General features: G+C 43.7%; 3 protein-coding genes across 5 annotated transcripts; 1 reads left to right on the top strand and 2 right to left on the bottom strand.

Moving 5' to 3' along the window:
- Nucleotides 1-9,773: 9,773 nt before the first annotated feature.
- REST (RE1 silencing transcription factor) lies at nucleotides 9,774-26,378 on the bottom strand. Of its 3 annotated transcripts, none has more exons than XM_050338227.1 (4): nucleotides 26,290-26,378; nucleotides 24,268-25,178; nucleotides 18,170-18,253; nucleotides 9,774-15,236 (listed from the first exon to the last, which is right to left on the bottom strand). In XM_050338227.1, exons 2-4 carry the CDS (start codon nucleotides 25,166-25,168, stop codon nucleotides 13,531-13,533), a joined length of 2,691 nt encoding a protein of 896 aa, XP_050194184.1. In that variant the 5' UTR covers nucleotides 25,169-25,178; nucleotides 26,290-26,378; the 3' UTR covers nucleotides 9,774-13,530. The 3 variants fall into 3 exon arrangements, with proteins under 3 accessions (XP_050194184.1, XP_050194185.1, XP_050194186.1); XM_050338228.1 differs by having other exon boundaries at nucleotides 26,286-26,299; XM_050338229.1 differs by lacking the exon at nucleotides 26,290-26,378 and adding an exon at nucleotides 25,944-25,973.
- A 12,495-nt stretch (nucleotides 26,379-38,873) lies between these two features.
- On the bottom strand, nucleotides 38,874-49,057 carry SARAF (store-operated calcium entry associated regulatory factor). Its single transcript, XM_050338524.1, has 6 exons — nucleotides 48,927-49,057; nucleotides 48,176-48,351; nucleotides 46,530-46,923; nucleotides 43,646-43,754; nucleotides 41,781-41,899; nucleotides 38,874-41,282 (listed from the first exon to the last, which is right to left on the bottom strand). The coding sequence occupies exons 1-6, from the start codon at nucleotides 49,003-49,005 to the stop codon at nucleotides 41,257-41,259; spliced, it is 903 nt and encodes a 300-aa protein (XP_050194481.1). The 5' UTR covers nucleotides 49,006-49,057; the 3' UTR covers nucleotides 38,874-41,256.
- Nucleotides 49,058-49,251: 194 nt separating this feature from the next.
- Nucleotides 49,252-54,846, top strand: LOC126652034 (leptin receptor overlapping transcript-like 1). Its single transcript, XM_050338555.1, is given in 5 exon segments — nucleotides 49,252-49,327; nucleotides 49,573-49,648; nucleotides 51,079-51,101; nucleotides 51,104-51,264; nucleotides 52,349-54,846. Coding segments are annotated over 5 exon segments (393 nt in total). The 5' UTR covers nucleotides 49,252-49,311; the 3' UTR covers nucleotides 52,466-54,846.
- The last annotated feature ends 1,035 nt before the right edge of the window (nucleotides 54,847-55,881 follow it).

Genomic DNA, 55,881 nt, shown 5'->3' with positions numbered 1-55,881 from the left:
CCATTAAGGGTTTCATATATTACTTGCTTTTCAGTAAGGACATTATTGAGGATTAGACTTAATTGCCAAAAGAGCAGACTTTTCAGGACCCTCCAGCAAACGCAAAACTAGGCAACATTAAAACTACTTTGCTTCTCTTAATCCAAAGCCATTTCACCGCTGTGTTTCAAACTAAGGGAATGTTTATCTGAAAGTCTTCATTATGCTAATATCCATAGGATCCATCTCAACGCCAACCTCTATCGAGAGCACTCATTTTAATCTAGGTTGTTGCAGAGCTCCACTGCACAGTAATATGAATTCAATGACAAACAGCCTCAGTTAAATCTCACAGGTTTCCAGGAACCTCTTCAGCTCTTCAAAAGTTATTTTCTGCCAACTATGTTGATTGGCCAAAGACATTTTAAAGGTAACGTCTTTCCCACTCATTATAAAGGCCCAAGCAAAACTGACGTAAAAAAAAAAAAACGTTGGTTAGGGGGACCAGCCTTTTCATAATGGCAGCAAGAGGTAATGAAGTTTGTCCATCTTGATTTTAGAATAACCTTTGAGATCAATTTTTATTTTTCTCCTGACTTGGTCACTGTGATGTTGACCTTCCCTCGCTGTCACTGTACTTGCCCTTCTTTCCTTCCCCTGTACTCATACAGCCACATGGGGGTTTCCATAAAGCATATACTCCTCACCTGGATATATCCTAAGAAGATTTGGTGTACTTGTGTAACTTCCCAAGTGAGGTCTGCAGCAACGAAAGGGAATCCTTGACCCCACTCTTCTTGAGTCTCAGAGTTTGATCACTAAAGCCTCCCGCTCTTAATGCTTACCCCTCTCGTTCATTGGAACACGCAGAGGACCTTGAGACCCATCTTCTGCTAGCATAGCTCTTGTGAAGGCAGTGGATCTGTGCCAGAAGACAATTCCAGAAGTGTTAAATATCAGGGACCAAAAATATCAGGTCCTTTTGTTTGACCTCCTTTAAAAATTCAAGAATAGAAAAGAACCCAAATACTTCTATTATTGAAGAACACAGGTGCTGAAACAGATACACACCTGGTCTGAGGCCATCAAGGAATGAGAAACCCAGCAAAGACTCTCATACATTTTCAGTTTTCTATTGGCCTCACTATTAATACCTGACCCTCTCTTTAAAGCTTTGGGTGTGTTTTTTTTACCTAAAATTACTGGGTCTTCCTAACACAAATCAAGGTGCTTCCCACCAATACGGTTATTTCAACATTGTTGTCAAATCATGTCTCAAATCAGCTTTGTGTTTAAAGAGAACAAATTGCATTCCTTCAGTCTATCACTTCAATGCCCTATGGATATCATGCAAAAAGAGTGTTTGCTGTTAACATTTCTGTGTCAATAAAACATGGGTGTGCTTGACAACTACTGTAATATTACATTAAGGACCTGAAACTTGCCTTGACATTGCTGTAGTTGAAATCAGATACAGTTTCCTGTCAACATTACTGGGATTTGTCCTGAAGATAAAGAAATTCCCAGGCAAGCTCTGCTGTCTTGTCCCATACACCTTCTAATGCAACTGCCTGCATTCAAATGTCAAATCCCTTATTACTGTGCTTTGTAATCTGTGCCAGACATGAGAAACTCCATGCCAGTCAAGGAAAATATGAGCAAATGCCTTGCAGTGGTTGAAAGCAAAGCCTGATAAATTCAAATTCCTTTGCAAAGTCTAGATTCATGTATAAGTCAAATTGAATAACAGATTTTTCACATCTATTTGCATTATACACGCATCTTCCAGGAGTTACACTACTCTAAATATATTTGTCACAATATTTCTGATGTATGCAGGACTTTTATATTAGTAATAACATTTGAGTAGCATCAAAATATCCCAGAAAACTTTCAGACCTGTGGATCTTTAGACACTGACAGAAATAAATGAGTTTCCAAAGACATTGCAAGCAAGTGGGTTTGTCTGAGGAGATGGGTGGATTTAGCCACCCTCAGAATCAAGGTCTTTGTGAATCCAGATGGGCAGCAGAAGTATGATGGGCTTGGCTTCAGTTCAGTCCTTAGGTGGGAACCTGCACAGACTCTGCAAGTTGCATCCACCCATGTGGATTACTTCAAAGCTGTGGATCCCAATCCTTCAGTTACTGCCACAGTTCAATGGCAGCTAAGTACAATCTGCCTTTCCTATCCATAGGTAGCAAGTGTTTCCAGAGCTGCCAGAGTTTGGAGGAGTGATGGCATTCTAAATCAGCAGAACCAGTGCTCAAAGTGTAGGTTTGGTGATGTTGATAACCAAGATGTCTCAACCACAGCCCAATAGCAACTGCTCAGTCTGTACATAAACTTTATGTCTGGATCTCTTGTTTGTCTGCCAACTGGTTTGGTTTAACATATGGATGAAAAGACTCTCAAACCAAAAGCTGAGTGAGCAGTCCAGCGGCAATTCTGAGTAGCTATCATTAAAGAAATACCAATGATCTCTTTTTGCCTTTATGAATTGGACTGGCATGGACCTGAGCATGCAACAGGCCCTGTTCTTTAAAGTCAATTTGAAAATGGCTGTGAACAATTTAAGCACTCTCAAAAGCTTTGGAAGTTTCCAATCTGTTCCTCTGGAATATTTTAAGTTAGTACAGCAATAACAGCCCTAAAAACTTCTCAGGCCAAACAGCTGCTAGTTGTCACATTTCCATATTTTTCAAATGATTCTGAGGGCTATTTATGACCAGTGCTTTGCAGTTTGGCATGGAAAGCAGGCTGTAATTTGGGAACTACTGCACCTAAGACAAAACAGGCATGGGCTGGTTTCTCCATTACTTCAGAATGGAGAAATGACTCCATTACTTCCCGTGATGCTGAAGAGCTTAACAGGGACAGAGAGCAACTATCACTGTGGTACCCACACAGATGACTGATACTTTCGAGAGAACGATAACTCAATCTCCCTTATCTCTTAAGAAAGACATGCTGGAACACCAACAATCTGTTTTGCTGGTGATCTGAAACTGACCCCATGTAGGCATAAACAACAAGGTGTGAGTAGGCAACATTAGAGCAAGACTGGAGATTTTTAGCCCTGAAGTTAAAGGTTCTTGTAGTAAGGGTTTCCTTGGTCAGACAAAGCCCCCAGTCTCCTAATCTGATGCCTTAGCTGATGATTTTCCAACAGCAAGGCTGCATGACTTCTGAAGGCTGTGCAGGGAGTGCAGCAACCCTGCCCCCAAAACAGGGAAAATGGGAGCACATGAACTCTTCAGGGAAGCTGCGCTTTAAGCACTTTTTAGACACACTTTCCCCTTGAAGATCACAGGGCATACCGATAAGGATGACCTAAAAAGACTCTGCAAATGCTTGACCAGTGACTGCACCAGCTGCAGCCTCTTTCTTTCTGAGGTATTTGGGTGGCTTAGTAGATCAAAACAGCAGGCACACATTTGTTGCTGATCAGCAATTACAATGCACAAAAAAAAAAAGTCTGATATTCTTATGCACTAAGGAGCTGTTTGGCAAATCCTGTGCAGCAAAACCTGTCTATATACTGCTTTATTCAATATGGTAATATGATCCTTTTTATCTGATTTTTTTTTCAGTGCTTCTTCCCCATGCTCAAACACGGGTGACTGCATGCACTTGCAGCTTTTTAGATCCTCTGATGAAATGCCACTTTCCCTCCTGGAAGTATATTCTTTACTATCAATGCCTGCCAGCCACAGGGAGAAGCAGCATTTGAGTGGGTTTTGGTGGTTGGTTTTTGGGTTTGTGGGGTTTTTTGTTGTTTTTTGGTTTGGTTTGGTTGGGGGTTTTTGTTTGTTTGTTTGTTTTTAAAGTAGCTGGAATTTTCTCGTGTTGCTCTCCTGTCACAGCACCCCACCTCCTGCCATAATCCAGAATACAGCACAGGCTGCGGGTGGCGCTCCCGCCTCGCCACCAGGTTCGTCGCTCAGCGCTGTGAGAAGAAACTCCTGAGCGGTGACAGCCTCGTCACGGACCGCTGGAGTTTCACCGCTGAAACAACAGGCTGGAACAAAACAACGTCAGCACAATTACACAGGGAAAAAAAAAAAGGAAGAAAAAAAAATCCCCCGACAGCTGCCGGCTTTCCTCAGGCTCCGCGGTCCCCGTGAACACACTGACTCCATTCTTGCAGAGCATTACTGGCTGGTGCTGCCCTGTTGGAGACTGACCACAGGGTCTCCTGTCTGAGGGGGGCATTGGCTCAAACGAGCTCCACAGAAACATCTTCAGCTGTGCAAGTGTAGCAGAAATACATAATCCCTGCCCTGTGACTGCCTGGCACAGTTGCCAGTATAGGTTTGCAAGCTTTGCTTCGTGGAATACTCTTGGGAAGGAATTGTGTGCAAAAGGCACGGTATGATTGCTCCCATCTCCTATAATTACTCTAATCAGTCAGACCTTTTACACAAAAAAGCACTGTGACAGCATTGTTGATAATATTCCCCAAATTATCCCCATATTTTCCAACCAATTAGGTTTGGTGTCCAGCCTTAAGAAAGCAGCCTTAAAACTGACAAATCTCAGCTTTAAAGTCAGAATGCCTGATCTTTCTGCTGCCTTATATACAGTCTGTGCAACCAACTTTTCAACTTGTCTGCACAATAAAAAATAAAAAATAAAAAAATCTATTTGCTCTTTCTAGATTCTCCTTGAACCCTCCCCATATTTTGATTTAGGATCAGAGCACCTATATTTTCTGGACAGCGGAGTAGGAACCAGTTGCAGTTATGGGCTATGGTGTGAGCAGTTCCTCCCTTTACTGCAGCCACAACGCTGTAGTTAGGAATTACAGGCAAGGGATTGATGGCCTGGGAAACATGAACGTTTAGTGATGACCCAAGAACCTTCTACAGTGCTCTAGCAGCCAGTGTTCCCAATTGCTATAAACTGTGCCTGATGTTATTAAAACTGTAGATGAGGTGTCTATAAGAAAAAAAAAAAAAAGAAAAAAAAAGAAATAGTCAAAGGGTAATTTTGTTAATATGGTGAACAATGAATCTCTAATATTATAAACATGATAGAAATGAGTATTCACATTTCAGTTAATATATGCTGTTGGGTTTACTTTGAAATCAACAGGCCTGTATGAATCAAGTTAACAGTATGAGTGAATCTGTTCTGTGACCTAATTAAAAAGAGCTAATAATCTGATAAGCGCAGAAGAAGTTTGCAAGGATTTTGTAATCAGTCCATCAATTGCCTTTTTATGTTTCCTTTAGTGGCTATTCTAAACTAAAGGTTTTATAGTGTTCAGTTTGACTGTAATTAAAATGCTAGTGTATTTCATGTACTTATTTTAGTATCAGAGCAAAGATGTAAGACTACACAGCAGAATACCTTTTTAAATCAAGGGCCTGATTTCCAAATGTGCTGAAAAATTGATGGGAATTAGAACTTCCTAATGTGAGCAGGTGGAGGCTTACCACCTTGGAAAAGCAACACCTACAGGTTTAAATATCAGATTCACATGCTGCAAATAATTACTAGCTAGCTACATGTGCACATAAATGAATACACACCTTAGAGACATTTACAAGTGGAAATAACTACAGATTAACCACAGGGGTTGAGGCTTGAAGTCCAAGCTGTGTAACTTTATCCCTCATCATTTCTCTCTGCTCATTTTTTATTCTGCTTCCTTTCTTTTTTCTTTGTTTTCTTTTTTTTTTTTTTTTGAGAAAGCCAGAAGTGTTTTGGTTACATGCATGAAATTCATCAAGAAAAGGGTTTCTCTCAGATTACTGCTTTATTTTCTCTTCCTTGCAAACATTACCACTGACAGCTTTAAATTTTTTTCTTTGTAACATTCAAAAATGCAAACTTGTCTGAATCATGATACCTACAAGGCCTCAGCAGAAAGTCACCGTCTCCAGTAGAAGTCATCATCTTCCCCGGTAGGTCCTGGAGTCACCGCACCAGTCATGTCAGAGGCCTCCAGCCGGACAGACCTTCTGACAGCAGATGTAGCTCTGCAGTTCTCAGGCTGCTGAGAGGACCTGATGCTGCTCCATGAAGCTGGATCTGACGTTCATCCTTTCTGCAGAAGGTGATGACGACAGCCGTAGGACAGCTATCCTCTGTTGTTCATCTTTAAAAGGGAATATTAAAATGCTACTCAGATCTGATCATTGTAGGGGGTTAAAGTGGAGACTGGACTTCATAGGGCTCCTGGATGGTCCTTACCCAGCTGGCTTTCACCCCTGGTCACCTGGCTGCTGGAGCGCTGTCACATCAGAGGATCATGTACATCTGCAGCCGCAGTCACTTCTGCTCAACCCTCACCCTTTGATATCCCCAGTGTGGATATGTGGCCAGCGGAGAATGAAGATTAACAGTAGATTATCCTTGTCTAAATAAAGTCACATTGCCACTGAGTGCTGTCGTTCTGGACATCCTGGAACGTCAGTGCCAACTGGAGTCAAAGACAGCCACAGCTGGTATCACTGATGTATTTTTCTCGATCTCTTTAGTGGCAGAGTGCAGGTCACAATTCGCTTTCACTTGGAGAGGTGCCAAGGCACTCGGAATCGGCTGCCCCAGGGGTGGGAACACAGCCCTACCATCTGCCATGGACCAATCAAGACTGAACTGGAATAGGGTGAAGCTCCAGAATACCTGCAGTACATCGATGATATCATCATGAGAGGCAATACAGCAGCAGCAGTTTTTGAGAAAGGGAACGATCCAAATCCTTCTGAAAGCTGACTTTGCCATAAAAGGGAGGGCTGCATCTCCCTGCCACACTGCAAGCACAGATGTACTGCCATGAGTGGGAGCCTGTGGGTTGGTCTGTTTTGGCATGCATCTGATGTGCTGACAGCTCACGTACCCCCCAAAAAAACCAAAACCAAAACTGCAGGTTCTTTTCCCACCCAGTGGCTATTCCCTTTTCAGAGCTGCTCATGGCAGGGGACTCACAGTCTAGAAAAACGGCTGCTGCTCTTTCTGGCAAGAGTTGAACAAGTCCCATGCAAAATTTCAAATGTTGCCCACTGCTAACACTCGTAAAATAACCTGTAATGTCAGAAGAGACCCATTGGGCTGGGAGCCTACTGAACCACACAGCTTGAAATTTGTCCACAAACGCCCCTCAGCAGCAACTGCCTTCACTGATCATGTAGCTAAAGTGTTGGGGGTTGCCCAATATGACATGCTGGAACAGAAACCTATGCCCTGGCAGTGCACTGACATGTCCTGGTGGTTCTTCTACTGGCAGAGAATTGTGCCTGTGCAGATCAGCTAGCAGCCTCCTGAAGCACCAGGTGGAATTCCTGACTGCCTGCTGTTGGGGATGAGTCAGTGGTAACATCCCATGTCACCTACTGGGTGCCATGCTGTGGCTATGGCCACATCTTTGAATTATTCTGTGCCTCAGGTCTCCAGTCCAGCCTTATCAGACAGCACCAAATCAAGGAACAGGACAAAAAGAAAGAAAGACAGAAAAAAGCCCTCCAACCATCAGGGTTATTCTGCCCAGCTCCAATCAGACTCAGTGCCTGCTTAGTACCTTTTGGGAAGACTGGAGGAGCATATGACCCCCAGCACAGCAACACGAAAAGCCCCTGGCACTCCGCAGCCACTGCGGGCACTGTCAATGTCCCTGTCCCTGGCATCCCCACCAAGGGACCAGTCACCATCTTCCCGCTCAACTTTTTGCTGCAACTCTCCTTTGGCTGTTTATGATGGAAACAAACCCAGCAACAAACTCACCTGGCCCCTCACCTCCAGCACAGCCTCAGCTGCAGGTGACAGCAGCTTGAGTGTTCTGACCTGTATATGGCTAAAGGAGACCACAAAGGCTCCTTGGACCAGCCCATGGACAAGGGATGGGCTTGGCCACATGGCTTGAGCCCAAGGGTGTCGGAGCTACAACACTGTGTTGCTGCAGGTCTGGTGCTTCAGCAAAGGAGGGAGATGCAGAGAACTCATTTTACCAAGCTTAAAAATACAGTGTGGGTGGGAGACAGATCCTGTCCTTTTAGATTTACTTCTTCCTACATGTAGCTTATATCGAACATGAACAGTGGTAAAGCCACTTATGTCAGCATGGCTAATCTTTAAAAACAAACAAAAGATAACCACCAAACCAAAATCAGGAACCTAGCATTTTGCCTCCTTCAGAGCATTAGCAAGGCCTGAATTAAGGCAGCTGAATTAAGGCACAAGCTTGCTCTGTCCCCATATAAGCCATCAGGAAGCCAAGCCATCCTTTTGGGCATGTCAGTGTGTGGGCAGGATCTCCTGCTGGCCCGCAAGGTACCACAGAGCCATCCATGCCTTTGTGCTTAGCTACCCAGTTCTGCTAAAAAACAACTTAGCACAAAGCAGATTCTTAGTATGTTTTCAGCCTAGCAGGTTCTATCCTGGTTTTATATAAGGAAAAAACTAGCAGGCTTTCTGCCAGGGTGCAAGGAACTAGTCAAAGATAAGGATGACCTGACTGCAGGTTTAAGGAAAAATGATTTCTCAGATTGCCAACCCACTTGTGTTCCTTTGTTTCAGCTAGCTTGTCACCAAAATGCCTTCCTGGGGTCAGGGGGCAGCACTGGCTGGTGGTGCAAAGGGCAGGACCTCCTCTATTGATCCAGTTTGAAATCATTAACTTACACAGCACAGGCAGAAGCACACAGGTACCCAAACCCTGCCATCTCTATGCCATGCTCTTACATCTCCCTTGCGGTCCCTGGGCAGGCTCAGGTATCACTCCTGTTCCATCCTCACCATAAAATGCATACATGTTGCCTACAAAACTTCTAAGGGTAGTAACCCCAAACCTGCCCCTTATCTGAACACCGACAGCCCCTCCCACCCTGCAGCCCCCCAAAGGTATGTCCTGTGGTAGTGGTGCACCCTGCTCTTTGCTGCTTAACTAGTAACTGCATGGCTCGGAAACCGAATTTCCACTAAGATGTCACAGGGCAGGTGGGGGGGGGGGGCTTGCTTACAAGAAAACATTATAATAGAGAAAACTAAAGCTTCTTATGCTTCTAGGAGCATCCCAAACTGTTCAAAGCTGCAGCAGCTGCATACACAAGTATCCCCTTAAATTCATCAGATGTTTGCCTTAATCCCTTAGGAATTGTTCTGTGCTAGTAGGAGGCAAGAATGACCAAGCCCCAGAAGGTAGCTTAGCATCCAGCTAACGCTTTCTAAAATGGCCAGGCTGGCAGAGAGATGAAATGTCACCCTTGCAGGTTATCCTGGGCTCCACAGCTCTCAACACATTTTCAATATCTATACAGACAGTACTGCAGCCACAGGGATGATGGGTGACAAATTTTTATAAACCTCCTGCTAATTTCCCAAGTGAGACAGCACCAGAGATCTTTCTGGAATGCAGAAGATATTGCCGCCTCATTACCTCTGAAACTGAAATTTAAATTCCTCAGCTTCCATCAAGTTGCATTCCTTCTCACATGGCAGGGAAGGAATATTGCCTTTCATGCCCATTGGGTCCATCTTCCAAAATCACCAACAGGTTCAGCATTCCACTGCAACCTCGTCTGTATGAATGCAACTCCCACCTCGTGCTCTGCCCTCACAGAAATGAAAACAGCACATTGAAAAGGAAAAAGAACGTACTTCTGGAGCCACTGTCCCTGTCTGCAGCCAAGCCTGTGTGTGCACCCACCCGGCATCTCTGCACTGGCTACCCCACACCCACCTGGCCTGGCTGGAGGTCTTCAGGAGTTCCGCCAATGATGCTTGCACTGCTCCTGCCTCTGGTAACAAATGGCTTCCACAGCCATTAATAAGTGGAAGATAGAAGCTGCAGGTTCCTTAATAAAGTTTATTTAATCATAACTATGCTTAGGAAAATACACTTGGAAAGGTTAATATAATGCAATTTAGTTTATACTACATTTTGGACAAAAGACTTCTTATACATGATTTAGGTAAAAACAGGATGTATGATCTGGCTCGTTTTACATCTATTACAAACGTAGAAAAGACTGTCATGCACTACAGTAGAGAGCATGAAAAAAAAATTACCTTTGGTTTAATTCAGAGAATACAAGTATTGCACTGTAAAAGCATCAAACATGGTGCAACTAAACATCATAAACATGTTTCCATGCCAGCTTACAAAAGTTTGTTAGCTAGTGTATTTTTAGAGGGGGAAAAAATTTATGTACACATAAAACAATTCCATTAGCTATTTGGATTCTGTTAATATCGTATGCATGCCACTTATCTACACAACTGACATTCAAGAAAACTCTTGAATTTAATATCTTTCAGCTACACTAAATCTGTTGAAACCAATGACATTATCATACCTTATCTGGCCTGTCAGCTGTTAAAACATTCTTCTTCTTTAAATTACTAAAGTTTCAGCCTAGATCATCAAAATCCAGAAATAGCAATTACAATACCATGGATTATAAGTGCCTAGCTACCCATTTCTTGACTGTTTCCCAGGGCACTTACTTTGAGTGTACAGATTCATACAGCAAAAGCCCAAAACACCACATTATTCAACTGAGGGCTGGCAGTGTAGGAGTATCAGTGTGCTAATCCTTCCAACTGTGTATTGGAGGTTAAACACTCATGAAGATACTATTGTCAAAAAACACAAAACCTCTAGCATTGGCAAAACCAACACAAATAATTTAAGAATATTGAAAAAAGACCAAGGAAAAAAGAAAGCATTGTTTAAAGGGAGATACAGCAATGTAAGACCACCATATATGGTGGGCTACCTGACCTGCACTCCCTCCCAAATACTCAACATTAGCAGTGCTTAACATTTTAGATACACATAATGCATTACATCCTTGCCTCTTTACTGTAACATAATCCCAAACCTTGCAGAGAATTCCAACACAGTTCTGCACCAACATTAGGTATTTCAGGGCATTGTTGATGGGTCTCAGATATAAAGAATCAAGTTTTCTTCTTAACATGTTAATAATAATTTATTTTCAGTTTGTCATCCTGTGGTAAGAAACACTGCCAAAGAGGAGCCAACTGTTGTCTTCAAAGAGTTCTTGTCAGATCAAGCACTGAAACCTTGACCACTTCACAGAAATGTGCAGCACAGTATTTCAAAGAACCACCTTTGTTCTTATCTCACAGAGAGAGATTTAGAGTCAGTCAACAGTAACATTTTCATTTAAAAACAAACCAGAAAAAAAAATTATCAGGCCAGTCCACGAGTTTATCTGAACATAGCTAAAGTCCTTGAAGTCTCTCAGAAGATGGCAGAGGCTCTTCGCAAGGATATGAAGGGAGCTATAAAACCTCTACACAGTACTGGAATTCCCAGCATCTACTCACATCGCTCACAAATGGTGGCAACATTTATATATAAAGAAACACTATTATGAAGAAAAAAATACATCTAAGACTATTACAACTGGTAGTTTAGGAAAAAAATTCAACTAGGTTTATTTTCTTAAGGTTTAACATAAATATAGTTGCAACTTGATCTTGAGTTGACAATGATTGTCGCAGCCAAGGTAAGGATTGAACACTATCTCTGCAAACAAAAACTCACTATACATTATACAAGTTATTTCTGCCACGAGGGATGCCTTCCCTCTCAAATCTTTGGCCTCCTATTACCAATCTCTCCCAAAAGCAGAAGCAATGTAGCATTGTTGCTCTCTATTCATTCAAGGCAGTGGGTTTCTTTGGAGGGGAAGATGCTGCAGGAACACCTAGTGAACAATGGGGTTTATTTCAGAACTTAAACACTGAGAGTTATTTGCTACAAAGTGCTCTGACAAACACTGTCTGAGCTCTTTAATTCCACTCTCCAAATAACACCCACCTCCAAATTTGCTTTTTTGGAGCTGACAATGAGAGAAGCTGCCCAACTGCTCCCACTGGAAAGGCAGCTAATGACCATCAGAAGAGTGCACAGATTCTTTGCTTCTTCCCACAGGCTTTGCTTCTTCCCTGCTGGTTTGGATTTTGTTTACACTTTACCACGGGTTGGCTACAAGCAGTAAGTATGCAATCTCTCTTGTGTGTGTGTGCTAGAAATTAAATCTGTTTAGACTTAAAAACTCCCGGTATGATATGTAGACCTGAGATGGCAATCTGATCACTTACACATTTCTCCCTGCATGGAAGCAGGAGGATGATTTTATTAAATGCAACTTGAATGAATAAGGAGCAGAAATCCCTAGTTTTTTAAGGTCAGGTTTGTTGCTTACCAGTTGATTTATCTGTATTTGCTTGATGGGGTTTTTCTGTGTATGAGATGTTAGATTATATCACTGCTACTATTTTAGTTTCTTTAAGCTCATGATGTTTGTCTGCTGTCCACCACAGAAATTAATAGGAAAAGGGGGAAAAAAAATCATCTGGATGTGCAAAACTGTTTCTACCGAGAGTGATTATTTTCCTGTCCAAATTATTAATCAGAATTTATTACTCTGTATGTGTATTCAAAATACCACAGGTGGCATTTCCATGATAGAATAAATTCCATAAAAAAGTGTTTTGAAATTGCATTGGTATACTTTTGCTCAAGGGCTATACCACTTTAAAGCCAGTTTAAAATATATAGCCAAGCAGATCATAATTTCAGCAACTTCATACACAACTAATCACAATCCAGGAAAATAAGAAAAATCTGCAGTAAAAAGCATCACAGGAAACTGCCACAGAAAATTGTCCCATGGTAAGCAACAAGTCTGAATGTTTCCAAATAAAAAAAACTTACATACAAAACCAAACATGCATATATAAAGTGTACATGTTCTGCACAAGCACTATTCCTAAAGGATTAAACTGCATAGGTAAAAATCAAAAACAATGTGCAACATTTTTAAGCCCTTAAAGCACAATCAAAAAAAAAAAAAGCAGAAAGTAAAAATAACAAACTTGCTCCCCCACAAAAAAGCCAATTACATATCAGTGATTAAGATATTAATCAAGACAGAGGTTCTCCAATCAAAAGCTGGAAGGACTACTCTCAAATTTTGGCTCATCATTCATGCTTAGGGGATCTGAAATGTACGTTCATAATTGTAATTAGCTTAAACAGTTATGTTCATCACTAGCCAACTTTGATTTCTTTTACAAAGTGCTCTTTATGTAATAGAAGCTATATTCCTGGTAGAAAAACCATCAAGTAGTTTAACACTTTGAACATCAAGACACATCGAAAAGAGCTAAAAAAATGGGGAAGAGGCAACAGAGAGTTGGCTGCTAGAACAAAAAACAACTAATGCCAGTGGCTCTATAAACATCCAACTTGTGTATTGCCAGCTCCAGTCTTGTTCCTAAAACTCAAGTTTATAAAAGAACTGCATATGCTAATAGACTAGAAGCTTACACTGAATTTACAGGACACAACCTCATACACCCTACCTGCCTTCTCTAATTAAGAGATCCAATAGTTAATGAGTTCACCATTACACACAAAGTTTTCAAAAATATTTTCAACTTAGAAAAAAAAAAAGAAACCAATGCAGATACTAAAGAAAACCGTGCTTAAAAAAAAAAAAAAATCTACAATATCTGTACATAAGCTGTGTAAGATCTTCCAAAAGAAGATTCTCCAAACAACCGCTATTTCTATTCCTGCCCTTTTGCTGCCTTCTCAAGATAATACACATTAACTAGGTGCCGGTTGAGGTGCTTGCTGTATTCACCCTCCTTTTTAAATGAGCGGTCGCAAAAAATGCACACATAGTTCTCCCTGGCCACTGTGGTGTCTGGAGCTCCTTGTGATGTCTTTGGACTTGTTTCCTCTTGTACAGAGCGAGCACCATTTAACCCCGAGTCATCACTTCCTTCTGATATGTTGTCACTTATGTCACTGCCTTCATGGCTGTGGATGCCCTCATCCTCATCCATTTCCTGAGATTCATTCACTGCTGTGTTATCCCGAGATAAGGCCAGAGCTACTTTAGGGCTCTCTGTACACCCTTCTGGGGGCACGGGTGCTGGCACAGCATCCTCTGTTGGTTCTGTCGCTGGCAGGCACGTCTTGGTCAGGTCCATCGGGTCTGAGTTGCTCTCAGTTTCTGCCACAACGGTTTCCTCTGGCTCCTTCTCAGGTGCCAGATCGGGTACCACATCCATGAGCACGTCCAAGCTTTTTTCAGAAGACACTGCATGGGAAGATTCCTCAGAACAAGTGTCTTCCCCTCTGTCCACCTGTCTCTCCTCCTCTTTTGTACCAATAGCGTCTTCGCTCTCTCCTGCTCCAGCAGGCATTTCTTGGTCCTCTACCTCAACTTCTGTGTTTGCATCCTGAACTGGTAGACAAAGCTGCTCTGGATCCTGGACACAGTCTCCCTTGGGATCAGTGCTCTCCCCACTGAGAGCATGACCACCACTGTTGTTTAATGCCACCGCCACTGTGTCAGTGGGATCTTGCTCCTTCTGGTTACTGCCCTCAGTGTCCGGCTTCACACATCCACGTTCTTCTGTGATATGATGCTCATCTGGCATCTCCTTTTCCTCGATCTTTTCCTGATCGACTTTACTGCTTTTTTTAACATGCTTAATTTTCAGAGCTTTCTTTTTTCTATTTTTCTTGGGGCAAAAAGTTTGCTTTTTAGGCTCCTCCTCTGGTACGACATCACTTTTTTGAGCTTCCTGGCAGTCTCTGGGTTTAGCTTCCACTTTCTTTTTCTTTTTTGTTACTACTGAGGTATCATTTGCAGGCTCTTGCTTTGAGGAAGTTGCTTCAGTCTCTGCCTTTCTTTTGACCTTCTTTGTTTTACATGTTTTCTCAGTACTTTTCTCAGTTTTAATATCCATCTGCTTGTTTTCTGCAGCTGATTTCCGACTTCTGGTTGTCACCTGACCTGCAGAAACATTGCTTGTTGATTTCTTTTCCTTTGCCAAGTTATCTTTTTTCTCCACCTTCACAGTTTTCTCAGTTTTCTTTGCAGTTGCATCCCCTTTTGTTGGTTCCTTCTCCACTTTGTCATTAACGCTCTCGGAAAAGTCAGCTTCGCTCTTTTTAGTCCGTAGCTTCACCTTTGAAACATCCATGGTGATGTCAGCACAATCGGGATGCCTGGATTTGATGTGATACTGCAGGTTACATTTTTTAGACGCTGCATAATCACAAACAGGACAGAGGAACTGGCGCGGATTGACGTGGAGCTCAACGTGCTTTTTGAAATTGCTGCGGTCAGCCGTTTTGTAGTTACAGTGCGGGCAAATCAGAGGCTTTGGCCCATTGTGAACTTGCCTTGCATGACGAGTTACTTCATGCTGGTTTGAGGCCACATAGCTGCACTGATCACATTTGAATGGCTTCTCACCTAGGGAAGGAAGGACGGAAGGGAATGATGGTGATTATTAAGTATGGGGGTTGAGGAGCATTCGTTTCCCACTAATACAGATAAAGAAATATGAAACTCAAAAAGGATTAAAAAAAAAATTATCCATGCGCCTTTAAAATTAAGCAAAGTCAACATAAGAAATCCACAAGTCACAAACACATTCACAGGACACTAAGAACAAAATACAAGAAAAGAAAGAAGGGGTGAGGGTTGGGAGGAAGGGGATCCAAAACCAAACAAGCAGTAACAACGTTACAGGTTCTGGCTAGGCATACATACCGGCAGAGATCTCTCTACAGTAATATTAGCAAATGGAATCCATACCCAACTGGTCCATTGAATGCATTGTAGAAAAACGGAAATGTAACATTTGATGAATAGCAGTTTCACACAAACGTTTCAAAAAAGTCCAACTTTACACAGCTTTAGCATATTTCATGTTTGCATTGAAAAGGAAATGAGGGAAAAGAAGCTAGCAAAAACCTAAGCACATGAAAGGGGTGCCCAGATGATCTTTACCTCTGAAGAAGTTCAAGTTCGCTGTTTTGGTGTCTCAAACACATGATGCATTGGCTGCAGGCTACTCTTGGCAAGCCAACCAAATGCAGACCAAAGCCATCATCTTACTACTGAAATCTGCATTTACAGTTGTGCAACAACACTTGTAGAAGTGTTCTGCTTAGTACATGCCACTGCAGCAGAAGTGGCTTTCCACTTACACAACAAATAGGAAAAACACTTCTAGTGCAACAGCTCAAGTTCAGAAATAGTCTGAGAGCATTTGTGAATTCAGCTAAGGAATTTGGGATGCTCCTGAGCTCTGAACCAGCATCTCAAAACTGACCTGCAGAACTCACGCCTGCCACTTCTTCAGTAAGTTGAAAATCCACTCCAATCCCTCCTGCTCCTGGCACAGTAGTGCTTCTCCCACCCCTGCAACCCACTGCCCTGGCACTGCCCATACTCAAGCTGGTCCTCCAGAGCATGACTCAGGAACCAGACAGCCTGCCTGTGGTGCCTGTCCATGTGTTAACCACATGGCTGATCTGCAACACCCTCAAAAACTCTAGAAAAGGCTGTGCTGCCTCCTTGGCAAGAAGGATGACGACACTTGTTTAAGAGTCCAGATCACTTCATGTCTGCCTACAGCATCTCTTTATCATTTAAGTAAGAGGTAGTTTGTTTCCCTCCCTCCCCACTTTACATCCTTCCTTTTTCCCCTCACTTCCTGGTGACACTTTCCACAAGTTTAAGCTTGATGTGCTTGTTGCTCATCCTGCATCCAAGTATGGAGCCTTACCACCTACACTTCAAGGCACAGTTCTGCGTTACACGCAGTGAGGACAAGAACAACCTGTGTCTTATATACACATGAACAAGCTGTTCTAAGTACACAGACTGTTCAGAGGTAGCTGCAACAAGGTAGCTCAAAGACAGTGTTTGAAAACTTTGTCCATCACCTCTAAATCCAGGGGGTTTATTGCACAAGTGAAAAGGACATGTACCAACATGGCTAAAACAACAGCTGTGAATTAGGGTCTAAACCACTGTCATTCGCTGTCTGAGACAGAAGAAAGCTATGGCACCAGTTGGCCTTAAAAAGCCAGCCTGGGAACTGCAGGAGTACAGAAACTGCCACAGAAAAGGTTCAGCTGCCTGGGCAATGCAGCAAAACATGCAACAGAATTTAGAAGAGCTAGTAATACAACATCCCTGATAGCAAAAGTCATGCCCTCCCTCACAGACCTTTGAGGTAAGGGTCCCAGGCAGATCCCACTCCTTATCTCCTTCAGCTTTGAGACTTCCTTGCATAGAACAAGGGGAGTGTAATACGTTCATGAAACGGTTTCCAGGTTCAGTATTGACCAAACTGTCTGCAAATTTGGTCTGGCTGAACCAGAGTTTCAGCCAAAAATGCTTTTTGTTTCTGGAAGCAGAATACCGCATTCACAAAATTCTCAAACCAAAACACTGACATGTCATTTTAAAGTTGACTATTTTTAATGGTTCCAAGCCCCCCACTCCACTACAGTTAAAATTGCCTGCATCCTGGTTTCAATTCAAAGTCACATCTATAGAAATTGAAACAATTACTGTTCAGGAGATCTTCACTCCTGTTTGCTAGAATTAGGAATTCACCTAGGTCTGGTCAATTCACATTTCAGCAAACCAAAAGCACAGGCTGAGATCTACCTGAACTCCCCTGCAAGAGTCATAAACAACAACTGTGCCTGTGTCTATGGTGTTCCAACTCACAAAAATGCTGCAAGAAAACTAGAACACATGTTTGTAACATCACCAGTAATGGGAAATAAAGGCTAGTGAAAATTGCTAATTTGGCTTTTAGTGCCAAAAAATTGAGTCACTTGTGAACAACCTCTGACTTTGCTTTTTCTCCTCTGTGTCTCCTTGACATAAGCAGACACTAATTTACATCACCCTCAGAACCCTGGATGAGATGAAATCCCAGACATCACAGAGAGGTCTCTCAGCTACTCAAAATTTTCCCATCTTCACTGATTTGAACTCAGCTATGGTAGCAGACAGAAGACAAGAATTTGTTCCTATAGCATCATTAAGCTGTACTTATTACTAGATTACTAGGACTATTAGAGCAGCCCTATGAACCTCAGAAAACATCTTGGAAAGTAAAAGGGAAAGAAAAAGATATATTCCCATTATTACTTTTATTAATGACTTAGCATTTCCTTAGCAAGTAGAGACAACCTTCCCCATTAAAAGAGGAGCTAAAACTCTGGCCGTACTGAATGAGATGACATCTCACACAGAACTGGGCAGCTTGCTCTATGTGAACCAGGTGACCTCCAGAGGTCCTTTCCAACTTCAACCATGCTGTGATACTGTGAACCACCCCCTTTTCCTCAGTCCCGCTGCTGCCGTGCCTTACCAACCTGAGTGGGTGCGCATGTGCCTGGTTAAATGGGTCTTCTGAGAGCTGGAGTAGGGACACATAGCACATTGATAGGGTCGCTCTCCTGCAAAAACAAATGGCAAATTAGTTGCTGAAACACAGCAGATTCCCAAACCTGGTTACCAAGCCACACAGGCGAGGCTGTCACAGACCCTCAAGCTGTATTTGAGGGAACGTTATCTCTCAGCAAAGGGACACAGTGAGAACTGCATGCCCGAGTTGGACCAGCACAATGTGTCATGCTCTATGAACGAGGATAATAAAAGGGCAGAATATGAGAGAGACACATCCTAATGTCCATCTGGGGTTGGCAATAACCTTGGGCAAAAGGTGATGAGGACAGACACCTTTAAGAAGCTTTAAGCCACCAGATCTGACTTTCCTACAGGATTTTCTCCCAACACTCAGAAGATGAACAAAAGATACAGATCCTGTAAGAAAGCCGGTATGTTCTTGCTTCACGTAACACCTTACCTGAAACCTCAGTGTTTAATTTGGATTAAGATGGGGCATAACCATCCGTTCAGCGAGGACGTGCATTTCCCAGAACACACGCGCAGATGGAGACCAGGTCTCTACTTTCAAAGTTTTACTGCCAGAGTGAAACTAGCTCGCAGCATGGAAAACCATGATGCCCTGCTCAGTGAAACTATGCTGCTGGCAAAAGCTACCAGAAGTGTAGCAGCAACATTTATTCTGAAGGCTCAAAACCAACTGCCTGAAAAGTTATTAGTTTTGGAGAACTAATGGAAACTAACCTGTCATAAATTATATCTCCACAAGAGAGTATCAGCTTGCAATTGTAGCTAAAAATTATATCAGTACAATGATACTTGAAAATCCTTTTCAAGTGAAGACAAGCTCCAAACAAAGGTAGATAGTTTTAGAGTTAACATCTGTTAGGCAGGTCCAGGTAAGTAACAGGGCTGTTTGCCTCAATCTACTAGTACAACCCAGAGATCTAGGCGGCCTCATCTCCACTAGAAGTTGTAAAAACACTTTTTAGTTTCAGGTGGTCACTCTCAACAAGAAGAGAGGAGGGAAACTGAAAAGGGAAGTTACTTGGTTGTAACTAGTCAGAATTACACTACAGCATTTTGCTAAATTTGCTACATATGAAGCATGCAACCAAGGTGCTCTACCAATCATGGAGACCTGGACATCAGCAAAAGCCCTGCACACAAACTGTGTGTTCACTTACAGAGGTATAGCTCTATCTGCAGCAGCAAAGACCTGCATCTGCCAGTATGTGATGTGAGGCTCCACTGCTGGCCTGTGCCAAAGCAGCAGCAGAAGAGGTCTTTGTAATGCAGATTAATCCCACATTTCTTCTCCCATCAAACATTTAGACTATCGTTCTTGATTAAAACAGTAGTTTAAAGGTAAATTCACCCTAACAACAACTACTCACCTCCCTTTCCAATTAAAACAAGGTAGGAGACTGGTGCAATACACACAATAAGATTAAGTCATGTATAAGGGAGGGGTAGTCCTTTTGTTATAAAGAAATGGTTTTGTTTTTAAATGACTCCTTACAATTAGAAAATATGAGGCTAAAGGTCCTGGAATATTCAGTCATGTCTTCTTCCCATTACCTGAAATTTCACTTCTGTAAAGTTACCTACAACATTAGGAATGTGGAAAAGGCTTTGACTTCCATACTCTTTTTACACAGGGAACAGCAACAAAACATACTAGATTTAAGTAGATGAACACAACTAATTTAAAATGTGTTATTCCCACTTGAGAATTAAATGCGTGACTACATTGTAAAGGCTGTTTTATAAAATGCTATTCCCCAAAGGATTTGTATTGTAATTTTACAAGCTCATTCATTACATGCAAACAAGCCATCAAAAAAACCTCTCCAAAAGACACTTACAGAATAAGCCCCAAACTAGCAAAAGCTTAAGCATGCACTTAACTTTATGCAAATGAACAGGCAGACTGACATGAGTGAACAAGTTAAAGACCATCTTGTTGAGGAAACTATCCAATCTGACCATTCAGGAGACTCTCTGGCAGTCACACTCCCAAGGTCAGACTGCTGGGACCGAAGGTCCATCACAGCAGGCAGCTCCAGAGAGCCTATCGGTGCCCCGTTTGGCTCCCCACACACCCCACTCTCACAGTCAAACCAGGTTTCTTTACCGGTCCGACCCCAGGCTTCCCATAGGAGAGTCTCAAGATGTCTCAGCAGTAACACAGCAACAGTCCAAGCTGGTGCCTCCAAGGAGGACCCCCAACAACGGAATCTCTGGGCTTTTATAGCCTCACAATCTACCCGCCTGCAAGTCTCGCTTTTCCTCCCGGGTCTTCTGCTCCTTGAGTCCTTCCGTGCCCATCCACCTCGGTGGAATCACCCATCTTCGTGTCCTTTGTTATCCAAAAGGTTGGCAGTTCACAACTCCTGCTGTGTCTCTCAGTGTCTATTCATCTGGCTGGCCTCTCCAGTAAAGGGTTGGCTCTGTGGGCTCCCACCCTGAGCTCAACCTGCATCTCAAGCTGCAGCTTGCAAAGCAAACTACCTGCTCCAAATGTATTCCTAAACAATCTCTTTCTAAAACGTTTTTTACAATGCCATCAGAACTTCAATCTGCTTGAAACGAAACTGCTTCCATCAAACTTCCAACACAGTGGCAAGCAAGAAAACATAAAAAAACCCACAACAAAAAAAAATACAAAACAGTCCAAAGCTAGATGCAGAACACTGTGACTGCCTGAAGACTGATGTCTTATTCATAGAGCCCTTCAGATTACTTTCAACGAAGTTTTCTAGAAATTGGTTCTAACCAGTAAAACAGGAGAAAAAGGAAGAGAACAATGCTGCACTGTCTTGCACATAGTACAGCTCCAGGAGCAGCAGCACATAAATCAAGTCAAAACTTGGTCTAAAAGGTCTAACAAGCACAAACGAGCCCAGGTAGGTCTATCCCTGACACAAAGAGTCCTTTCTGCCCGAACAGCAGAGGGATTGCCCTGAACACCTCCACCACCCACTCCTGGGCAGCAGACAGGCTCTTCCAGATGTAGTTTTCCCAGGTGACAAGCTTATGACCATCTGTAGAGTCCCTGAAACACCCCTTTGCCCAAGGTCCCCCACATTTGTCAGCAGCCTGCCACACAAGCACTGCCACAAGCTGCAAGCTATCTTGCAGTACAGGGCGGGTTCATGGACACCTGCTTTTCAACAGATGCAAGCAACAGGCAAGCAGATAACCTCTGCCTGCCTTCCTGTGGTCCCCAAACATGCAGAGGAGAGGTACTTTTCCCAGCCACTAAAGGTACTAGCATACAGCCCCTTCTCTGCTCCTGGCCATGTGCTCTGGCATTTCCATGTGTCCCTATTAAGTTGATTCAGTTCACTAACCAGCAGAAAACCAACCTGGGGAAGAGAAAGGGAGTATTGCTGCCATTTTAGTGAGCTGAATCAACCAGTCCCAGGACACAGGGAGAAAACCGAAACTGCCTTTCTGCAGCAGCAAAGGCAGAGCATTTGATCCTGTGGAACTCCACTCTGTACACTCAGTGTTTCAGAAAACTGTATGACTCTAACACAGCAGAATCCAATTATCTGCAAGAAGGCATTTTCCCCCACAAAAAAAAAAAAAAAATCTGGTGAAGTACAAAAAATAGAAGAGAAAGATAAGTATTAATCCAAAATTATTTAACGTCTTAGAAATCAGGAAACCAAAGAAACAAGCAATTCCAGCTCTCTTCTTTAATATTCTGAACCCATAAAAAAGGCAGAGAATTATGTATGTATCCCATTTTTCCCAATAAATATTTTTCTTAAGTTTTAAATGAAAACTATAATCCAAAGCTATTTTAGTATCATTCAGACAGTTTTCATTAAATTCAGTATTGTTATGTGAACAGTCTGTAAATACTTTTGCCTATAAAATATCTGTATGCGATTTTTCAGGTTTTTGGGGCAGGGGTTGTTTGGGGTTTTTTTGTGCACTGTGGTTTTGTTTGTGCTTTTTTAAGGCAACTTATTACACATTAATATCAGCAAAAACTTTTAGTTTGGTGTATAAATATACCTGCCATGAACGTATTCATTCTTCTAATACTCTTCCTTTAGTTTTAACACTCTCCCCCACAAAATCAATGTTACTGGGAAGAGGGCACATTGCTAAATCATTCTACTAACATATTTGAAAGCTTTTTATCAAGTGAGAACTGTCTGAAAGACCTTAACTATGTAGTTATGAAGTAGCAAAGAAACACCTACCAGGGTACCTCATTTCAGCTTAATTAAAATAATGAAAAGACATGGCAAACCAAAGAACCAGAAACCTTGACTGCATCCCTGTTTTTAAAGGAGAAACGAGGAACTGGATTTTTAAAAAAATTTAATACAGTTCACTGGTAAATTGGTCAGATGCAGTGAAAACAGAGCACTTCCTCAGCAAACATGCTTTCGTGTTCCTGTAAAACTCAACATGTTAGTTACTGTAAAACTCAACAACTGCTTTTGGAGATCAGAAAGGTGGACCTACTGTCATGTACAAACACAAGCAGGGATGAATTTAAACTTGACACAAATGTAAACCAGACAGGAACCCAGCACTGGCTCACAGGTGGCCATGAGTTCCCCACTTGATTTATTTAGGTTTTTTCCTATTATTTTGCCATTTTTACCTGATCTCTTTCGTATTACCTCCTACAACACACACAAAGAAAATGAACTGGAGAATAAGCCACACCATTTTGCTAATACCTCTCACCACAATCTCTGTTAACTTGCTTAGGAAAAAAATATTTATACAGGACTGATTTTTAGCCGATGGTATCCTCTGAACAACAACACACAACTATTGTTAAGAGAATAATATGCCTTAAAGTACTAAAAATCCCAGCAGACTCTCTCAGCCCCGACAAAGCAGATACTAAAGCGAGCTGAGGAACACTGATTTCTGCACACTTAAGCTCAAGCCCAGCCCCAAGGCCTCTGGAGTGCTCACCCCTTCCAGACAACTGCAGATAACTAAACCGAAGCCTCCAAACCATTCCTGTCACTGCAGTAACAAAACATGATTTTAAAGGAGAAATTCCCCAGTGTTTTGGTCAGCCAGCACAAACTACAACAAAGGGGATCCAAGTCAGGTCAGCACAATGGAGGATGGCTAGGAAGTCTGCCCTGTCTTCAGAAAAGGCCTGACATGGTGGAAATAAAAGTTTCTAAGAAGCTGCAAGGAAGGTCTGAACTGCTCTCCCACTTCCACAAAATGGATCAGGAAGCAAAGCATCTCACGGCCCAAAGAGGTCAGATGGCCATGACGTCCCCTCCTAGAAAGGAGTTGGACTTCAGGACTTTCCATGTGAGAGGCCGGTGAGGCTCTCTGATGAAAAGCAAGGTATTTGTAAGTCACCTGTGGTCCCAGCTCACAGGACAGCAACAACAAAGAAGCTCCTCTGATTCCACTTGGTATAAACCAGAGAAAAAGGGGGCATCACACTGTTCCTTCCAATTCCAAATTGAGGTTAGGTAAGTCAGGAAATCAGGCCAAAGACTCCCTCGTAGGCTTCCTATAGGGCAACAGAAGTATATGTCTACTTCTGGCTACTGCAGTGATGCAGGCCCTGGAAAAAATAAAGCCCCTGTACATAAAAATGAATTTATTCACTACTCTTCTTCTGATTTGTAGATGCTGGAGGGCTCTTCTGCATGTGTGTATCAGATCTTTCTCCTCTGTAATTACACCATAGTCAAGCACCTTCTGTCCACCAGCTTGTTTTGGTTTTAGAGTACATCAGTTTTTGGTGTTGTAGACCCTGGCAGTCATCACAGGCACATTTTGTCAAACCCTCTTCAAAAAACTGGCTCATAATTACTAAACAGGATGCTCTTTATCTCCTCTTGGGTACCTGACATTTCCTCAGTCCCCTAGGACTGCAGACTGGAGCTCAAACCAAATTCCACAAGTCTATAACCTGGCAGCACCAAGAGAGAGCAAAAAGCTTTATCAGGGTGGAACAAACTTTGCAAAGAGAAGACTCTGCTTGCTCCACTCATCACAGATTTCTCAGTAGTCTTACTGCATTTCAGTCAAGAAAAGATTAAATACTTACCTGTGTGAGTCCGAATATGCTGAATATAATTGTTCTTCCTATCTGAAAAATAGGAGCACTCTGAGCAGGTATACACTTTCCTGGGAAAATGATTTCTTAGGTGTTTCTTCCAGTGATATTCACTGACAGTAGTGTAAGTGCATATGGTACACTTGTAGACTCTCTCATTTTCCCCTGCTTTGTTGTGGTGCTTCAAGTGAGCCAGATAGTGATCATATCTGTTAGTGTTATAGCCACAGCGATCACAACGGATTGGGCCCTTAGAGAAATCCACCTCTTCTGCATTGCAAGAATCAGACTCTTTCACCTGTGCTTGCTTTTCTGCATTTTCTTCCACAAAGAATTTCTTAGCACTGTGTACCCTGATATGATGCACAAACTCCTCTTCAGATTCTGCCTCATACTGACAAGGCTTGCAACGGAATGGCTTGCTCTTCAAGCTCTTACACTTGTCCTCTGTGCTCTCTGGAGTACTTGGTGCTTCCAATGTCACATCTTTGTCCACACTGGGTGTCTTAGGAGGGGAACAAGCAGCTGGACCTTGGCTTTCCACACTAGGAACCTCAAGGGAGCTTAATTCCACACTTTCGGGTGCCTCACGGTCACTCTCCGCAGCCTGGGTATCTTCCATACCATCTCCATCACTATCTGAGAAGTTGCTGTCCCCCACCGTTGTCAGTTCTGCCATCTGCCTCTCTTCTCCAACCAGGTAATCACAGCAGTTGCCATTAACTTCTCCTGTTAAGGCCACATTGGCCAACATAATAAGCTGAGGAGCTGCCAGCTCAGCTTTAGAAAGGTCCTGTAAGTCATACATGTCATTGGACAATGCCATGCCAATACTAGTACTGCCAGGAAAGAGGCTGTTCCCACCAGACTGTCCCAGCACTTGAGTTGCCATGGTAGTAATTCTGTTGGAAAAGAAAAGGAACACCTGTAAGTACCAGAGCGTGGAAAAGCCTCCTCTGCTATGTACTGTCCAATCAGCCCTCCAGGGAACATCAGAACATTAGAGCTTTTTGCTGAGGCGCTGGGGCAGCGGGAAGCAGAACCCGGGGTCAGGCTGCCACAGAACTCGCTCGGCCTCGAGGAAGGTGGGGGGGGGTTTCGTTCCTCGCCCAGTCAGGGGCTGTTTGGCTCTTCCCTACGTGTGGTGGAGGATCCCACCGTGAGGAGGACGGGTGGAGGGCGCTGACAGCGGGTGCCCAGGGCCCAGGCGGGGCTCCGGGCCGAGCCCCGCGGCTCTCGCCACGCCAGACTTAGGGGGCGGCGCAGGGCCCGCCGGTGGGTGCCGCGGCCGGGCCCCGCCGACCGCCCCTGTCCGGCCGCCGCCCGCCCGACGGGCCCAAGGCCGCCAACAAAGGGGACGGCCCGGCCCTGCCGCGACCTCCCCGCGGCCCGGCGCACATCCGCCGGGGGAGCCGGGCCGGGCCGTGCCCCGCCGCCCTCCCTCCCTCCTTCCCTCCCTCCCTGCCTGCCAGGCATGCGGCCATTTTCTGCCTGCCCACACAAAGCGCCCTCCCCGCGCCGCCCCCGGCCCGCCCGCCGCAGCCGCCGGGGGGGCCTGGCCGGGCACAGCCACCCCGCCGCTCCCCGGTGGGGACGCCCGGCTCTCTCCTCCCCCGCAGCGGGCAGGACAGGGCAGGGCAGCGGTGCCGGGGAAAGCGCCTCGGTACCGGCAAGGTCACGGCGGCCGCGCCCACCCGGTGCCCCGCGGCGGGAGGGGGAAGTGAGCGGAGCCCCGGGCCCGCGCCCTGTGGCTGCGTCCGGCCCGGCCCGGCCCGACCCGGCCGGCGGAGGCTTCGCCTTCCGGCGGCTGCGCGGCCCGGCCCGGCCCGGCGAGCGCCCCCGCGGCCGGCGCGGCTCCTTAGCCGTGGTGCTGATCCCCCGCGGCCCGGCCCGCCCGGCCGCCCCCGCCCGCCCGCCGGCCGCAGATCAGCCCTGGACAGCGCCTCTCGCCCGGCTCCCGGCCCCCTGCCCGGCGCCGCCGGCCCCGCCGCGCTCGCTCGCTCACTCACTCACCCACCGGCGGCGCGGGCCGCCCGGCCGCGCTGCTGCTGCGGGGCGGGGCGGGGCGGGCGGGAGGCGCTGCTGGCGGCGGCGGCGGCGGGCGGAGGCGCCCCCGCATTCCAGCACACAGCGCGCAGCGGCGGCGCCGCCCCGCCCGCCCCCGGCAGGAGGGGCCGGGCCCAGCGAGGTCACCCGGCAGCGGCGGAGGGCGAAGGGGGAAGGGGCGGCCCGGCGGGGGCGTTCGCGGCACCTGCCCGAGGAGGGGTTTTGTGCCCGGCCCCGCTGCCGTGCGCCTCTTTGTCCTGCTCAGGGGCGATAAGCGCCGAGATGCCCAGCGCCAGGCGGTGCCCGCGGCATCGCCTTCACGAGGCGAGCCCAGAGAAGGGCGACGACGCTGGCGAAGGGACTTGGAGCACAAGTCCTATGAGGAGCGGCTGAGGGAGCTGGGGTTGTTTAGCCTGGGACAAAGGGAGGCTCAAGGGTGATCTTATCACTTTCTGCAACTGCCTGAAACGCGGTTGTAGCCAGGCGGAGGTCGGTCTCTTCTCCCAGGCAGCTATTGACAGGACAGGAGGATAGTCTTAAACTGCACCAGGAGAGGTTTAGGTTGGACATTAGGAGGAATTTCTTCACAGAAAGGGTGATTAGACATTGGAACAGACTGACCAAGGAGGTCTTGGAGTCACCGTGCCTGAAGGTGTATAAGGAAAGACTGGATGTGGCACTTAGTGCTGTGGTGTAGTTTGGTGGTGTTTGGTCATAGGTTGGACTCAATGATCTCAGAGGTCTTTTCCAACCTAATTGATTCATTGATTCACCCTGCGTCACTGTGGCACAGTCTAGGTGACTAAACTACCCAAATACAAAACATAAAGTGCCTCCGGCAGTCGCAGGACTCCAAACCTCACAGCTATTCCTAGTTTCAAAACCAGGAAAAACCCCAGTGAGTTCCTGTTGTGGAGCCTGGCTGTGCATCTGCTGGCTGTGGCAGGTCCCTGTAATGGAGAGCTCAGGAACAGTGGGCAGTCCTGCTTGTGTGACAATCCCAATCCTAAATAAGGAACCCAAATTTCTAGTGGTTCTTTCTTTTGGGCACTCGTGGCTCTTCAACATGAATATCTGAAAAATTTCCTTGGCCCTGAAACTCCTCAGGCTGAGCTGATTCATAAATCTCAAACCTTTCAGCAGGAGCCAAATACCTAATGAGGTGACATCACTGGGAGGCTGCGGAAACCCCCCTCCCTGTGTCATCTGGCCAACTTCAAAGAGAGCTGTGCTGTACAGGGCAGCAGGTGCAGACGGGGCCAGCCTCCCTGGCTGGCAAAGCAGCAATTTCTCCTGAAGTGGGGAAAGCAAATTTTTTTTTTTCCTAGGTACAAAAACAACTGGAGAATGCAAATTACATCAGGAATTTTTGAAGGACTGTAAAGATATTCTGTTGGATATTTAAATGGGGTATCTAAAATAGTATCTCTGATCTGTTCCTTTAACAACCCTTCTGGCCTGCACAGCAGAGGTTTGATGTGTATGCTCAATGTGCCTTGCCACCCTCCTTACTAACATGCCTGTGAGGGGTGTCCAGCGAGACCAGAGAGGGCCACAAAGATAATCTCAGAGAGGGCTGGAGCACCTCTCCTATGAAAACAGGTTGAGAGACTTGGGGTCATTCAGCATGAGGAAGAGAGGGCTTTGAGGAGACTTTATAGCACATTCTAGTACCTGAAGGGGGCTTATAAAACAAAGGGACTGACTTTTTACACAGGGAGATAGGGACAGGACAAGGGGGAACAGTTTTAAACTAAAACAACAGAAATTTAGATTAGGAAGATATTCTCTACTCTGAGGATGGTGAGACACTGGAACAGGTTGCCCAGAAGAATTGTGCATGCCCCATCCCTGGAAGTGTTCAAGGCTTGAATGGGGCCCTGAGCAACCTGACCTAGTGGGTGGCATCCCTGCCCACAGCAGGCGAGTTGGAACTGGATGATCTTTAACGTCCCTTCCAACCCAAGCCTTTCTATAATTCCAGGGTTCTGTGACAGGTGCACACCGTTGCCCTTTATTTTAAAACGCCACCATGGTTCTGTCACAAGTCAGCTCTTCGCATGTTTTTTGCAGTGTCTGGTGAAGACCAGCAGCGGTTCGGGCTTTATGCCGGAGGAGTTTTTTAGTGTAAAAGTGGTCCCTTGCAACACTTCAGTGCTATTTTTACCTGAAATACGGTCCTTCAGCTCTCAGAAAGCTTCTGAGTAAAACTTATCAAAGCAATAAACTTTCAATAAGGTTTCATTTTCTAAGTTGTTTTAAAGAAGTTTTGTTGCTTCCCACCTCTTTTGAAAAAAAAAAAGCCTTTTATATTTTATATTCAGAGAAGTTTCCTCATGGTGTATTTTTTCCCCCAAAGATTCATTCATTAACAGTTACAGAAGTGCCAAGAGTGCTTGCAAATCTTACCAACTGGCCCTACTTTTACTTGGGTTTTTCTGTTTCCCCAAGGGCAAGCTCCTTTCTCCAGCCTCCATATATGCCTGTCTGTCATTTTCTTCATCCAGAATTCTGTAATACAGGCATGTAATATTATGAATTTATATATATTTATATATATATATTATATTATGGCTTTATTTGAAAGAGGTTGCCCTAAAACCTTAACCTGAGGTGTTTTGCCTAAACATCACACTCTTGCTAAGTCAATGTGTCTTTCCTCCTGCTTCACTGCTCCCAGGATACCCATAGGTCGGAGCTGGGTGCTTGGACCTCAGCCATGCTCTGGTATTAATACAGGCTACAGCTCTGAGCTACTCCTCAGGAAGAGAAACTTGAGCTCACGAGGGATAGACTCACATCAAAGCTTTGCCTTTCTGAAATATATGGATGCGATTGGCTCAAGGTACTTTGCTCTGAAAAGTAGAATCCACCTGTAGCCCAGCTTCTGTGGGTAGTGACCTTGGTGTTGCCTACCTCTGTTCCTGCAGAACTTGCCTTATTTGCAGACACCTCTTTGCTCAACATTCCCCTTATGCCGGGCTGACACAAAAGACATGTTCCCTGGTGAAAAGCTCCTTTGACCTCTAGCTTGAACATTGCTCCTAAGTCAAGCCCGTGCTGTACATAAACCCCCTTAACTCTAGTAGCTGCCCCATCAGATTTATAGGTTAAAACTCAAGTTACACCACTCCTTAGCTGTGCCAGAAGTCAAGTGCTGATAGTTCTCCAGTGCTTTCCAAAAAAATTCCCCATGTGCACCCCAAGAAGTCTTAGCAGCACATGGAAGTGGCTACATCAATTATTTTGTGGTCGGGATGCTTTCAAGCAGCTTGAATGTAGATAATTCTGCAGTGAATATGTATCATGAAAGAAATGATCCACATCAAAGCCTGTAATGTCTGAAAAAAAATGCAATAGTAAATAAAAACTTCTGCCAAAACAAGAAACTTGACGTTAATACTCAGATGGATTGTTTCCATCCTGCATCAGCTGGGGAGCAGGGAGCTGAAACTGTGTTTTTAATAGAAAGCATACTTTAATATTAACATCCAGCTGTTATAAAAATAAAGGCGCTGCGTTTAGAACTGTTAAAGCATTTTAGATGACTTGAGGTTCCTAAGGGAACTTTGGTTCTTTCCTTTGTGTATAATTTCACAATTGGATTTGACATAAGTGCCCTTTTAGGTTCATTGCCTGAAAGCGGGTTTTTTGTGCTGCCTGGTTTTCCTCATAATGTTTTTTTTTCTAGTGACCAGAATGCTTAGGCTTCCCTGAAAGCTATTATTGTTATATTAACACTATTAATGTTATCTTAATAGTATTTTAATCTTTATCACTTCAACAGAGATCTCTTTCACCTTTCAGAAACCAGTCTGACCAGATTTCTCATCTTTTGTACTCTGCAAGTAAGCCAGTTTTCCGTAACTATGTTAATGTTGTAAAAATGTGTTTATGTTTTGAGTGTTCTAAAAAACTTAGATATTAATTGCTTCACTGCCAGGCATAGAGCCTACAAGCTCTTGCTTTAACAATACCGTGTAGGCTCTGCTGAACTTCTAAAATGCTATTCAGAGCCTCACACCATATATATGCTATTGGGTAAAAAAAGGTCTCCATTTGTTTTGTTTTGCCTCATTTGCTACTTGCAAGACATCTCCTGTTCGAAGATCAGAATGGACCAAAATTTCAAGCCCTATGCAGCATCACTTATATCTCAGAAATTCTGGCTTTAGTACTTTTGAACAAGCTCGTTCTACATCTCACGATGACAGGAATCTAATAAATTATTTTGTTTCAAAGAGTCAGTAAAATTCTCTGACTCATAGCTATGCCACTGTGGCACCTCCTCCCTCCGTGCATGAAGGTCTCCTGTGTGGTGAACAGGATCAGTAGTACAACACATACTAAAACTACTCGTCCAAGAAGTTCCTCTTTGGTGAGCAGCACTGGCCTGTTCTACCTTGCAGGGTCAGTGGAAATGCCATGTTAGTTCTTCTGCCTAGAAATGAGTATAACTCGGGGTCAGTTTCAGGGAATACGAGTTCACAGGTGGTTATCCGAACTTAGCTACTCACTCTTTGGTCTTTCAGAAAAGCACACAGAATAGACTGTATTTGTTATGGTGCTGCCTTCTTGGATAGCAGTTGATACTGTGAAGGGGCAAACTTTGGCAAAGCCATAATGTTATACAGTACAAAACACCATGCTCAAATAAGGCAAAGGTCTTCAGCAAAATATTTACTCAAAGTTATTTTTTATACTCACAGGGTATTTTTCTATAAGCAATCAGGCTTAATATTTGTACCTATTTTTACATAGCCTTTTCAAAACATCTTTTGGCTTCTAACATATGGCTGTTACCAACTGCTGTGCCTGTGATTTTACCAAGCAGTAAATCCAGCATTTGGGCTGCCACTGCCAGACCTAATCCACCACAGCCATCTGACTCAAAGCACGAACCTGGCACAAAACACATCCTGTCAAGTCCTGTTTGTTTCACGATGCTCTGAACAGTTAATTTTGCGCCATCAGATTTTACACAGTTCCCGTTTATGTGGCTGGATTTCCAAATTGTTTCAGACCATGGAAGGGAGAGGTGGTAGGTACCGAGTGCTGTGGAAAATGTGCTTTCAAGTTTGCAGCTGGAAGCTGTGCAGTCGGGTGTCAGGGCTAGGCACACAGCACCTAATCCTCTGCAGCAATTCCTGGCTTCTAAAACTGAAGTTGCCTGAGTAACTGTTTGGAGGGGGAGGGTAATGTTGTGCTTGGTATTACAGTGCCACAGCCTAAACAGACGTGCAGCTGCAGCGACTCGTAAACTGTTTTTAAAAGCCTTTCTGGTATGGGAACACTGGTGTAACTGGATCTGGAGCTGTACACCTTTTGTCTTGGGCGATGGCAGGGAATGTTGTGCCTAGTGTTTGACAACAGTTCTCTGGGTGAGCAAGTGTTTTTTAAGCAACAGACTTGTGATCTTTGCCACTGGCTAATTGACAACAACAGGGATTATGTGGGGAGAAGAGATGATAGAATGTACAATTACTGGGTATGAGGAAGAGTAAGGGAAGGGCCCCTTTAGAAGGAACATGCAGTTGTGTGGTGAGGCTCAGCTGTTCTGACCACAGTCCTGCTTGCTTTCCCCTTCATTCTCAGGAAGTCAAACTCCATGCTGCATGTCTGCTCTCAGTAACTCCTGCTGGGAAGAATCTGGTTTATTCACCTCAGGTTCAGAAATTCCACCTAACTTTCCTAAACATCTCTGGGTTTAAGCCACAGTCCTCTTGCTCCTGCTTCTTACCAGGCTTCCTATGCCCCCTGGCTTGGAAGTGTCACTCAGCCAAACCCATTTGGGATGTTTACCCCATCTTTAATCAAGCTCGCTCTTCCTCGGTTCCCTCCTTCACCAAGTCTTTGCCCTATCTTCTCCAGAACAGCAGCCACTGCCAGTTCTCCTACCTGCTGCAAGCACAAGCTCACCCTCTGACAACCAGGCAATATTTAACCCAAGCTGGACTCTCTGGAAGAGTTGTACCTTTCCAGTACCAGGGACAAAATGGGGTTGAGATTGGACAATAGGAAGGGGAAAGTACTTAAAATCATGCAGTATAACTAAACAACATCCAGCGTTCACTCCAGCCCAGCTCTTCAATGTTTGGTGTTTGCACCAGCACAACTATTCAGGGGAAAAAAAGTTGAAAACATAGCCTATATAAACGTATAAACTTTTCCACTTTGCCTCCAGAAATAATTGTTCAGTCAGCAGAAACATCGTTTCACCAGCCTGAAATAATCCCTAAGAATCAGTGAAGTGTTATGAGCATTTTCCGGAGCACATTCTCTGTGCACTCTCCTGGAGTTGTACGGACTTTTCCAACAGCTCAAGTCTTGACCATGCTGTGCCTCTCCACACTGGGAAAGCTGCACCTGGAAGGACGCACAGTTACCAGATGGACAAGGCCCCCAACGGTGTTCCTTGCCTATCTGTTCCCAGGGTAAGTTATGGGGCTCCAGCACAGTTTCAAGAGAGGTTTCACTGATGCAGCCACACCAATCACTACAACACTGGCTAATGTCCATGTTTAAGCGAGGCCTAATGTTTCCTTCAAATATGGAAAATGTAGTGCTCTGGGCAGACAAAGTGACTTTTCTACTGCCCTTAGTTTTTTCCTAATGGGAAGCCAGAAAACAAACGAACAAACAAAACAAAACAAACAGCCCAAAACCAATAGCTGTCCTTAACAGCTCCTCACCACTGACACCACAGGTAAGTCTCAAATCCATGTTATTAATGTCTCCCCTCTCATTCTTTGCTTTTGAGTATCTCTACAGCTCACCTGCAGCTCATCGTGAGCTAACAAACCTCTGCTCACAAGGTAAGAAAGGAACCGGAAAAACCACTTCCCACCCATCCCTGCAGGGTGATCCCCTCCCCCAGACTTTTGTCTGGGGGACCTGCAGAAAGGGGATTTTGTCTTACTTGGGGTCGAAACCGTGCCCAGTATGATGCGCTTCCTCTCCCAGACTGAGCTGAGGTGCTGAGGCACTACTGCAGGATAGGAAAATCACCAGTCCTGTTAACTCTGCCCTTGCCAGCCAGCCTGCTCAGAGGCCTCCTCTGGGACAGGTGGTGTCGTCATCTGAACTCGGTGAGCTTCAGTAGCACGGTAAGTTGCTAAGGAAAAATAAGCTGGAAAAGCATATTGAAGAAAAATGCAAGCTCTGTTTCATGCTAATAAAAATTATTTCTTCTCCCTACAGTTCTCACATGGCTTATAAAAGTAGACTTCCTGTCTCAGGTGGAAAGGCGCACTGAGATTTTAGTTGTTAAGATCTATGAGATCTTAAGATCTATCTTCTGTAGGTCTGGTTAATATGTGAACACTGTAATATAGCACAGAGCTCCATCTCTTGAAACACAAATTAATCAATTAATAATTGGCTATTTGTTTATTTAGGATGCTCAGTAAAAATGTCAGCTGTCCAATATGTTGACTATGCCTTTCTCCTGATTTCAGTTGGAAATCATGCCACTTACTGAGATGAGAGAACATGAAATTCTTAACATCCATGTTTCATACATGAACTTTCCTGGAAGACAAGTCATGTTACCTGCCCTTGTCTGGCACTTTGAGAAATTAACACTTGTTTAGCAGACTTGTCTGCAAAGTGTGAAAATGTCTGAACGCAGTAAGGGCAACTGCTTACTGAAATGATCAGTCTAACAGAAATGCTGAGGACAATTATGATAACGTTATTAGGAAGTTTGGGCTACATTTAAATTTTTTACCAAGAACACATACTGGGACAGGAACACAAAATATCTGTACTCTTCTCTTCTTCCCCCTATACCAGCAAATGCTTTAGTGCAATTAGAGCTACGCTGTTTGCAGAGTTTCAGTAAACCATACTGGACAAAGTGTTTTTCAGTCAGTGTTACCCTTCTGTGCTAGGAAGCTGTGCTTAGTATAAGTAGATCCTTATGCCCGTAGATAATGATGTAAGAGCTATCATACTGCCTTGGAGGAAAGCTCTGCCTACCCCAGTACCCCAACTCTGATGGAGGCCATCAAAACCTTCTGCTTCTGGAATTCAAGTTCTAGGGATTTTTGAGTCAGAAGTCATGTAATGGCTCAGTCACTGACATGTTGTTGTTATGTAAAATCACCCAATCCCCTCCTTTTTATCTTTAGGTTTGGCCTTTAAAACATGCTGCAGTGGCAAGTTTCATAAGTCAGGCCTTTGTTTTGAGGTGCACCTTGTCTCTGAGCTGAAAAGATTGTAAAGATGTATGGTTAGGCCATGCATTTGGGAGGAGAGCAAGAGAACAGTCAGGACAGCCTGACCCAGCAATTGAATTAATACAGGGTCTTCATGAGCCACATGCAGACTAGGGGATGTAGCTCCTTCAGTGTGCTGCAGCCACAGTACACAAGAACACCCTTCCGTGGGCTGACTGGCTCCACCAGAGCATTCTACATCTCTTTTTAAAGCTCTCTTCTGCTGACTGTTCCATACCCTTGCTTTATTTGTCATTCCAGGGCATAAAACATTCCTGCAGCTCAGCTGTCTTCCCGGGCCTCTCCTGACATGCTGTCCAAAGGTCATAAAATACAATCTTCCCTCACCCACAGCCTCTTGGCTTGGAGGACTGCCAAGCTGAGGCTAAGTGGTAGCACTCGTTGCTCCATGAGGCCTCTCAGGTGCTTAAGCAAACAAAGACTGGAGAGGAACAGATGCCTCGGTAGCACGTTCAGGCTAGAAACACTCCCTGATTCCTGTCTGGGGCTCCCTGCTCCCTACTCTGCTCTGGTTGAATCCCATTGGAGATGGTTCGTGCTGGGTTTCTCTCTGAGCTGCTGCAGAGAGTTCTGTTTCTCAGCTATATCCAAAGCAGCTTTGCAATGTAAAATCAGTATCTACCCAAACACTAACTTTTATTTAGCAGCTACATTATCTGAGCTAAAGGGAATGTATTAGTATCTTAAGTAAAACTGGACTACCTGAATCAAGTGTGATCTTCCTCTCATCACTTATATTTGCGTTGTTTCAGCTCTATATACATTCCTTAGTTACAGCCTAGTCCCCAACTCCTTGTTAAAAAAGAAATAAATCCTTCCACCTGTTATGGAGGAAAGCACGTAGAATTAACCACCCGAGCTTGCCGTGACAGATTCACACTGCACTATGACCCAAGGGGCCTGGCTGGTTTTCTAATAGTCAGATGTGGACACGCAGTTTGCATTCCTAAGGGAAACAGCACTTCACTGCTGACAGTAGGTGTCAGCAGCAGATGACAATTTGTGCTGAATGGGATCTTCTTGACTCAAAGCTAAGACAAGTAAAACTTTCTGAGCTGTTTCAGCCTGATTGGAGCTTGATTTTTACCTCGGTTTCAGAAACAGCACAGATCAGTGTTTCTGTCTATTCTGCAACCACATGAATTTCTGCACTGATCTAACTTCACCTGTTACTGCTACCAATTCTTTGCAAGGTGTGTATCAAACTACAAAGACCCCTGAACAGGCCAGATGAACTCCAAACCTGTTAGAGTTCTAAGTCTCTCACTCTTGCCAGAGTGGTGCAGAAAGCACTGATGGAATTATTTAAATCCACATCAATAAAGTACTCCTCCAACTCCTGGAGAAAGAATGTTGATAAAGTAATCCCAGCATGAAGGTCAGCTCTGCAAAATTCTTCCAACTCAGCATTTTACCTACATTCATTATACCTTTCTTTTCTTTTTCCCCCAACCATAATGGTTTTCTGTCCACTAAAGCAGATGCAATGCATTTACAGCTGCTAAGTGACAGGAAAATGACCACAGGAGTTGACTGGAAGATGAGTAACTCCCATTACTCTGCAGAAGCAGCAGCAAAAGATATTTTGGATTGATGGTAATTCCAGTGCTGCCTCAATAAACACATCCCCACACTCTAATTACAAGGACACAGGAGGCATAGAGAGGAAGGCTGACAGGGGCAATGATGTCAGGGCTGTGATCTCAAGGCCAAATGTCAGAGGATCCTGCACAATGACATCCAAATACAGTTGCAGAGCAAAGACTGCATGAGAATCTTGGTGTCAGGGAAGTCAAAGCAAATGCAGTAAATGAGCTAAAGTTCCTTGTACCATAACTCAGAGAACCTGGTCTTTAAGAAGATGTGATTTGTCTCCACCAAAATTCACAGTGGCTAGTTTGAAGTCCAAATTCTGGTATGGCTTAGATGGCCCTCAGAGCAAAAGGTGTCAATACATATTACCAGTAATTAATTACCTGTAGGAGTTCTTTAGGTATGAAGGATAAACTTCTAAGCCCAGTAAAATAATCCTAATACAACAGCTACTAGACCTGTCTACTGTTTCCTGCTGTCATGTGAGAAGGGTGAACAAGCAGGACATAATGGGACACAGGCTTCCTCTGCAAGCTTGGCTTTGGCTGGGGCAGGTGTGTAAACTTACTACCCTTCATCATGGTTTTTTGGTGCTCTTTCCATTTCTGGCCTTCTCTGTTCATTCCAAGTCATACTGCAGCGGGAAAGAAACATGGACTCAGGGCCAAGTCCCCTTTCTTGTGCTTGACACTAACACTGCAGCACTTTCAGAAGCACCTGATATCTTTAAACATACATCTATCTACAGGATTTGCAATGGCATGCCTGTGGAGTGCCTGAGCTAGCACATCCTAGGCCAGCTTCCTGGTTATACAAGTCTTGAGTCATCCCTAAGGTAGGGTGCAGAGGATGTTTTCAGGTCTTCTCCTTGCTGCCAATTCACCGGCCCTTAATCCGCTCCAATCACCAGCTGCCAATACTGTACCCTCGACAAATATGTTTCTCTGACAGAAGGCTAAAAAAACCTTTTTTCCGCAGACATGCTGCCCACAAAGGTCAATTCACAGCCTGACAGTTTGCTTGCTTGACTTCGACTCCACCTACTCCACCCATTCCCAGCTCAGTGCACTTCTTGCAAGTGCTCGTCACTTTCTTACTAAAAGAAACATCGACACTCACCAGGAAGAGAGGGAACTACAGGATGGAAGACAGTGGGAGATGAGATATACTGGCCACATAAAGGGAATCAGCTGATTATTGACATTAGCACTGGCAAATCACAAGTGGAATAGAAACAGAGGTGTCAGAACGTGAAGACTACTGCATTCACACACGATATTAGGAAAGCAAGAGAATTTGCTGCAGAGGAAGGTTTCAGCAAAATAGACTGAGTGATAAAGAGCCTCTCCCACACAGCACTCAACCTTGAACTGCCCCAATAGGTATGGAAGGAGAACCTGACATTATATTTCATTAGACACAACAGCATTGTCCATTGGTACAGATTCCACTGCTGTGAGATTTTTTGGATTTTTGTGGTTTTGCTCATATACTTTAGTTCATACTTTAGGCAGCTGGGCTATTTCTGTACCGCAATCACTGGTTGATAGGGTACTCTGAAAATATCAAGATTACTAATTTGCTTTACTAAGGAGAAAAAAATACAGCACTTTTAATAGATGCTAAGTTGACAACTCTTATGTGCAAATGCTGCATTTTGAGCTGTTACACGGCTATGCAGGCAGGCATTGCTTGCTACTTTATTCCAGTAGTTTCTCTGTGCAACAACTCCTAGTGCTGGAAATTGTGCCACTTGGCTTGATTCCCCTTTGAAACTCAGTGATGTAAAGTGATGATCATAGAAGAATTTTAAAAACAACAACCTACCATCTCGCCCTGCTGATAAGTCCAACGCACACACGGCGCCTAGAGAAAAGAGCGAGGTGCATAGCAAGGCAGTCTGCAGAACTAGCCAAGATCTGACCTGGGAGCTGAGTCACAAGACAGAACAGCACAGGGAAAAGCTTATCTCTGTGCATCTTTTTTTTCTTTCATCACATGCTTCAGGGGAAGTCAGATGTAAAACCAGGAGTTTCGTTCCTGTAATGAGCTTTAGCTTTGTGTGAGGATATAAGCCTTGTCAGAGTATGAGCAGTACTAGTTCCAGATGCCAAATAGAACTGCAATTATCTACAACAGCATTTTACAGTTTAAGCATTTACATATGCCTTGCAACTATGAAGTTGCTGTGAAGATGCTGCCAAAACCCTGCCCAGGAGCAGAAGACAGACTAGGACCTTCCAGATCTGATGCTTAGGAAGGAAGCTCAAGGCCTCTCACAAGTATGAGCTCTAAGCTGCCTTCCACAAGTTCTTTTCATTCAGGAGCATCAGCCACATCCCTTATGTTTGACCAAGGAAACACTGGTAACAGAATTTGCAGGCCTCCGTTTAACCCTACTTTACAACAGCCAAGCAGCTGAACCGCCTTTATCTGTACACCAGGTCTCTATTCAGCAGTGACAAATTCTCTGTGCAAGAAGCTGATCTGACAGCTTAGGCTGTACCAGTGTAGAGTTCTGCTACATCCACAACCGGGAACAGCAGTGATTAGAAATTCTTCTGAAAGATTCAGCTCATCACCTTATAAAACCAGGAACTCGCTGACATAACAGAGCTTTTCTGCAGACTCAGATCCAAACCCATGATTTACAAGAAAGCATTTAATTCCTTACAGAGTTCAGTATTTTGTTATTGAAAACCTAATCAGTACAACAGCTCTATTCCCAGAATTGTTTTATTTTATTGAAACAACATACAGCTTACCCAGTCTGCGTCTGGGGGTAAAGGATGGTATTACATCACATGGGAAGTGGATGGAGATAGACAACTCTGAAAAAACAGAACATGCCATCCCTGCAGGCCTCAAGATAGTGCTTTAAAGACAAAAGTACTCCTTATTCACATATTTCATCACTTTTATCAAAGGCAAGGGCAAAAATATCCTACAGATTCAGAAATTGCATTCAGTAGTCATCAGGTTCATGTATCAAATCCCATTTCATGCAGAATATAAATACATATGAAAACATTGTCTAAAACATTTCATAGCACATTGTAATCTGAGAGCAAACTTCAGCTTCAAACTGCCCAGTCAGCAAAAATCCAGTTTCATTGTTAGTTAATTAGGTGGCAAAGAGAATATTGACTATGACAAGTTTCAACCTGAATACACTTAGAAATAAGTAAAAACTCCACATTTAAAATATATTATTTTGCTACCCTTTGTCAAAAAGGTAAGAGATTTACCACATACTACTTTTCATAAAAAGTAGAACTTTCTAATACACCATCAGTAAGGTCTTTCCCTTTTTAGGTTCATAACACAGACTGTTAATGCAGTTATTTTTCCCCAACCCTCAGGCAGCTCTGAGAAGCAAACCACCATTTAACCCTCAAGTTATCAATTTTCATTTGATATTTTCAAAATAACATTTTCACTGCAAGCACCTTTTCGTAGCTTCTGTTGACTTCATACAGATTTCCATGGGTTTTGTGGGTTTTGTTTCCTTGTTTATTTTTTGGTTTGGTTTTCTTCTTTGGTTTTCTTTTGTTTGAGTAAGCCAGACACTGAACTTGGGCATTACCATATGAGCCACTTCTTTCTGTACTCATAATTGCTTTCTGATCAGTTATGCTGAAGTTACTTTCTTAGAAACTAATCAGACGTGCTAAATCTCCTTGTGGAGGTGCAACCTGTATCAGCAAAACAGTGCTCTGCTTTTGCTGTAATAGTTTATCTCAGTTCCCAGACACGGTACTTTCACAAGGCTGAAAGCTAGGCTTCTCCTGCTCTGCCAGCATACAAAACCTGTGCACACCACACTTCTACACTCTACTAGGATGAGCTCTGGAGAAGACCTGGAGGTCAAGCAGCCCATTTTTCACTCTTACCCTCCTCCCACAATCCTGAGAAATTTCTCTACTTCCTTTTCAGCAATGCCTCTCCCAGGGCAGTGTCAATCACACGAGAACTGTACGATACTTCTCAGAGCCCCCAAAGTATCACAGAATAAAGCCTCTCTCCTTCCCACTCTCTAACAGCACTTTGTTTTTAAAAAGTATACTGGGTAAAGTTTCCATCCCATTAGACATTCAGTTTTTCTTTTTGCTTAGTATCAAGGCCAGCTGTGCTCCAGAGATTCTACCAGCTCTGCATTAAGAATACTCCCTTCCCTTTGCAATAAGCACCTTTGGTTTACTGGGCCCTGGACAGGTCATCTAGCAGGACAGACCATTCACATCAGAAGTTTTCACAGCATTGCCAACATCCACCATTAAGTGCAAAGTCTGTGGCCTCAATGCCAGCAAAATGTCTGCTGTTACCTGAATTTATATTATCTCAGTCTTACAGAAAAAGGTTCAAATTAGAAAAAAAAAAATCTTGTCTCTTTGCAGGTTACTTATTTATTTCTCCTTAATTTATACACAAAATTCCCCAGGTTTGCACAGTCACCTTGAATAAGCTCTAAAACAAGGAGCATCCTCAAATCTCCAAATTTTAGCTCCAACAGTCACACAGCACAGATACAAACGCATTAATGTTAGTCTCTATATAGTTTTACTCTTTCCACTAAGGAAAAGCTCCAACACTTATCTGAGTAGCTGACTGCACTTACAGTAAAGTTCACATGAATTCTCCAACAACAAACAAAAGTAGCTTCAAAGAGCAGCAGTCCTTAGGTATCAGGTGGATGCTGGACTACCAAGAAAGAGGTGGGAAAAACATGTCAGAAATTCTGGATCAAATGAAATTAAGCCCACAACATGAGTAGTAAGCTACTTGTTTAAAAATCTGGTAAGGCTATCATTGCCATAATCCCTCAAGTACAGACAGACATGTAGTCACTGTAACATCATTTTTCTTAACTTGGATGAGTTTATTCTGTATGAGAAGATGCTGATTTGAAATAATGGATGTTCCAGCACCTGTGATACGCTACACAGCAGTAAGAATCCACACTTCCACAGAGAAAGAAAGGAACTCTTTGCCCAGTCTTTCATACTTCACATTCCCTTCTGAAGCCTACTATTAATAAAAATAAATACAAGTGCACAGGAAGATTTAGTTCAATGACTCCGATGTAATAACATCAAGGATTTCATCTTCGTTTCGTGCCCCCAAAGCCTGCAAAGAAAAAAAAAAGTCAGCTCCACTATAGCCTTTCCACTGAACTCTCTAGTTCTAAAAGGGCTAAAAGTGGCAGGGGAGACAAGGTAAACATATTCACATGAAGCAGGACAGCAACCAGCTGTGGGCTGACTGGCCTGAAAACTGTTCTTGCAGATTAGACAACCTGCATTCTACAAAGAACATGTTTGTACATGTTTGCTAGAGAAGGGCATGTACAGTGTGCACCAGAAGGGAAAGCCTTAAAACCTTGCCACTGAAGACAAACCCAATATCAGTGGTACCATGCCCACCATACACCTGTGGGGAGTTTCATGCCTCACAATGCTGCCCTACTACCATAGGAAACAGAAATAAGGGACATTGTTACATGCCCACCTTCACCAATGGATAAAATAAAACAAAGAACGTTTGCTGAATCTCAACTAATGTCTGCATTTTTTGGTAGGTCAAAGTCTCTTAAGCTTCAGGAGATGCAAAGGTGTTTTGCCTTACCAGAGGCAGTTCTTGTTCCTGAACTGCTCCCTTGTGTGGAATTGCTTGAGTGCCCATTCATAGGAGGTGCAGCTGTGGGATCTGTCCACATGCTGTGATACGGGGAACGTGGCTGTGCTCTGACGTGAAACAGAGGAGGACAGATTTGTTAGTGACCTTATGAAAAATTAAAAATATACCATTCCAAACAAGACAACTGCAGCTCTGAGGAAAACTGTAAGCAGGCAGTTGTTTCAAAGCTGAAAATCCCCCTATTGAACATATTTACATGTTGAGAACAAGGATATCCAGTGTTGTTATAATATCACCTGTAGACTTGCAAAAGGAAATTAAACCTCATTCTTTAGAAAAAGCAATTTTAACAATTGCAAATGAGGAAAGTTTTCCCTCTGAAATTCTGACTTTAGATTCTGTCAGACAAAAAAAGAAATTTGACATCAGAAGCTTAAATGCGTTTTGGCAACACCTACATCCCAGCCATGTCAGCCAAGAGAAAACATCTGTTAACTATTTTGAAAAGGTTGTATCAGTAACTCTAACATATCGCGATCTTTGACTCACTGATTTAATTTATTTGCTTCTATGGATATGGGATTTCCTGCTGCTGAAATGGACAAAGGGCTGTCTCACGCTTTCTGGCATCAGCATTTTGAGGCACATAATTAAAAAAGAAATCAAATTAAATAACAGTGGACCAAAGATTGTTTTAAAAGAAAAGAAGCCCAAGTTAGGAAGCTTGTTCATATATTTGGACTTATTCAGTTAGGTCTCTAATCCTGAACAATCAGATGTGGCTATGGAAATGGGGAGGGGTAGTGGTGGTGGAAATCAATGAACTAACCTGTTTGTAGATACTACAAAAATACTATGCTTAAGCACAAGGGTCATGTATTTAAAACTTAAGAAATACCAAGACAATAAAACCTTTAACACACTTTACCTTTTAAGAATTGAAAGCAGAGTTAATATAATGCTTCTGTTATTACAAAAAATAACAACAAAAAAACACTCCACAACTTTACAATCAAGATGCTTTAACACACACCTGTCCATATTATCTTAAACTTTCAATACAAAACAAGGTATATGACAATATTTAATCTGTTATACTGCCATGTTCCTACAGAAACAGACTCAATACACATGCAGTTATTTGATAAAAAGAGAAAACTGCATGGGCTCTTAAGATTCCCTGCAGGAGTCACATATTTTCTCCAGTGAAGCCTAAAATGGCACCAGACTGCTACACTGAAACCAATGCATTTTAAATGCCTAAAAGTGTCTAGCAAGTATGACCAGCAGACGGTTACTCCAGCACAAAACTGCTTTTGAATGCTGTTTATGTTACATTTTTTCAAAATGCAACTTACGTATGACCTACAAGTCCTCTGGAAAACCATACCTCTTGGATTTCCACACATGGGCCACTGGGAGACTGAAGATTAAAGGCTGTTTAATCTAATCTCACCGACTATCACAGAAGAGCAGCTGCTATACAGACTGACCTTAGCAGAGATGACACTGATAGAAGAGACCTATCTACAGATGGGTTTATGCTCAATATGACTATTTGTGTTTTAAGGCAGTCTGCAGGTAGATTGTTTAAAAGCTCAATTTAAATTTGCAGGCCATCATGCCAGGTGAGAAGCAGAATGAAGTACCTCAGTCCTCCCAATTCTTCCCCAGAAACGTGCTTATAATGTCTCTGGTGCTAGGGCTAGAGATAGCTCCTCAAAATTCTTCTAGTGGTAGGATTTTATGGCTTAAATGAACACAGGCCTGAAAGCTTAGAAACAATGTCAACACAGCATATGGCATATCCCTGAAAGCTTAAATACTTAAAATCTGATAGATGCATGTTTTACCTGTGACTGCCTGCCAAGTAGCCTAGCAAGCCTCCTGCTCCTAATCCAGTCCAAAATCCTGGTCCTGAATTGGTTCCATGATGGGAATGCATTCCAAAGCTGTTGTCATCTTAAACAAAATGAAAGTAGGAAACATCAGTTAGTAGCCTAATCCTCAGGCCAGCTGTTGCAACAAGATTCTCTCCTGTTAAAAGATAATGGAAAATTAAAAAAGCTCCTCCTAATTCCAGTAGATTCTTGATCAAGCTTAACTTGAGAGGCCTCACATTTCAGAAAGCAAGAAAAAACACAGAAATGAACACCGCTTTGAGAAGTTTTATGTTAAAAATCTACTTCCACTCCATCTCACAGCCCTGACGTTCACAAAACATGGAAAGTCCCTGCCTGCTGATCTATAAACAGACAAGTAAGAGTAAAAATAGAAAAGGAAAGGAAGAAAGAATAATCTGAAGGTCACATAGCTGGCCAGAGACAGATGCAGGAGCAGAAATCAAAGAGGTAAGACTACAAAGTGAGCAAACCACAAAGACATACAGCTTCTAATCTCACTCAGTACAGCTGCACCATTTGAGTCACAGTGGCTCAGTGTAATGGCTAACATTACTTGTATTGTTCCTAGTAATCCTAGTCTGGGATTTGTTATCAAAAGGCATGTTAACTGCAATCACATTGCTAAGTTTTTGTTATGCATGAGTCACCAGCTTGACAAATACCTTGATGAAACTGCAAGCATATCAAGTAGGTTGTGGGGGAAGGAGAGTCACATATTTTTTACATGTGACCTGCTTAACATGAGGTTCTGAGTCAGAACTGAACGTCTTCCATTTAGAAATAAAAAGAGAAAATACAACCCGAAAGTAGAATAATTTTCTGGTCTAGAGAAAAACACAAATGTAAGAATAAGCTCAACCACAGGTTTAACACATAAGGAAGTACAGAAAGCAAGGAAGATAACATTAGAGTCTCCCTGAAACATGCCCACCTGAACAAGTGGACCAGAGATGACGTAAGTAAAAGTTATGGAGGATCTGGTTTGTCTTCAAACTGGTATGAAATAATCAGTCTGCATTAGATTTGATATTGAATTTCATTTTGAATGCATGGAAAGATAAACTCTCATTGGGATGATATATTAGTTATGCTGATTTGAATTAAAAAAAAGCACTTCCTTTACTGGAAAAAACCACGTTAATTCAGAGATGAACCAACTGATTTGTTCAAAAGCACCATGACTGAACACTCACTCAGAAAACTGAGTCATTTTTTGTTGAAATATCTAGAGTAAACATTAAGAATCATGTCAAACCACAAACAGAGAGAAAGCAGAATTTAATTAAGATAGGCTGGCTAAACTAGTTTCACAGGACACACTCTGCATGTTAAGAGGATTTAAAATGAGGCAAATTAAATATTAACAGCAATACATGAACACTGCTTTCCATTACTGTCCAGATTTCCAAAGATGAATACCTTCCTGGGAACACATGGACATACACACTCAGAGATGTGCTTTTGCTCTGCTGCCAGAATGTAAGGCAGACATTAAATGCAATGAAATCGCATAACAATTGGTGCAATTAATCGACAAGGAACAGGACAGAAAAAAACGAAAGTAAGTCTTCAGTGTTTTGCCTGTGCCCAGTATGACAGAGCCCCGTCTTATGACCAGGGCTCCACTGACTACCACAGTAATGCCAGTGGCAGTGCCTACACAGGGTCACTTATGCACATGAAGCATACACAGACAGCTCGAAACAACTACATGGAAACCAGTTTGCAAAGCCAACAGTAATATGGAAGCAGAATCCCTTTAATTTTCTGGTGCAGGTACATCTATCTGAACGTTTCTGCTGGGCATGCCCTGCACAAGGGTATCCCAAAGAGTTACACTGCACCCTCTGTTGGCCAAGCAGCTTGAGTAAAACTTGGAAGAAACCATTAATAAGCATTACTAAAATATAAACTAAGTAAACTTAATCTTTGCTATATATTTTCTTGCTAAAACCCTTTCTCTATCTCACAAAAAAAAAAAAAAATTATGTAGCTTGTGAGAATATAATTCAAGTTTCAGTGCTTGCGAGCAGCTTGCATGTGCACAGGGTTAAATCAGTTGGTCAGACACCAGATGTGCAATGTTTATGTCACCAGATGTGCAATGTTTATGTACCTTAGACACCGTGATTCCCTAAGGAAGACCATTTATTAAGTGACAAAAGTCGTCAATTTTCTGGAAGAAGAAGTACACCCTTTCCTAGCAGCAGCCTTGTCATTGCTTATCTATTGCTTACAACTTCAGATGAACAGCCCCACGTGAGATTCACATGATGCACCTCTAATGCCAGTTCACAGGCACTGTTCTCTGTTCTGGGAACCAAATCTTTCAGCCACTGCGACGACACTGAAGCACTTGTTAACCAGAGGGCTTTTATATGATACTCAACTCCATTAACTGCTTTGTGAATTAAATCAGTGCTGAAAGATCCTTCTGTAAGGTTTCAAAGCACCTCTTTGGAATGGGTTTGCTTCTGGCTGCATAAGACCATTCTTTCTTCCAGATTACCTATGAAAATTATTCTCCCCGTCATAATCCTCCTATGTCACAGGGTATGAAAAGAACACTTGCAGAGCATGGGAAGATGGACTTTCAAAGGTTCAAAGGGCAGCTTGCTGCACAGCCGCCCTGAAAGCCTGTGGAAAACCAAGTCCTTATTTTCTCTTTCGAACAAAGAACAGAACGCAAAGCTGTCTGCAGGATCTGCAGCCAATTCGGCAGAGTCAACTGCCAACACTCTGGTTTTAAGTTGGTCCCACCTGCCCCTACTGCAGATAAAACAGTTCAACCCTGCTTGCTCTTTTGAGTACAGAGAACAGGTCAGAGCCCTACCTGTGAAGCTGGACTTAAAGCCAGGAGGAGGAGGTGCCTGCTGACTCTGCCAGAAAGGCCTCGCGAATCCATCACTGTCACCGGGACTCTGCTGAGGCTGCTGGTTGCTGAGGAAGAACTTGTATACTCCAAAAGCAAGAGCAAGAAGAACTATTACAACAATGGCTCCAGAACCAGAATCAGAAGAATCTGATTGCCTTGACTGATAATAGCTAGAGCCAAAGCTTCCAGAGCTCTTCACTTTCCTTTCACCTTCCTCAGTCAGCTCTAGCCTGAACAGCAAGCTACAGGAGCCTCTCAAGATGTAAGGGTCATCCGGGTAATCGTAGCCTTCACAGCTGACTTCTATGTGTCCAAAGCGGTAGGCATTGTCCAAGTCTGCTTTGCACTGCCACTGAAAAAACAAACACAATGCAAAGTAAAATCTTCTGCTCCGGAGATTAAAATACCTGTCTGCTTTCCCAAATACGCTCTGAAATAAAGCTGTGATTGCTAACAAATTATCTAAGGGGCCACATGGTAAGAAATTTCTGAGCACTTATTATGAAAAGGAGTAGGAATTTGTTGTTAATTAAAGATGATTTTTAAATGCTACAACTTAAAAAAATTTCTGATCTTTCAGAACACTAAAGAATTACGACTGGAAGATTTTGTTTTTCTTCACTGGACAGGTTTTTAAAACATTCCTTCTTTAGACAATGCAATACTTCTAAAAACATGCCATACACTGTGCAACAGTTACTTAATAAATGCCTGTCCTGTCCAAACGTGATGGCAGCTACAAAAACACAACATGTGATCCTCAAATTCAGTGTGCCCGATTCAGTTTGTGTCTATGCAGAAACCAAAAGAAACCGGGACAGGCATCATTAGGCATTCAAATGAAACATTTAACAATCCTGCTGCAGGTTCTGCAGTTGAAAACATGTGGATTCCTCAGCCTCACATTTCCTTGAGGTTACCTGAACTTACCATCTCTAACTGCAAGTGACACATATTTTGGAGAGGAAATAAAAAAAGTAGTAATTTCTAAATTAATAATTCAGGACAGCAGTACCAACTGTCAATTCAAATTTGACTGTTCTTTTACAGTACTGTGTCAGTTTCAACACTCACCTTCAGCCTTGATTCCTGGTTATCTACTGACAGGAGCTTAGCTAACAGCTAACAAAACAAAGAGGAGTGACGACTTCCTGACAAGCACTAAGATCTTAAGGTGCAGGAGGAAGCCATGCAAACCTGAAACTTAAGTGTTTAAAAGGCAGAGCTGAAGTGAAGCAACTATTTATAATCCCTTTCTACTCCAATAAAAAATGGAAATCCACACAGCAATATCAATTCCAAGAGCACCCTCTTAAGGTTTGCCAGAGTTTGATTTTATAAACTCAAGCACCATTTTATTTAAAACCAATGAAGGTTTGCTGTGCTGTGTTTTTACATCAGCACCTTCAAGGACATTTCAAACATATACATACAGTAGTTCTGGAAAATGCAAGCCTAGAAGTATTTAGGTTAAGTTTTTGTCGTCAAAGGTCATCTAACAAAAAGCAAGCTGTACTGACACCATAGCTCTTCTCTTCTTCAGAAATCACCGAGTGTGGGGGAAGATTATTTCATTAACAGTTTAACAAGTTTTAAACAGTTACCTGTACATCATAGCCATCCCAACCTTTGTTGTAACACTGAACCACCGCAGGAACGCGGGAACAGCCCGCAGTGCCTCCTGTGCACTGCAGCTGCGGGACCGCAGGTGTCCGCCGCGACGTGGTGTACTGCCCTCTGTGGAGAGTGAGCGCCTGCACGTCCCTCAGCAAAACCTTCTCTGAAACGGGGAGCACAAACGTCAGAACCACGGCGTTACCTGGGTTGGAAAAGACCTCTGAGATCACCGAGCCCGGCCTATGACCGAACACCACGTCAACTCGACCACGGCACTAAGTGTGTCACATGCAGTGTTTCTTTAAACACCTCCAGGGACGGTGACTCCACCACCTCCCTGGGCAGCTCATTCCAATGTGTAATCACCCTTCCTGCGAAGAAATTCTTCCTAATGCTTGTCAGCACGTGTCCAGGTGCGTTCCCCCTGGCCACAAAGGCCTCCTCTCAGGACAAGACTGGCCGTACAGAGGCCGCAGCGGTAACCCGCTTCTTCAGGAGGCAAAGCCCCAGGAAGCACCAGATGCGCAGAGGGAAACACGTCATTTCCCTCCTTCCCTTCCGAGGGGGCTCTGGGCTACTCCTCTTAGGCACGCAAGCACCCTCGACCGCACAGCGGGATTACTGCTGCGGCACAAGCCGCCTTAAAGGCAGCCCCAGACCAAACGCCCTCCTGGCGCGGGCCCCGGCACAACCACCCCTTCCCCCGCGCCGAGCCCCGTTTCCCCCCGCGGGTCTCACCGTGGCGGTCCCAGCCCCGCGCGGGGCCCGCGGCGGCGCACAGCAGGAGCACAACGAGGGGCGCGGGGGCGGCCGCCATGACAGCACCGCGCTACGTCACCCTCCGCCCCGGTGTGGTGGTGGGGGGTGACATAGAGGGAGGGGCGGAGCTTCTCCTGGGCCACGCCCCCAGCAGTCCGTGGGGCCAATGGGCGACGAGGGCGCCGCGCGGGGGGGCGGGGCCGCCGCCGTCTCGGGATCGTGGCGCGCGCGGGCTCGTCACGCGGGCGGGTCACGCGGGCGGCGCGCCGCCCCTTCGCGGCAGCGGCTTCCGGTTCCGCGCGGCGGTTCCGGTTCCCGGCGCGCGCCCCTCCGGTGCCGCGCGGCTCGCGGGACGGGCGGCGCCATGGCCGGCATCAAAGGTGCGCGCGCGGGGCGCGGGGTGGGGCCGCCGCGGGAGCTCCCCGTGCCATCTCCCCGTGCCATCTCCCCGTGCCATCTCCCCGTGCCATCTCCCCGTGCCCCCTCCGTACCCCCCCCGTGCTCCCCCCGTGCCACCGCCGTGCCGGGCGGGCGGGGCCGCGCTGAGCGGGGACGTCGCGGTCGGTGTTTCGTGCGGCGCGGCGCGCCCTTCATCCGCGGTCCGCTTGTTGTTCTCTCGTTGCAGCCCTGATCAGCCTGTCCTTCGGCGGAGCGGTCGGACTGATGTTCCTGATGCTTGGGTGTGCCCTTCCCCAATACAAGTAACGTGCACTCTCTTCCTGTTCTTTGTGTCTTGTGTTTTGTGTCAATAACCCCAGAGTGGTTTGGATTTCATGCCTACAGAATCACAGAATCGTTAGGGTTGGGAGGGACCTCTGGAGATCATCTAGTCCAATCCCCCTGCCAAGGCAATTGTGGATTGGGAAGTCCTCTCTCTGTAGGAGGTGTCTTCGGGTTTGCCTTGTTTTTTGCTTCCAAAGATTGGGGTGGGAAAAAGACCATCCAGGATTTAATTCATCGTAAAAGTGATGGCAACAAAAGTTAACTACCAGGCCTGACTGCAGACTGCTAAAGGGTGCGCTGCCCTGACATGTCCCAGCTATTGTCTGTGGCTGACAAACAGGAACTCCTGAGGTAGGCAGCAAGCGTGTGTTATCCAGGGAAGCACCTGCATTTTCCCTGGCTGCGTAGTGGTAGCTGGGCTGTCAGTGACTGCCAGGTGGACCTTTGGCTGTGTCCCACGCCGGTAACGTGGCATCTGGAGTAGCTGCGTTGCTGTCTGTACTTTAGGTATGTCCATTTCTATCCTTTAGTTCTCAGGAGATACAAAGTAGCAGACCAAAAGTGCAGGTAGTTATACCTGTGGCTTTGACTCTTTGCAAGTGAATGCTGACTCTACAGATAAAGTCTTTTAAATTGACTTATTGAATGTTAAATAACATTAAATTATTGGTTATTGGTTGTGAATTTCAGTTCTCTACATATATGACTAGAACTCTTATGCCATCTCTCTTGTGTTATAAAACCAGTGCTGGTGACACAAACCCTTAGGAGGGAGATCACTGTGCAGTTGCCCTTCAAACAATGCAGTAAAGTTTTATTGAAACAATGTGCACCTGCGTTTATGTGCCTGAGAAATCCAGTCTGGTGAGCTGCAAGCAAAAAAAGAAAGTGTTGCCAAAATGATGGTCTAGTTTTTGTAGGTGTCTGCTGGTTGCATTCAGATTTTAAAAAAAGTGGAAAAAAAATGTCTTGGTTTCCCGTGGTGGCTCAGTATTGTCTGAGAACGATGCTCTGTCCCACGTGTGTGCACTGAAAGCCTATGGACAAAATGATGTAAGGGCTCTGCAAAGGTATCTCTGCAATTCTTAGGCACAGCAGACAGGATAAACTTTGGATTTAAGCTCATCTTGTTAGGTGGCATTAGATTTAGGCTTGCATAGTGAAATCTTGCTGTATGAATACCCTGTTAGTGAACTCTGCTGCTGCTGAGGTCAGCCGAAGCCTCTCACAAACATGTTCTGCTGGATTAACGTCAGCTTGTTCCAAAGCAAAGGATTTGCCTTCTCTGGGTTTGTGTCTGTCTGTCCTGAATGTGGATGCTGGATGGGGAAAATGCCTTGTGTTGATTTTAGGAAAGACAGGAAGTCAATCAAGTTAACTTAAACTTTTCTTCTCCTTTCTTTTTCAGCCAGTACTGGCCACTGTTTGTTCTGTTTTTTACATCCTGTCTCCTATCCCGTACTGCATAGCAAGAAGATTAGTAGATGACACAGATGCTACAAGTAATGCCTGCAAGGAGCTAGCAATATTCCTTACAACAGGCATTGTGGTGTCAGCATTTGGGCTACCGATAGTGTTTGCAAGAGCAGCACTGGTTAGTAATATTTCAACCTATGATTGTTTGTTTTGTTTTTTTTTTTTCCCTAGAAAACTTTGCTTCTGATGTTTGTTTTTTTTTACTGAAGGTAAAGCTCTCACGCACTAAACAGCTCTTATAACTGCATACTTAAGACATTTGCAGTGGAAACAGAATAGGAGTTCTTTTGACAAGAAAAACTAATACAGAAATGGGAACCTGGCAGAGCATGGTGATTGCCAGATGCTTCACACGGTCATGGAATAAACCCTATCAGCCTTGTATGCAATGCAGAGAAAATGAGATTAAAAAATACTGTGAAAACTTAATAGGCAAGTAATCAAATATAAAAGTGTAAAGAATACTTTGAAAGCAGTTTGTGGAATAGTTGGGCTAAAGCAGTATGAATAAACAACAGAAAAAACCCCGAACCCCCCAAAAAACCCCAGTGCATTTTTTGCACTCGCTATAAATTATATTGGTGTTATTTTTTTTTAAACTTCCGAGTTCTCATTACATCTTTCCCACTATATAGCTTTTCACTCAAACACTTTAAAAGTTCACCTTTTCTGTGTGAACTTTAAAAAGCAATACCAAGTCGGAAAAACGTGGAGTGCATTTTCATAAATGCCTTTAGGCAAGAACAGCTCAGACGGTCAGTTTGAGTGCCTCACACCCTTTGAGTAATCCACTTCCTCTCCCTGGCAAACATCCACCTCTTTCTTTGTTGCTGGCATATCTGCTCGTGTTTTGAAGACCTTAAATGTCTGTTTAAAAAGGTCTTACAGCATGGTTGGCAGTATAACTGGGTTGCAGATGTGCTGTAGCCTGGCCCTACTTTATACACCAAAACAGCTGTGCCTGCTAGCCAGCGCTTTGAATAGGGCTAGAAAAACTTGTGCTGCTTGGCTGGCTGTGAACTGATCAAATAATTTTGGGTAAACCTGGCCTTCTTGGTGTAACCACAATAAATGAGATACCACCTTCTTGCATCACGGACATGTTAACTGAACTTTGTCTAGAATGGGACAATAAGATGTTGCGTTTTGTCTTGTCAGTATGCAGTTCAAAACGTTTCTAACTAAATTCTCCTTGTTCACAGATTTACTGGGGCGCATGTGCACTCGTTCTTACGGGGAATACAGTCATCTTTGCCACGATCCTAGGATTTTTCTTGGTCTTTGGCAGCAATGACGACTTCAGCTGGCAGCAGTGGTGAAAGGAAGATCAGAGAACTATCACAGGCATCTTGTCATGCAGTGGCTATCCATACAAATGAGAGAATGGGCAATAAAGAGAAGTAGCGTAGCAAGCCTCTTGAGTATTCTAGATGCTCCTTTTCACGTTGTTCGTTCTGAGTGTACTACTGTTGCTGACAGGGTTTATATGTTTTTATGAAGTGAAGAGATTATTGGTTTCATTTTTACCTATGGTATGTTTTTAGGTGCTCTCTTGGTTTAAAATTGTTATCCTTCTGTCCAGTGTTTTATGTGAAGCTTTAAATCAGGAACAAGAACATTTAAACATGGTTTCAAAGAAGATTTAAAGTTGGAGTTTTTTGGTTGGTTTTTTTTTGTTTTGGTTTGGGTTTTTTTTAATTTATTTAAGCTAAGCATTAGTACTGTGTTTCGGTTTTCATTTTTTTTAAATACCAGGATTAAATTATATACAAGCTGATTGGAGGTAAGAGATTGTCCGCCACCGTTGTCAATTTCCAAATCAACAGATTGTTGCTATATTGTAGCTATATTTTTAGAAGCAAGGCGGGTTGGAAAGTACCGGTTGCAGATTTTCTTCTGCCCATACCTCATACCTGGTTATGAATGTTGATAGCCTTCATTTCAGGAGAAGGCTGAGGAGCAGGTAGAGTTATTTGGGAGAAAATAATTTTAACACTGCTAGCCCTTTTACCTGCTTTGTTATTGATTCTGTGGATGTGACATTCAAATGCTCTGTAAATGCATTGATGCTGACATACAAAATTAAAGTGTATTGTAGGGGAAGGGAAAATGATGTTTAAATTCCATTTTTTAAAAAAAACGTATCTTTTGAACTCTTTCTATTTATAAGTATTGTATGGTTTTGAACTTTTATGTCAACTTTTTACCACAAAGATGGTAAAATGTTCATTTATGGAACTACTGGTCTATGTTAATTTGAAGCATATACGAAGCTATTTCCTCCTCCCCCTTTTTAATTTATTTTATACATAGTATATATATATAATAAAACAGCTTTTAAAATGTAGATTAAAACTTTGTGTTAAACCTGCCTAAGAAGGATTCCCCCCCCACTTTCTTTTTTCTCCCTCACAATGCAGTTGAGTGACTTTTTCGGAAGTCACTGGCTGAACTGATTTCACTTGACTCTTTTTAAGTTCTTATGCACTATTGGTTGATAAGATTTAATGTTATGTCTGTAACTGTAGCTTGTGTTCTGTAAGATTGCACATGTAGCTTCAAATATTTAAGACAAGTTTTATGCATACCTCTCAATTGTCTGGATTTTTCATTTGAAGAAATCTGTCATTAGACATTCCATCATGACGCAGCTGATGAGTACCACTTAAGCAGGTTTGACTGTACCACGTGCAGTGATGAACTTTACCAAACATACTTCTAAACAGTATTTTTCAATTCTTTAAAAAAAAAAAAAAAGTCTAGGAATCTTAACCACGTGTAATTAAAAGCTGACAATTGCTTAGGTTTTGCTTAACAGTATGAAAAGGCACAGAACTGCAGGTCTTGGCTGTAGAATTTGTGTGCAGATGCAAAGTATAAAGCGTGAATATATATATTAATATTTGTCTATGAATGTATGCAAAGTTTGATAGTAATGGTAGCGACTTGCATGACGTGCTCAGGGGACAAACTGGCAGGTGGGGACAGCAGGGGTGTCACTGCCTGTGTGCTCTGCTTTGTTAATGTCCTGTGGGTAAAACAAGAGCTCGATTTTGCCCACGCTGGTAGAGGAACAAGTAGGTGCCAAGGCTCTAGTGCAGAAGCCAGTCCCTAGCAGATGGTGTTTCAGCCATAAGTAAGCAGTTCACCAGACTGCCTGCGATGGTGGCATTTGGAGCTGCGAGAGGGCTGTAGGATCACATCTTTCATCCCCTCTGTGCCAGTACAACGAAGGCTGCAGAAAATCTTCCAAACCAGTGGCCAAAGTTGCAGTCCTTTGCAGTCCTTGCAAAGGGGGAATGCTTAGGACCTGTACAAATCTGAATCTGTTACCAACTCCTTTTTCATGGTCAGGAACTCTTCTCCTTCACTCTCTGAAGCCTGCTTCTCCATGTGATGCTACCCTCTGGATCACTGGCCATGGAGCTGACTGTGTATATATTGGTAGTTTTTTTGTTTTGTTTGTTAATTCCATTACAGCACTACCTTCCTTGCTTGCACACCAAGTACATGCATTATGGCTCTGATTTGTGAGCTAGACACTTGAGAGGTATAATCCTTCCATATAATATGCACTGAGATAGCGTTACCATCCTTCTAGAGGGAAAAAATTTGAGCGGTAAGAATTTTAAATAGCAATCTTGAGTTCTGTATGTTTAATCAAAAATACTCTAATAAAAGGAGTATTTTGTTTAACGTATTAATTGTTTTTTCTTTTTCATTTCTTTAATGTGGTTGTCATTCCTGTGGCAGAGATGACACCAGATTGCTCACTGGTTCTTCAGAGTGAGTATTCATGTCATTTACCTGGGGCTGCTCTATAAAGAGAGGCACGAGTGTCCAGGGCTGTACTAGTTGCGCTGAGCTGGTTATGTCTCACATCTAGAGTTTTATCTCGAGTTTGTGTTTGAAGGCCAAATCCTGATATGTTGGTGGAATTATACAAAGTAACAGCCACCTTTACTCTCTGACTTATTTATAACTTTACAATTTTATTTAAAAATAACTCGGCCCTTGTGATATTTGAAATGATTTGTGGCATTTCTGAAATTTGAAAAGTGATGCCAGTCTTTAACAGAAGAAAGTAATGGGAATTGGTGGAAAATCTTTTTGAGGTGAGCCATCATCCCCTTTCCTCTTCCTGCACACACTCACTTTGGTCATATCTGTTGATTTTTTTTTTCCTGTTTATTCTAAGAGGGAAAAAAATTGGTTAAAATATTAACTGCATTTCTTAAAACACTGGAAGAAGAGTAAGGTAATTTGCCAATAACTAAGGTGCTACAACTGCACTGAGTTTTTTTATGAAATCAGAATAAATCACAGAAAATGCTGAGCTGGAAGGGACCCACAAGCATGATCAAGTCCAACTCCTGTGCAGGACACCCCAAGAATCATGTTATGGTGTTGAGGGTGTTGTCCAAATGCTTCTTGAACTCAGACGGGCTTGGTGCTGTGACCATTTCCACTGCCCAGCCACGCTCTGGGTGAAAAACCTTTTCTTGATATCCTACCTAAACCTCACCTGACTCAGCTTCAGGCCATTCCCTCGGGTCCTGTCACTGGTCACCCCAGAGGAGAGTCAGTGCCTGCCTCTCCTCTTCCCCTCCCAAGGAAGTTGTGACCTGCCATGAGCTCTCCCCTCAGTCTCCTCCAGGCTGAACACACCAAGTGCCCTCAGCTGCTCCTCATACGGCTTCCCCTCAAGGCCCTTCACCATCTTCGTTGCCCTCCT

This window comes from Myiozetetes cayanensis, unplaced genomic scaffold (assembly GCF_022539395.1).
Source record: "Myiozetetes cayanensis isolate MyiCay16 unplaced genomic scaffold, myiCay2020 scf7, whole genome shotgun sequence".
In the NCBI taxonomy this organism is placed as follows: domain Eukaryota; kingdom Metazoa; phylum Chordata; class Aves; order Passeriformes; family Tyrannidae; genus Myiozetetes; species Myiozetetes cayanensis.
The sequence above is the reverse complement of the archived record's forward strand: the minus strand, read 5'-3'. Positions and strand labels throughout refer to the sequence as shown.

Bases quoted from the DNA above. Each gene is read 5' to 3' on its own strand.
- REST (XM_050338227.1), bottom strand. From the start codon at position 25,168: ATGGCAACTCAAGTGCTGGGACAGTCTGGTGGGAACAGCCTCTTTCCT. The intron at 18,254-24,267 runs GTAAGTATTTAA...TTGTTTTTGCAG, and splicing joins GCATATTCGGACTCACACAG to GAGAGCGACCCTATCAATGT. The intron at 15,237-18,169 runs GTTGGTAAGGCA...TTCCTTCCCTAG, and splicing joins GCACATGCGCACCCACTCAG to GTGAGAAGCCATTCAAATGT.
- SARAF (XM_050338524.1), bottom strand. From the start codon at position 49,005: ATGGCGGCCGCCCCCGCGCCCCTCGTTGTGCTCCTGCTGTGCGCCGCC. The intron at 43,755-46,529 runs GTAGGGCTCTGA...ATTTTGTTTAAG, and splicing joins CTTTAAGTCCAGCTTCACAG to ATGACAACAGCTTTGGAATG. The intron at 41,283-41,780 runs GTAAGGCAAAAC...TTTTCTTTGCAG, and splicing joins AGGAACAAGAACTGCCTCTG to GCTTTGGGGGCACGAAACGA.